Below are 72089 nucleotides of genomic sequence, written 5' to 3'. Positions count from 1 at the left end.
AGTGACCCTTGTAAGGTCTGCATAGGTAAGTCTGACATCCCAAGTCTTTTGGACTCCCATCAGTGGGTGTCAAATGCGTCATATTAACCAAGGGCCGGGGACTGGCTCAAGTTGTTGTCATCTATTGATTGGTTTGGGGTCTGAGGCCCCGAGGGTTCCGCGGGTTCCCTCTCTGTTTGTGAGCCAAAGTCTCGGATTTCCTCATTATTTTCCAAGGTGTTTGTGTCTTTCGGTCTCCCTCTCCGGGATCTGGTGCGCCTCCGGCTCCTCCGGGGACCTCCCGGGGCGAGGGGACCAACCCGAGGGGCCCTCTCCGAGTGTCCCGAGGGCCCCCCTCGGGCTCCGACACCCTCCTCCGTCAGCCAGTCCCAAGCCTCTTCAGGTGTTTCAAAAAAATGCGCTCGCCCGGCCAGGAGGACCTTGAGCCGCGCGGGGAAGAGGAGCATGTATGAAAGTTGCATCGCTCTAAGTTTCTGCTTAACGTGTTCGTACGACCGGCGGCGGGTCTGGACCTCACGGGTATAGTCTGGAAAAATTAGGATTTTATGGTTCTCCCATTGAAGATCTTCCAACCTCCTAGCCTCTTTAAGGATATTGTCTCTATCTTTGAAGTTGAAGAAGCGCGCAATCATTGGACGTTTTGGGCCGCCTGGAGGGGGGCGCGGAGCCAATGCCCTGTGTGCTCTTTCGATCGCGAACCAGGGCGAAAGGGACTGCTCTGGCATCCAGGTTTTAATCCACTTCTCTAGGAACTCAGATGCACCACCATCTTCTATGCCCTCTGGGAGTCCGATGAAACGCAGGTTATTGCGTCTTGACCGGTTTTCTGCATCTTCCGCACGGCGGTGAAGCTCGCCGGTTCGGGTCTGCAGCTGGGCCACTTTACTTCTGAGGTCGGCTAGGTCGTTTTCAGTCTGGGAGACTCTAGTTTCAACCTCAGTGATCCGGTTCACTGCGTTTCTGAGGTCCTGTCGGACAAGACCCACGTCTTCTCGCACTTCCCCGATCTTAGTCTCTACCGCAGACTGTGATGATTGAATGGCTTGAAGGATGGCACTCACTCCGTCTGGTGCGGGGCCTCCGCTGGCTGTGTCTCCCTCTCCTCGCTGGCCCGCCGGCGTCGTGAACTGGTCAATCTTTTGCTGGGAGGGTGGGGGTTGTTTGTTCGCCTTGTCTCTCCCCATCGCAATATCGGAAACAGGAGTCAGGTAGCTCACTTCTTGCGGTCTTTCAAGTCCAGCCTAGGTCCCCTGCGCGTTTGTAGTTACCACAGTTATAAAGAGGGCGTGGGGGGAGGTGTTCAGGCCCAAGTTGTGGTCTTCTCCACCTTTGGCATCCGGTGGCTCCACGATGGGTCCGGCTCCATCCCGACCCAGCCGCTAACCGCCATTAGGTATTAAATGGTAAGGGGGGGGTAGGGCATCCTCTTCCCTAACTCCTCTCCCCTCCCCCACCCTGTTGTCACTTCGTGCCGTTACCTTCAGTAGGGCCTCGACCGGCCCCAGGGCTGATCACGCTGCACCCGCGGCGCCATGAAGTCACTCAAGGCCTATGCCCTTCGTTGGGCCGGATCACGGTGTGTTTCTCGGCGCGGCAGCGGTCCGCGGTGGGCCCGTTCAGAACGGGAACCCGGAGAGGGTGGCCCCAAGTCTTTCCGTTCAATTTTGGTTATTCGGACGTGTCAGTATCCTCAGAGAGGCCTCGTCCCATCCCGGTGTCTCCGCCACATTCCGCGGACCCTCAGCACACCTCTGTCATCACTCACGACACCAGGAAGTCCCTCTCCGCAAACGCCCCTCCGCCGCTCCAGCCCCGGCCCGCAGGGTCTCCCCTGGGTGCAGCGCAGCCTCTCAGCTCTCCTCGGCCGATGCCCTCGAGCCGGCGCACGGCCGCAGCGCCACCCACACAGCGCTCTCTCCCCCTAGATGCAGCAGCACTGCTCCTGCATGCCGCGGGGACCACGTTTGGAGCGCAGCCTCAGCTCCCTCCAGGGTTCTTTCCTCACCCCGCCACACCTCCGTTCCAGCTCGACCGCATCGGGCGGGATCGTCGGTTCGGCCCCGACTCAGCCGCGGAAATCAGCCCCGGCCGCCATTTTGTTTCCAGGGACGGATCGGACGGATCGGGCGCGGCTCGGGAACGGGGCCGCTCTCATGAAGTTACTCGCCGCCGGAGATTCCCAGGGGTCGCAAGGATCGTCAAGACAACGTCCTCAACTCGGTCAGGCCACTCTAACTACGGGCGGATGACGGAGGGGTCCAGAGCACTCTCAGAGTGCGACCGCCATCTTGACGCCCGAAGCCACGCCCCCAGGAAAAGTTTTAAAGTTAGTCTAAGCATAGTATTTTGTACTTTAGGGTTACCCTTACAGTACAAACCCTGCGCTAGACTAACGCAGACACCTTTGCACTATGGTGAAAAGGTGTGTGCGTGGCGCTCGGCCACAAAATTCTGCGCTGGCTCTAGCGAGAGAGCAGGATAGTGCCATATCTCTGTATGATGAGGCCCTTTCCTGCACTCTCACTGCCACACAATGCAGGGCAGCAACTTTGGGTGCTGCACTGCACTGCATGACGGGTTTGTAAATCTGGGACTAGATGTGCAGTATGGGAATAAAAAGGTTAAGAGGGTGTAGAGAGGGTGCAAAATATTATGGGCGTTTTAAAGGCATGGATGTCAATGAGATGTAGCCAGTGGAGTCATCTGCTACCGCTGGCATGCTCTATGGTATCTTGGTGCTGCTCTTGTTACCTCTGTTAAGAACGTCACAATGGCAGCATTAGAATCACAACATAAATGGCTCTAAAATCTGAAGAAGAGGACATCTCTGAGGAGAGGACAAACCTGCCTGCTGCATGTGGGAGGAATGTGGTGTCCAACATCCTGAGAACGTATATCCTGGACAAGAATTGGACTCCAGGAATCTGAAGGGCAGATCTCTTGCTCCAGCACTGTGACTGAAATATTGCAAAAAAGAGCAGAAATCCTGGAGGAAATCCATCTAATCCTCAGAAACCGAATTTCTAGCGTAGAATGCTAAAACAGGTCTAATGGAATAATGAACTATAAACACTGTGTGATTTGGAGCATCAGGCTGGAGATAGCCAGCTTTTAAAGGGCCCACTCATTCCTGTGTTTCATTGCAAAGCTGTAGATGCCATAAGGTAGACACAAGTGGCATGATATTTTGGCCACTGTGATTGGTGGATCATTCTGAACTGGTGCTCTTTTGGAGTCGGGGAACCATCACCGCCAGAAATGTCCATGTGTGTGTGGTGCGCTTCATGTGATCCCCTAGAAGAGTTAGGAACCATCAAACAGTTGCCACCATCCCAACTCCTCCGGTTGTGTCTTGAGAAGCAGGGCACTCGGTGGCATAAAAAAAACAAGTGATGCACTGCCTGCGCATCTGCTTGGGATTCGTCAGGTTCTTGCCTGCCCACTGTTGCCATTGCAGTTAGCTCCAAAACTACTGCTGGAGCAGCTTAATTCCCCATGCCCTACGGATCGCTGGGATGCTTTATCTTTCAGTGGCAGGGCCACGGCCCACCACACAAGCATACATATGGTTGCTCAGCAACCAAAATAAACACTAAGTGTAATTCCCCTAAGCCTCTAGAGCTGTTTAGAAAAATGCTGTAGAAGGTAGTGGGACTTGTGATAAAATGTGCATCAGTTCCTTGAGGGACTTGGCACCACCATGCATGGACGTGGAGCACTGTGTGGATGATCAAGGAATCCTAGAAGATTCATAAATAGATGTATTTCTGGACTCTGGTGAATTGGAGGGATGACTGCACGAATAACGGAGGAAGTGATCCCCAAAGGGCATGTGGAGAAGGCATCTCCGTCTGTTGTGGTCTGAAAGGCAGCCAAAGGAAGAAGGCACAGAGAGCACAGTTCAACTTGAGTGATCAGTAGGTTTTTTGGCCATTGTGTCGGGCAGCTGGAACACATACAGTGGGTTGGAATGCTCCCCTGTGGGGAATGCGAGTGGTTAGGACTTTTTGCAAGCATTTCTCCGATCATCTTTTGTGTGTATTATATAGTGCCCTAAGTAGCCAAGGGTGTCACTTGCTCACTTTGCAATAGGATCCAAGCTATACCTCACTGACGAGGCCTGAGTAGGCCAAAACCAGCCTGGGGTTGCTTGTGGTCCCATTTGGTGGGGGCAAGACCTGGCAGTTCATGGTGGACTGTTCCCATGGAGAGCAGAATAAAAACCGACAATGGACGATTAAAATTAGTTGGAATGTTACCCTGACCAATTGCCAGTTGTTGGACATTTTGCAAGCATGCCTCCCATCATCTTTTGTGTGTCCCACCTATGATGAGATGTGATGAAAAACTTAATATGGCAGCGCTTGCTGATCCTACAACAAATGATCGCGAACATGGCAATATTGCAAGTTTAAACACAGATGCTGTAAATGTGCAGGAAGACACACAGTCTTGCACTAAACAACAACTCGTAAAGAGTCATGGAATAATGCAAGAGGAGAGGGAGAAAATAAAGTCTAAATGAAAGGGTCCATATCCCTTTTAAGATAGAAATATTATTAATTCGGTTGGCGCACTATCCGGTCAGTGAAAGCATGCAGCTGTTGGTAAATGGCTTTATAGAAGGGTTCTACGTTGCCTACAAAGTTCCCAGAAAAGTACACAGATGGGCAGAGAATTCCAAATGGACTGAGAAGCAAAAACAACTGGTTTTAAATAAATTAAAGACAAAGGAGGAAGAAATCAGAATGTGCAAGCTTTTCACCTTTGAACACTGAAAAAACTGACTGTATAACCTTGAACATAATACAGACAAAAAGAGAAAAGAGAGTTTAGATTAATCTATGACTTATCATGGCCCAAAGGAGGATCAATTAATTACTTTGTTGACAGAGAGAAATGCACAATGACATATTCAAACCCCGATAAGGCCATTGCAATGGTGAGAAGACAAGTTCACCTGCAGATTGTTGAATTGCTTGGGATGCAAGTTGATTCCAATGGGTTGCTCAGTTTCATGCACAGTCCTTGATGCAAGTTGATTCCAGTTGGTTGCTAATTCCAATGGATTTCATGCTCAGTCTTGAAAGATTTAGCACGTTCCTGGAATCTGCGGTGAGATGGAGAGCAGGGATGGATTTGGCCTTGTGTTATGTAGACAACTTCCTGTTTGTGGGTGCAGAGGATAGAAAAGGACGGTGTGGGAGAATGTTGCACGATTATTTGATCATGGCAGAAGTACTGGGGGGTCAACTGGCCAGTGAAACGACAGAAGGATCATCAACGGTGTTGGTATTCCTAGGAAATGTAATCAGATTCTGTGATTTTAGAGAGTAGATTACCTGCCATGAAATTGGTAAACCTGAGAAAGGCAATATGATGAATTAAAGCAATGAAGCCTGTGAGCTGAGGAAAGTACAGTAATTAGTGGATCATTGAACTTTGCACATGTACAGTAGTGGTGCCAGATAGAGCATTCTGCAGGAGACTTGCAAATGTAGCAAAAGGAGTACAAAAGCCTCACAGTAGAGTACAATTGAATAAATGTGTGGGAGACGATTTGGAGATGTACAAGAGGTTTTTGAAGATTTCAATGGTAAGAACATTCGGAAGGATAAGGAGATGAGATGCTGGCAATTTGAAGTAAGCTTCAACACAGAAGGTGCTGCCAGATTTTGGGATTTACTTGACTAGATCATGGTGTGCGGAGCAGTAGTCAGACAAACAGTTGGGAAGAAAACACATATCATCCTATTCCTGGAAAGTTTTGCAGTAATAATAGCCTCAGAGTTGTGGAGACAAAAGTTTAGAAACACCAAAGTGATGTTCTTCATTGACAATGAAGAGGTGGTATCACAATTGTCATCAAAATGTATATGGCTGAGCAAACTGTTGTGATAAACTGTTTTGAGTTGTTGAGAGTTGAATGTGGTGTTGTGAATGAAGCATATGCCTGGACTCACAACAAAGTGGCTGGTGGATTGTCTCATTCATAGTGGATACATCTCTGTGGGCTGGCACTAGAGGCAGACCCCTGCCAAAGAAACTGTATCTCGACATTTCACTAGGGGACAAAGATGTTCAACGCTGTTGTTTGTCCTGCTGTAATTGCCACTTTTTGTTTTGAGTTTTTTTTTTTACAGTGACGGCCGCTCCCTCCCCATCCTGCCCGTGGACATTTTGCTACCTCCAACTGGTTTAATTAGGAGCGCAGATGAAGAAAGTTCCGTCTGCAAAAACCCATGGCACAAATTCTGCATACGTAAAGAAACTATGGAAGCTTGGACTTGATGACAAGGATGCTAATAGAAGCACCTTCAACACTGAGTACAAAGGAGCATGGTGGGAGTCAGTGGGAGGGGAAATGTGTTAAAGGATGTTGAAAGAATGGGCAGGAATGAAGTGATGAGAAAAATATGGGAGAAGACTGATAATATTGGAAATATTCTGCGATCTGGTAGAGCAACTAGGGAGGATATGTTATGGTGAATGGGAATGGAAACTTATTTGGACATTGTTTGTGGTAATATTCTTTGTTGTGTTCAGAGTTGAGTGTGAAGAAAGAATGAGAGGTATTATTGAGTAGGGAAATAGAGATTGATGAAGAATGGATGCGCGGATGGATAGGAAAGAGCAAGACTAACCACAAAAAGCAAAGGGATAGTAGTTTGGCTGAAAACATTTGAGAATAAGACTTTATGTCCGTGTATGAAGAGGTTCAATAGCAATATAGCAAAAAAAGATGACGGTTTCTTCATGCACGAGAAAGGTATGAGGGTTAAAGGAATTAAATGGTAGCAGTATTGAGAAAAGGGTTGGGATGTTGTGATCTGGACGGATCAAAATTTGGAATATGTTCATTATAGTTTGGAGTGGCAACACAGGGTGAGAGGATTGGTTGAGATGGAAAGAAGGGATGAGACTACATAGATGGAAATCATACAAATATGAATTAGAGAGAAGGGGAACAGATAAAGAAAGTGGAGAGTGATGGCAAGATTACTGTTTTTCAGACAAAGAGGCAACAGAAGAAACAATGCTTGAGATTTCGATTTGTGGACATTCCATTGTAAAGAGGATGGGAAAACATGCTAGCAACTGGGGTTTTGGGAGAATGATAGAAATTGGTTCTCTAGTTGGCAGAGATTTGCACTGTGTCCAAGTAGGGGCGACAATCCTAGTCAGGGCAAGTAAGATACACACTAAAAGTTTTCCTTTGCTCACACTTTGGTAGCTTGGCAAAGGGCAGTCAGGTTAAACTAAATAGGTAATGTGTAAAACGTTTGTACATACACATAGTAACTCTGTGAAAACACCACCAAAGGAATCCACACCAGTTTAGAATAATAGCCAATATTTATCTGAGTCAAACAAGATTAAAACAACAAAAATCCAACATACACAAGTCAACTTATGAATTTTCAAACATGAAATAAAAATGCAGTGCTTGGAAGACAATCGCTCCAACCGGAGCTATCTGGTCGCACTGGACCGGGGTCTATCAAAAGGTGCAGTCCAACCACGATGGAGCACGGGCCGGGTACAAGAGTCACGCAGACCCGCTGACAGTACCTTTGTTGTGTCGATGCTCTGTGACAATGCATTGACCCCAAAGAGGGGATGTGTCGAGCTTGCAGGCGATGCGTCGTATCCTGATCCGGCAACGTTGTTGATGAGTCAATATCCAGAAGCAATGAGTACTGGTTCAGAGGCGGCTGTGCTGCATCGGCCAAGCTGAGAGTGCGTTGTAAGTCGGGGTTGTTGCATCACACAGTCGCCGAGCGGTGTCTGCGGCTTTGATGCAGGCAGTGGCAAAACAGAGTTTCTGCAACAAGATGCCTCGGTTACAAGTGATGCGCCATTGTGATGGCATCAGTTCTTGTGTTGCAGCACCACACTCACCTCCAAGGGCCCAGGGGGGATTTGGCACCACTTGGCAGAGAAGGACTCACAGCAGAGGAACCCAGGTGCTGGTAGCAAGATGCAGGGGAAGTCGTTGCTATCTCTGAGACTTCAGAAACAAGAGGCAAGCTCAGTAAGGCCCTTGGAGAAACTTTAGATTGCAGGATGTAGAGTGTTATATCCAGTCCTCACACTCCCAGGCAAGAAGTAACAGGCAGCCGAACAACACAGCACAGCAAACAGCAAAGTGGCAATCCCTCTTGGCAGCACAGCGGTCCTTCTTCCTGGTAGAATGTCCTCAGTCCAGTAGTGTTCTGCATATATGGTGTTAGAGGCCCAGTACTTATACCCATGATGTAGGGGTAACTTCAAAAGAATTCTCTGAAGTGCACAAGGTTCCCTTTCAACCCAGCCCTGGCTCCAGACTACCAGTAGGTGGTAATCAGCCCTTTGTGTAAGGGCTTGACACAACCTATTCACATGTAAGTGTGAACTGCCTCTCCCTGCCCAGGACGCCTATTAGTATGCACATGAATGCAGATGTATATTCTGCACACCCAGCCCTTCCTGTTTGCGGCTGTCTGAAGAGAATGCACAAATGTAGCTGTCACCTAAACCCAGATGTGTATTCACAGACAGGCTAAGGCACAAAATGGTTAAAGTAGGAAAATGCCAACTTTCTAAAAGTGGCATTTTCAGACCTGCAGTTTAAAAACCACCTCACCAAAACTTGTATTTTTAAAAGTCCACAGACACCAAACTCCACATTTCTATCTTTTCCCAATTGGAAATTACACTTAAAAGATGTTTTAAGGCAACCTGTTGGCCTATGGGAGAGATGCTCCTTGCAATAGTGAAAAACATGTTTTCCACTATCAGTAACTGGTACACTTAAAAGTGCATGCAGTGTCAGGCCTGAGACATGTTTGAAAGGCTATTGTTGAGGTTGGCACAATGAGTGCTGCAGGCCCACTAGTAACATTTGATTTACAGGTCCTGTGCACAATAGTACACTTTACGAGGGACTTACTGGTAAATCAAATATGCCAATCATGGTGACCCCAATGTTATCATGTTTTAGACACAGAGCACATGCACTTTAGCACTGGATAGCAGTGGTAAAGTTCCCAGAGTCCTAAAACCAACAAAAACAGGGTCAGAAAAAGAGGACGAGGAAGGCAAGAAGTCTGACCCTGCAAAAAGGGCCATTTCCAACATAGGCAAATGGGGCTATGCCTTAAAGAGGTTGAAATGACATGGGGGGTCATTACAACATTGGCTGTAAAAGCCGCTTACCGCCGTGCAGAAGACCGCCAACACACCGCTGCAGCCGTGGAATTCCGCCACAGCTATTATGATCCACATCTCGAAATCCGACAAAATTCAGAAACCCACACAAGTCCGCCACACCAAAGGTCAGTGATAAACTGGCGATAACAAAATCTCCACCGTCACACCAACAGACACACGAATCCACGCAGCGGTCTTTCAACCGCGGTATTCCATTGGGGGTACACACCGCCGCGGTCAAAATACACACACTTCTACAAAACACCACCACATTGGACAATTCGAAATACACACACCTGCTACACATACACACACCACTCCCACACACACATTGCAATATAAAACACACACCCACATCACCCACAAACCCCTACGACCCCTATTACAGAGAGAAGGCCAGAGAGAGACACCACCATCCACAAACTAGCAGCCACAGGCACACAACACCATCACCCACACAAGTTCCACGCACAAACACCACACACCACTATATATCACCACACTTATCACCACACACACCACCCCACACATCACCTACACCACCCCATGGCACGGCAAAGACACCCCAGGTTTTCGGAGGAGGACAACACCCAAGAAATCGGGACGACATCAGGAAGAGGTGGAACGACCTACGGGGGAAGGTGCGTTCCGTGGTCTCAAGACACCACCAGGCGGTTTAGCGGACTGGCGGCGGACCCCCACCTCCTCACCCACAACTAACAACATGGGAGGAGCAGGTCTTGGCGATTCTGCATCCTGAGGGCCTCGCAGGAGTCGGTGGAGGAATGGGCTCCGGTAAGTCAAACCTTTAACTACCATATCCCCCACCCTACCTGCATGCTATCACATACCCCTACCCTCGTCCCCACCCCATCACTCCAACTCCTCACAAATGTACCAATATCACAAACCACACATCCCAACACCAAGCCCTGCATGCAACAACAACGCATGGACACCCATCACTAAAGCATGCCCACTGCACATACCCATACACCCCCCTAAACCATCATCACACAAGCCCCCACACAGGAATGCCAGCTCTGGGGTACACGCTCACCCACCCATTGCACACCATGACACACACAGATGCAATAATCATGCTTTTCCACCCCTGCAGGACCACTACCCAACGTCACCAGACAGGAGGGTCCAGACATCTCCACCCCACCCACAGAAGAGGCCCACAGTGATGACAGCAGCTCTGTCCAACTGAATCTAGATGACCAGCCCGGACCATCGTGGGCCTCGGGACAGTCAGTTCCCCTCACACAGGCACAGGCCACCACAGACCTTCCCCCCTCTGGTAACACCAGCACAGCACCCACCCAGAGGGCCCATACCTCCGTCCCCAGGACACGTCAATCAGCTGTGTGTCCACGACTACAGGGAACCCAGGATAACCCACCACCCCAGCAACAACAGGGACCTGGGGGCAGTGGTAGTGGGCACACGGTCCAGGGGACAGGGGAACTGGGAGGGCTGCTGTGCGACAGGGGGCGGACAGGCCAAGGGAACCCACTCTCCACGAGGCCCTCTCCTCCATCATCGGAGCATACCACCACTCCCAGGAGACGATGGCAACAGTCCTGGCCAAGTTTCAGGAGACCCAGCGCATGCAGGAGGAACAGTATTTGGGGTTCAGGGAGGAACTCAGAACCATCAGCTCCGCCCTGGGCACCATCGTAGGGGTGCTGAAGGAAATACTTAACACCAGGAGGGACACTGTGGCACTAGAAGGGGCCCCTGACACTAGCATGGACGATGAACTGCCCACCACCTCCGCCGGCGCTAGTGGACAGGAGGCACCACCACACCAGCACCCCACTCCCTGCAGACGGAGAACCACCCCGCAAATGGTCCCTGAGATCCAGGAACAAGACAGAGCATGATGCCAAGACCCCCGCCAAGAAATGAGACCACCCTGATTGTCAAGCCACTGTCCCACTTTGTCACCCTGTCCATATTGAAACTGCCCCAGCTCCACTTCCTATGCCCATATGGGCAATGCACCTATGAGACAAATAGACTGGACTCTGCCATGGACACTCCTCCGCCATCACCCCTCACCATTTAACTTCCCCCTCCAATTTTTTGTATGTAAATAAACACACCTAAAGCACCAAAAGATCTGGAATCTGTCTGTGATTTTGAAATAGTGTATTTGCAATTACAGTGACAACATTTTCAGGAAATAGTAATGTCAACATACCTATGTCACACAGCTCTAGTCCCTGACGAATCTAAGCAGATGACACACGTTGGGACCCACACCTGTGAAACCGTAAGGGAAAGTGACAACTCAGTGACCATACACTGGGTGAAATCGACAGACAGGATAGAGGTAGAAGTGTAAAAGTACTTCTAGTAGGCAGGAATGTATTCTCACCTGTGTTTCCCTGGAAATATTGCTGGATGACTGAGTCCCTGTTGTCAATGTCTTCTTCCTCTGCTTCCTCCTCATTACTGTCCACAGGCTCCACGGCTGCCACAACACCACTATCTGGACCATCCTCCTGCAGAAAACGCACCTGTCGTTGCAAAGCCAAGTTATGAAGCATACAGAAGGCCACGATGATCTGGCACACCTTCTTTGGTGAGTAGAATGGGGATCCACCTGTTATATAGAGGCACCTAAACCTGGCCTTCAGGAGGCCGAAGGTCCGCTCGATCACCCTCCTAGTACGCCCATGGGCCTCATTGTAGCGTTCCTCTGCCCTGGTCCTGGGATTCCTCACTGGGGTCAGTAGCCATGACAGGTCGGGGTAACCAGAGTCACCTAATAGCCACACACGGTGCCTCTGGAGTTGACCCATCACATAAGGGATGCTGCTATTCTGCATGATGTAGGCGTCACGCACTGAGCCAGGGAACATGGCATTCACATGGGAGATGTACTGGTCGGCCAAACGTACCTTCTGTACATTCATGGAATGATAACTCTTCCGGTTCCTGTACACCTGTTCACTCCTGTGGGGGGGGGAACCAAAGCCACATGGGTCCCATCAATGGCACCTATGATGTTGGGGATATGTCCAAGGGCATAGAAGTCCCCTTTCACTGTAGGCAAGTCCTCCACCTACGGGGAAAACGATGTAGCTCCGCATGTGCTTCAGCAGGGCAGACAACACTCTGGACAATACGTTGGAAAACATAGGCTGGGACATCCCTGATGCCATGGCCACAGTTGTTTGAAAAGACCCACTTGCAAGGAAATGGAGCACTGATAGCACCTGCACTTGAGGGGGGATTCCTGTGGGATGGCGGATTGCTGACATCAGGTCTGGCTCCAACTGGGTACACAGTTCCTGTATTGTGGCACGGTCAAACCTGTAGGTGATTATCAGATTTCTTTCCTCCATTGTCGACAGGTCCACCAGCGGTCGGTACACCGGAGGACTCCCCCATCTCCTCACATGTCCCAGCGGACGGTGCCTATGAAGGACAACAGCAACCAGAGAGTCAAACAACTCAGAGGTATGTACCCACAGTCTACACAGAACACGATTCACACACAAAATCTGGCCCGTATGTGTGTTGAGAGTAGGCCTAGGTATGTGTGACGCAGTTGGTAATTAGGCCATGTGAGCCCCTGAAATGGCGGCTGCCTGACCTCTAAAGTGGGACAATGGGATGTGAGGTAACTGCGCTGGCGTTGTACACCGTTGCGGTAGGCGGTCGAAGACCGCTGCACAATGCTGCATTGGTTAACATTGGACCCTATGGGTCCCAGGAGCCAATGACGATGTACGCCGGCGGTGATGGTAGGCATCGCCGCTGACGTGACAGCCGCGGACGTGACCGCCATTTTCTAGCTGTTGAATCACTCGATACCTGATCTTCGACAGGAGAGGACCTACACTGCAAGTGCTGCTGTGACCTCGGTCTGGAAGAGACAATGGCTTGTGCGTCTGGGGAAAGGGCCCCTGCCTTCACATCGGAGGAGTTGGAGAAGCTCGTCGACGGGGTCCTCCCCCAGTACACGCTACTCTACGGTCCTCCAGACCAACAGGTAAGTACACAGGGGGCATGTTGTATGGGCTATGCCTGTGTGGAGAGGGCTGGTTGTAAGAAGGAAGGGGGCAGAGTTCTGAGTGCATGAAAGACGGTGGGTGCATGTGCTACATGGCAAGGGTAGGGATGGGGGCCACTCACTTTGACGGCGCAGTTGGTAATGACTTCTCTTCTTCCCCTGTACATTTCATGTAGGTCAGCGCCCACCAGAAGAAGGATATTTGGCGTGCCATCGCCAAGGACGTCCGGACCCTGGGGGTTCACCACAGACAGAGCACCCACTGCCGGAAGAGATGGGAGGACATTCGCCGCTGGAGCAAGAAGACGGCGGAGACTCAGCTGGGGATGGCTTCCCAACGTGGGAGGGGTGCCCGTCGAACCATAACCCCCCTGATGTTCCGGATCCTGGTGGTGGCCTACCCGGAGTTGGATGGGCGCTTGAGGGCATCACAGCAGACACAAGGGGGTGAGTACACTCTAATTCAGCTGACTTTGCGCGCAGTGGAAGGGTCCGGGTGGGGGATGAGGGCTCTGGGTTTCCCTAGGCCAGGGCGAGTTCCGTAGGCTAGGCCCCTTCGTAAGGCATGGCCCTGTGGCCCCCCACCCCACCTCTGTAGAGTACCAAGTACAGGTATTCATGCACCTGTGTCATCTATGTGTGCAGATGTCGTCCATAGCCTTGTAGGCCATTTCCCAGGAATTGCACTGTAGAGCCCAACAGCGCGACGTAGTGCAGGGGGCTGCTGTGTCTGTCTTGTCTGCCAACGGTAGCGGTAAGCCATGCACTCAACCTGTCTTTCTTCTGTCCCCCCCCACTTTTTTGTGGTCTCCCTGTCCTTGTGTGCATTAGCATCATCAGGCAGAGGAGCAGTGGCACCGGAGCACGAGGGAGCTGCGTTCCACATGGCCATGGAGGGCCACACTACGGTGACAGGAGCTGAAACCATTGTCCTCCGATGGGAGCTCCCTTGTGGTGGTGGCAACATCTGTGCCCCCCACTACTACAGGTACAGCCGCCACCCCCCCTACCAGCACCGCCCTCCCAGCAGCCCCTCAGCCTTCGCCCTGTGCCCACTCACCCAGGAGGGTGGGCATCACCTTCGCCCCAGGCACCTCAGCCCCTGCCCCTGTCACCTCTGCTGCTCTCAGTGAGGAGGCCATTGACCTCCTCAGGTCCCTCACTGTTGGCCAGTCTACCATTTTGAATGCCATCCAGGGTGTAGAAAGGGAGTTACAACAAACAAATGCATTCCTGGAGGGCATTCATTCTGGTCAGGCTGCCCTTCATCGAACCTTTCAAACTCTGGCCTCAGCACTGATGGCAGCCATTGTCTCTGTGTCTAGCCTCCCCCCTCCTACTTCCTTCACCCAGACCCAATCCCCTGTACCTCTGACTATCCCAAGCACACACCATCAGACCAGCCTGCACACACCTCACCACACAAGGGAAGCTCAGGCAAACATAAGCACCACACATCCCACAGGCACTCACGCAAGCATCACACACATACAGACACAACAGCATCCACTGCCTCCACTGTGTCTCCCTCCTCCTCGTCTCCCTCCTCCCTCCCAGTCTCGTCTACACTCACACCTGCATGCACTACCACTACAGCCACTATGTCCCGCACCAGCACACCCACCACCACACCCCGCCCACGTGCAGTCCCCACCCCTACTACCATTCACACATCCCCTGTGTCCTCTCCCAGTGTGTCTGTGACGCCCCCTCCCAAGATACACAAACGCAGGCACACACCCATCCAACATACATCCACCTCACAACAGCCTCCAGCGCATGCACCTGCACCCAAAGTCACAAAACTTACACCTCCTACAACCACCACCTCTTCCTCCACTCCCAAACCCCCTCCAGCTACCCGTCCCAGTGTCTCCAAACAACTTTTCCTGTCCACCCTTAACCTATTTCCCACCACCCCCCACCCCTGTCCAACTCATAGGTCCTGTACTAGCACCTCAGCCACAAAATCTCCGGGACCAGTGGTGCCTGTTGTCACAGGTATGTGGAGTGCACCGGCCACCAGGCCAGCCAGTGTGTCACGGAGCCAGAGCACAGCCAGTCCCCCCCCCTGTGAAGCACCAGAAGTTGGCCAGTGCCCGGCGGGAGAGGGGGAAGACTACAGCCACCCAAGCCGCTCACAGGGGTCCCGGGGGGAGTGTGGACTCAGCTGTGACTCCTCCCAAGGTGGGGAAGGGGCAGAAGAAACCCGCAAAGTCTGGGAGGAGCAGCACGGCGGAGAAGGCGGCCATCATCCCCGCTGGCCAGGAGACCACCGCCAGCCCCATCGTCGCTGCCCTGGAGGGCCCCACCAGCCCCATCGTCGCTGTCGAGGAGGACGCCGCCAGCCACAGCCCAGCTGCCCAGGAGGGCCCCACCAGCCACAGCCAAGCTGCCCAGGAGGGCCCCTCCAGCCACAGCCCATCTGACCAATGAAGGACCGCCAGCCCCAGCCCAGCTGGGCAATGAAGGACCGGCAAGTCAAGCACCGCTGAACAGGGCACGGACCGCAGGGCAAGGACCGCAAAGTCAAGCACCGCTGAACAGGGCAAGGACCGCCAACTCAAGCACCACTGAACAGGGCAAGCACCGCTGAACAGGGCAAGGACCGCCAAGTCAAGCACCGCTGAACAGGGCAAGGACCTCCAAGTCAAGCACCGCTGAACAGGGCAAGGACCGCCAAGTCAAGCACCGATGAACAGGGCAAGCACCGCCGAACAGGGCAAGGACCGCCAAGTCAAGCACCGCTGAACAGGGCAAGCACCGCCGAACAGGGCAAGGACCGCCAACTCAAGCACCGCTAGCCCATGAGCGGCAGGGGCAGTGACGCAACTGGGACCGTCACGTGGTGAGTGATGCACTCTGGGCACCAGTCCCCCTCCAGAACCAGTGGAGACATGCATCCACTACCTCAGTCCTTGGCAGGATGAAGCACTCTGGGCACCAGTCCCCCTCCAGAACCAGTGGAGACATGCATCCACTACCTCTGTCCTGCACAGGATGAAGCACTCTGGGCACCAGTCCCCCTCCAGAACCAGTGGAGACATGCATCCACTACCTCTGTCCTGCACAGGAGGAAGCACTCTGGGCACCAGTCCCCCTCCAGAACCAGTGGAGACTGTTATCCACTTGAGAGACTGTGGCTTTGCACTCCCCAGGATGCAGCAGTGGGCAAACCACCCACTGTAGGGACTTCAGAGACTGTGGCTTTGCACTCCCCAGGATGGTACAGTGGGCAAACCACCCACTGTAGGAACTTCAGAGACTGTGGCTTTGCACTCCCCAGGATGGTACAGTGGGCAATCCACCCACTGTAGAGACTTGTGAGACTGTGGCTTTGCACTCCCCAGGATGGTACAGTGGGCAACCCACCCACTGTAGAGACTTGTGAGACTGTGGCTTTGCACTCCCCAGGATGGTACTGTGGGCAACCCACCCACTGTAGATACTTGTGAGACTGTGGCTTTGCACTCCCAGGATGGTTCAGTGGGCAACCCACCCACTGTAGAGACTTGAGAGACTGTGGCTTTGCACTCCCCAGGATGGTACAGTGGGCAATCCACCCACTGTAGAGACTTGTGGAACTGTGGCTTTGCACTACCCAGGATACATCAATGGGCATGGAGCCCCTTGTGGATCTGGCGTCGTGCACTCATCTGTCTGAGGTGTCCCCCCTTCCCTTTCCCCTGAGGTGCCTGTTGTATTCCTATCTGATGCCCCAGCAGTTTTCTCTCCGTCATGTTCGGGTATCTTGTGTGGGCCTCGCCCATGCATTTTGGGCCCAGTGGTCCACGGACAATGAATGGTGCAATACCTGGACTACTAATTGTGGTGTATATTTTGTTAATAGTGTATATATATATATTTTTGCTTACTGAATTGTGATATATTACAATGGTTACACTAATTTCCTTTTGTCTTTGCATTCTTCCGTGGGGGGGGGGGTTGGGGGTGTTACTGTAATGTTTGGATATGCATTGATGTGTGTGTTGTAGTGGGTGAGGGTGGGAGTGGGGGTTGGGGTGTTGCGTGTGAGTGTCCCTGTTTTTTGCCTCCCCCCTCCCCTATGTCGTAGGTGCGGTACTCACCGTGGTCTTTGCCGCCGGCGTTGGTGCTTCTGGTACAGGAGCAGGAAGACTAGCGCAGGAAGAATATGGAGTTCCGGCTCCATGGTGTCCTCCTTCCTCGTGGAGTGTGTAGAGGTGAGCGTTTTTCCTTCGAAATGCCTGTTTCCGCCATGTTTTTATCCGCGGTGAATCCACCCCGGAAAAGGTGGCAGATAGGCCTGTCATAATAGTGTGGGCGGTACATTGTCCTCCGCCTGTCTGTTGGCGGTGACCGCCGAGCTGTTTGTTTGTACCGCCGTGGCGGTCGGAGTGTTAAAGTGGCTGTCTTTTTCCGCCGGCCTGTTGGCGGTCTTACCGCCGCTTTAACACCGTCCCACAGGGTTGTAATGACCACCATGGTCTGGAAGAGGAGGGATGAGATGGCCTTAATGTATATATGGGATGTGGGAATGGTATATTGTACATTTATTTATGAGATATTATGGGAATTGAGAGAAAGGAAGAAAAGCCCAGATATGCTACTGACACATTTGTGAAAAACAATTTATTGCACACAATAGGTTTGGCCTTGATAAAGGCGAAGAAAAACGATCTTTTGGCAATAAAGACCCTACTAACAGGGCAAAGTGGATGAAATTATTGCCAAGAAGGTTGAAGAAAGAAGGTCGAGGAAAGCAGCAGCAGTAAACAGGGCTGAAGAGAGTTGAAAGAGGGATGAGGAAGTTCTATGAAATGTTGGAAGTCACAGATCACCTACTGATACAATACGATTCATCTGAGATGTTTTGACAAGATAGGGTTTGTCTGTTTGGTGGGATGGAGATATAATTCTTAGTGCTGATACTGGTGGAAACAGATTTTGCCTGGGAGAGGTGAAAACTATAAATGTAGGTGGAAGCAGGATTAAGCACCTAAAGCAGTTTATTTTTGTGTCTCAAAACCAAAGAAAGTAGTTAAGCAATACATTACTGAATTGAAAAGAAAACTATACACAGCGGCACACTGAAAGAGTGCTTTGGTCCTAGTGGAGCAGACAGGTGACAGAGAAGAAACTTGGACTCTTAAAGAAAGGGAAAAGGGAGAGCAGGAGGCACAATAGCACAGGCAACCTCACCAGGAATCAAGTTGTATGGTTTACAGTTGAAAAGATAGTTTTAAGGTTGTATTCGAATAAAGCACCTTTGCACTATTACTTGACAGCTTTTTGTGAGCAGTCACAGTGTGACAACTCACTTCTTAAACTCCTTTCGGAAGTAGAGAAGGGATGGGACAAGCCTGACCTGGACTTGAGTAGGTGTTCCAGGGTCCACCTGCAAAGCTTGCAGAGGTGTGATGTCTTCTTACATTTTCTGGTGTAAAGCCTAAGTCCTTTTATGTCTCGGCTCCAGACATCATTAAACTTTAGCTGTCTGTAGGCTATATCTTGTTTTGAATGCATTAGGTAAAGATAGAGGTTGCTATGGGTCAGCCCCTTGCTCATGATTGAATGACTTTGTTGTCTTTCTCAGTTATCTCCTCTTGAATTGATGGCTTGCCTCACTATTTTTGTGTTTGTCTTATCTAGGACCATTCTGGTCTCACAGTGATCTTGTCCAGGAGGATTTCGGTGTCACAGCAACCAGATTGGATTAGTTGTATCTTTTCACTGCACACTGTTGAGGGTGGGGCTTTTATTTTATTCAGTTTGTTGAAATGTCTGTGTTTCCCACCTTATGCGCCCTCTATTTTTAATCCCTCCTCTCTGACGCTCCCTGTCAGCTCTTGGTGATAAATGTTTTTTTGCGCTTCAAGGCCACTTATTTTACTTTTAATTTCAATTTATCATACTAACATAACAACCATCCATGTGAGACCCGTAAATAAAAAATATGAACCTGTTCCACGATGTAATCGCTTGCATCATGAATCACGAGCGCGCATCTGAGGCCATCTTGAAGTGGGTTCTCTTAACAGAAAAGCTTGCCAGATAAGATGCATGCACAAGAGTTCATTTGGAACAAGCATGGCAAAGCCAGGAGCTTGGTCTTTTAGAGTCGAGATTTGTTGGCTTTTCTTGCTTACATAGCATGTATGTTTTTTAGTATGTACAAAACAACTGAAAAATTTCAGAAGATAATCTCTTTGCTTTTTCATTTGAAAGTAAAACATTTTTGGTATGACTCAAAACTTGGAAAATGTAACCATTTTTTCATCACTCTGCTTATCTGAAGAAGTCAAGATTGCTTCCTTCCATCGTTCCTGCTAAAAGACTTGGAAAAAATAGATTTCAGCACACCTCTGTCATGCAGAGGCGGGGAGGCCCCCTTTTAAAGACATCCCCATTGGCCATCGCTGATGGTACCTACCGGCAGCTCATCCTCCCGGGCACTTTCTAAGGGCTGATGGCAAACGTGCTAGTGCCCTCTTTACAGTAAACGGCCCCTGTCATCGTGTCCATGCTCTGCGTGAAACCAAGACGGCAGCTTTCTCTCTGCGGTTCTTCACTGCGGTTTCGGCTGCGACATTACCCAACCAGGCTTTACCATGTCGGACACAAACGAAAGCTTTCACACATTCAGATATTTGCATTGCTGCAGCTCATATTAATAGATAAAAACATTTATGGCAGTGCAGCGATTACGGTTGGCGGGTACAAACCCGTATTGCATTTTTGGGGGAATTATTGCATACATCTTACCAAAAGTATAGCAAAGCTTAACTGATTTGTTGTGATGCTACGTTGCAGGGTCAAGGCAGGGACTTTACATTTATCTTTGTATTATTTTAACTATGAAATCTGCGGGGCACTAGTCGGGGATACACGCGGAATTTGGACCTCTTGAAAATATGCTGGGCTTGTCCCGGAGTAATTGTCTAACACTGGGACCCATCCAGCAGCGCCTGCAGTTGTCTCCTTTCCTTTCCCAGAAGCAACTACAGGCAGCGAGGGGGCTGTTCCAGGCATCGGGCGTTTTCCCCTGGAGGCTGGAAGGGGGTGGTGATGGGCATTTTTGTTAATGGGGTCCGGTATTGTAGCATTGCCGCAGTTTTAAAAGCTCTGCAGAGTTACTTGTATATCCAACAGTTTTCGGCAACAATAAAAAAGCATCAATATAACTCTGGTGTTTAATGTGCCTGCTAGAGAGAGATCAGAGTTTTGTCTAGCGGTAGTTTTGACTCAACTATGGTAGCACAGAGGGTTAATATGCCTGCTGCAAAGAACGTGCACTATGCAGATTACAGAACAGTATTGAATGTTCATAGCTCAATGGGATACTGCTTTTGTCATAACAATCTTTTGGTTACTTTTTGGTTCCAGTGCAGTTCATAAGTTACAATCATGATCTAGCACAGTGAGCTATGACCTGCCATCAAAGAGCTGCATGCAAACTGCATGGTAAAGGTTAGAAAGTTATTTTTTTGCCCAGTCTTCGATTATCGTAATTTTTGTAAAAAGGGTTTCGTTTGGGTAGAAATAAATTGTTATTAGTAAAGTCAACCCTAACCACTGTGTTATGTTCTGAATCCTGAGTGTATGCTTCCCCAGACCAAGCACTCTCAAAAAATGCCTACTAGTAAGGATGACATGTGAATCCTACACCTCGTAGTCCCCTTTGACATATAACATTTTCTATACACTGATTTACACATGTATGATTCATTTTTTCTGTATGTATGTGAGATGTAAAGTGCACCAACACCCTACGCTGGTGAGAGAGGCGGTATAAAACAAATGAAATACATGTGCGAGAGTGGCTATGGAGAGATGAGCGGCACTGTTAGAAGGTGATGGTAGGGGAATCATTGAAGAGCCCCCATAAATATTTCTGTATCCTCGTGCTCTGTATGATCATAATTGACTATGCTTTAAAAATGAATTCAATTGAATATATAATGAATAATGTGCTGTAGAATGCATCATTTTCGAACTATTACTCCAAATTTTCTTGGGGATACACCAACCCCAAGGCCCATTGTAGTGGTCAGGCACATTTACCACGTACCCTATGGGGGCTGGTCTGACAATATTTGTCAGAGTTGCATTGGGTTCCAAGTCTGGCCCTACCCAAGGCAAAGGCCAAATTTAAGGAGCCATCAGCACCTCTTTTTTACTAGTATGATCCTGGATGAGAGCTATCTGAGCTCCACACCTAGTAGCCAATGCAATAGAGAGGGAGCAAAGGCACACAGCATGTACTTCACAGGTTCTTAAAAGAAACTATGATTGTAGGCAAGCTTTTGACTTTGTACAATCTCTGTGTATAAACAAATATGCATGCTCTGTTAGAATGTCAGCTGTGGCTGTATGGATATGTCCACAAATAACATTTTAAAACTCACTCATTTTTTCATTTCTTTTGTAGAGCTACTCTTCTCAGCTTTACATCATATGCACACATTATACTTGGACAATAAATAATGCATGCGTGTAAATTAGTGGACATGATGTGTTACATGATAGAATGTGGGTTACAATATGTTGAGTCAGGCGATGTGATATCACTTGCATACTGTCTTACTTAGTGCCCCCCACTCCTTTTTTCGGGACTTGTGCCCTGGAAATCTGTGAGGGACTAGCAGGGCATGACTCTGCTGGAATTTCTATACGAGAGTATTTTTGCTAGGGTTTCCTAGAGAGAAATAATATTAGTTACTAGGAAAACTACGTAAGACCGAATCCAATATCACTTTTTATGAAGTGGAATAAGCTAGCACCCGAACATTTGCTAATTGTTGCCCCCCCTCCCCCCCCCCCCCCCCATTCCACGCCGCGTTAGCACTGCTCTTGCAACAACGGAAGATTGATGGAATGATATTCCGTAAATCTGCTCCAAATGAACATACACCGGATCACTTGTAGGGCACAAATGCACTAACGGCAGATCACTAAGCAATTTACACTGACAGTCGCTCACCAGACAGACAGATGTACTGGAGCTGAAACTCTGCACTCTACTAAACCTACTGGCATCACAAGGTAGTCCCCTTGTCCCACTCTTACCTCTCCAGAACCTCATTTTTGCTGTTGTGGGATTAGAGGAAGAGTCTAAGCAACTGGATTAGTAATTGGAAAGAAGATTAGTCATTCACGAGCAATAATACCAAAGTCGTTTAGAGCATGACACCGTTTCAGCCAGTAAACCAATGCTTAAACCCAGGGAATGATAACAAAAGGAGACAGACATACTTTAGGAAAAAGTGTGCTGGGCATCCAGCAGGACCAACCGTTTTCAGAGTCAGGAAACAAAACAGTAAAAAAACCTTCAAACTAATTTAGCAATAAATATAACATTTTAACAAGGGAAACACCACCATAATTATGAAAATCTGTTCACCGGGCAGATCTGATGAAAAATATAAAAAGGAAGGCCTGTTGTCTTTGCCACTCTGTCACTACAGGCAAGACAGGGCTACGAGCTTTATCAGTGGGTGTGTTTTTTGTTTGCATAGGTTTCCTTCATAACACTTTTAGTTTCAGAGCTGGGAGGAGTTCAAGCTGGGAATGGTGGCTAATTCTGTTCTTCCTACCTGGGAGGCTCGTGGACTGCTTTGTTTGGGACGGCGATCGACCACACAAAATTATTTTTACTAACTTATTATAATATTTAGTAAACGTTTTCCTCTGCCCTATACCATAGGGAAAACTCCACCAACATTCCTATGTATTACCATACAGAGAGCTCCACCTCAACTGTGGAGTCTCCCAATAGTAAAGTAAAGAGAAAAGTAAAATAAAAAAGGTTTAAAATGTAAAACAATTTCTATGCTATTTATTAATATAAATTTACCTTAAACATTTACTTTAAGTAAAGAACAAAATGAAAAAATGCTAAAGCACTGTTAACTTAATTTTCAATTAAATCTTTAGTTAATTTAAATATATTAATTTAAAAGTATTTTTCTGAAGCGTAAACTACAAAACAAATTCCCACCTGAAAAAAAAAATCATTATGCTTTTACAATTTTCAAAAGTGATGTAGAATATCAATTATAAGTAGTTTAATTATAATGTAATACTTTTTTTTACATTATTCATAACTTTGAAAAAGGTTGTTAAAATAGTTTATACGTTTATAATTAAATAATACATATGTTTTAGTTTTAGAGTTTTTTAACATTACATTTGAATTATTTATATTTTTAACTATTTTAAATAATTTAATTTAACATTATTTCCTATTGGAATTTTGTGTTAAGTCCCTAGATCCATTATTTTCTATGGGAGGGTGTCGCAGCGTTTGGCCATGGGTGATGCTGGTCTTACTTCAGCACTGCTTTGGGTCCCTTTTTGGCACAGTAAATTTAGAAGTGTAGTTTGTGAACAGCCATTGGCTTACTCTTTTGTAGGTGGCTATGTTCCTTCCTATAACCCTCCTAAACCCTCTGTTCTCTAAAGGCATCCTTATTTCTCCCTAAACTCCTTCCATGTATTTGTAACTATGCCCTTTATTCCAGCCACTCCCCCGGTCCCTCTCAAATGTACTACTGAGCAGTAAACCTATATGTGTGAGCATCTGCCCATAGAAAATGTAGGAGAGGTGGAGATTTATACTCATAGGTATGTGAATAGCATTTTGTAATACTTTAGTTGTATTCTTGCAGTACTCTGAAATGTACTCCAAAATACAGTTTGTTGATAGGGCCCTGTGTAATCACAAAATCATAGCCAAGTGTACACAAGTAATCACAACGTTTTTTTTCAAACTCTTATTATTGCACAATTGCTCAGTACACAGCAAATATTGTGAACAAATCGATAATACAGTGTACAGGTTAATCAAACCAGATCATATCATGCACATAGAAGTAAAAGTTGTCATGCATTGAATCTTCCCAATTTACAAAGATGTCAGTCCCCCCTTTCCCCTAGGTGGGGTTCAGAAATTAAAAATTTTACTCCCCATACTCCCATGTTAATCTCTATCTACTTAATAGCCTCAGTAAGGCCCATATTTATATTTTTTTAGAGCTGCATTTGCGCCGCTTTTTGATGCAAAAGTGGCACAAACTTACAAAATACAATTGTATTTTGTAAGTTTGCCCCGCTTTAGTGTCAAAAAGCGGCGCAAATGCAGCACTACAAAGTATAAATATGGGCCTAAGTTTGCCAACTGCCCCACAACTTATCCTATTTCTTAGGACAATCCTTTCTTTGTTAGACTACTTGCTCCACCCCTTGGCACCAATCCAGGTCAGTTTCCCAACCTTCAAAGCAATGGGGTGCCCCGACTTCCCACGCATGCACTATGTTGCATTTAGGCACTCTGCAGCCACAATCAGCCAAATCTTTTGGTATCTAGGCCATGTCTCCTTGTCTGCAATATTCAGGAGGTGCCATTTGGCAACGTGGGTAACCTCTAGTCCAGTGACTAAGGCCATTACCCATACTACTTCTGTTCAGTAGCATTGAATTTCTGAGCATTCCATAGTATGTGAAAAAGGTGCCCACCTGCCTGCAGCCCCTCAGATATAAGGCAGTCACTCCTCTCCATGCGAAAGCACTCTGGAGTAGTACAATCTCTGTAGGATCCGTAATTGGACTAAGCGAAAATGGGCTCGTACCGCTACTTCCCTGGGTCTCTGTACCTCCTCAACCCAGTCATTATCATCTTCAATTTCCTCGATGTCTGTTTCCCACACTACTCTCAAAGTGGCCAACGGGTCCAGGGAATTATATATTAGTTTCTTGTATATCGTGGAGATAGACTTGTCTCTCAGGGGGTCTAGAAGAAGACGGTTATCCAGTGGTACCACCTCAGGCAGCTGTTCTTCTTCTAGAATGTGCCATTGGAGGGCGTGTTCCAGCTGTAGGTATCTGAATCCTTCAGACTCTGTCAACACATGTTCATGTTGCAGGACCTCCAAGGTCACCAATGCCTGTCCTCTCAATACGTCGCTCAAGTGCTCTAATCTAATCAATGCTCATCTCGAGAAGCCATCCAGGTTTCCAGCTCTCACAGGAGATCGCTATCCCACAATGGGGTCTTGTCCATCAGCTTACTCTTCCATCCCAGATATCTAGTAGCCTCTCGCCACACTCTCACTAGCATCTAAGTCTGGTTCAGCCGGTCATGCTCCTGCCTCCATTTATAGAGAACCATGGTTAGCTCCTGCTCCCCACAGCCTCCTTGTCTACTCGATACTGACTCAGTTCGGTCTGTGAGCAACCAGTTGTTGACTACCACTAATTTCACCGCCCAATAGTGTGTGAGTATTTTGGGGACTGCCAGCCCCCGTCATAGACATCTCTCTGCAATTTACAAAGCCCCATCCCATAAAAATAGCTGTATCTCATGGTCGACCTTTCTAAAAAAATCTGGGGAGACCTTAAAGGGAGTGTTTTGTAGAATTTAGAGCAGTCATGAAAGAGTCATCATTTTAAAGAAGGCCACTCCACCCATCAAGCATAACGGGAGTGCTTGCCTATGTGCAACTGTATGAGACAATCAATCAATGAATCAATCAATATTTGTAAAATGCGGCTACTCACCCGTGAGGGTCTCAATGCGTGGAGTAAATTTATATTTAGAAATTCTCCATGATCTCGGGTGACATAGATACCGAGGTATTTAAAACCGCCCAGTGCTAATGGTGCTGTGCATCTTAACGGGAGCTCCGGGATCCCCCCCAACCAGTTGATACGGTAACCAGAATAGTGTCCAAAGATTTGGAAAATTTGGAATATTCTGTTGCTGTACAGGACGGGCTGTGTAACGGTGAGTAATATATCATCAGCATATAGGGAAATCCGTTCTTCCCATTCCCCATTGATGCTAATCCCCTGTATGAGGGGGTCTTGATGAACCAAGGCTGCCAAGCGTTCAAGCACCAACGCAAAAATCATAGGGGATAAGGCGCACCCCTGGCTCAGCTCTTCGGCAGGGCAAAGACTCAGGACAATGCATTATTGACCTGCACTCGTGCCACTGAGCCCCAGCATAAAAGTTTGACCCAGCCACAAAATTTGGGGCCAAAGCCCAGTTTGTCATGGGCTGCGAAGAGATAATTCCATTCAATGCTGTCAAATGGCATTCTGGGATCCAACAATAGGAGCACGGCCAGCTCAGTGTTTGGTGAATTGGTCATGTGTAGCACCCCATAGAGACACCGCAGATTGAGCCAGGTTCCTCTGTGTGGCATAAAGCCTGATTGGTCTGGATTAACCACTGTGATGATCCCCCGTAGTCTGGCAGCCAGAGCCTCCAAATCAAGCAGCGATATGGGTCTGTACAATCCACACTGTACCAATGGTCTGTCTTTCTTGGGAATAACTAGTGGAGTGGCAGCACTCTGATCTGCTGGCAGGCTCCCCTTCTCCCGTGATGCCCGGTATTTATCTAGCATATGCCCTGCAACCTTATCAGTCATGTATTTATATAATTCCACCGGCAGGCCATTGGGCCCCACCCCTTTCCCTGACTGCAAGTCCTGTATCGCCCTGGCTATTTCCTCTACTGTCAGATCTTGCTCTAGAACAGTGGTTCCCAGCCTGTGGTTCGGGGACCCCTGAGGGTTCGCAAAGCCTCCTCAGGGAGTCTGTGACTGCTAAATGTAATAATATTAACAGATTAGGTCCCCAGTTTTCAGTAATGACTCATTGGGGGTTCCCTGGATTCCAATAATGATTCAGTAGGGGTCCCCGGGTTCCAGTATTGATAAAGTGGGAGTCCACATAAGTCAAAACGTTGGGAACCACTGCTCTAGAACGTCCCTATCATCATCAGTGAGGATCGGGAGGGTTAGGTCCTTTAGAGGGTCGGCACAGTCCTCCACAGACATGATAGTCATGCAGGCATATATCCCTTCATAGTACGTAGTTTTTTCTATGGTGGCACTGGTCGTCTGGAGCACTCCCTCGCTACATCAGATCTCCAGGATCCAATTTCTCCTCTTGCCTCTCTTGTCCAACCATGCTAGCAATTTGCTTCCCATAGTACACAGGCAGACTTAACAGTTCCCTTATTTTCCTGGAATTAGTGGTCTGCCATTTCTTTTAATTTATCTTTGAGGGCTCTGTCCTTTAAATTGCAGGTATCAATTCAAGGAGGCAGCGCACTGTCTCTAGTGGGATCACAGAGCACCACCTCTACTGGTGAATGGTCTGAGATGCCGCATGCTTTGTGTATCCCATCCCTAAATTTGCCCGCATGTATCCGCTGGGTAAAGATGTGGTCTCGGTGGGAGAAACTACAATGAGTTGCTGATAAATAAGTGAACGGTCTTATCTTGGGGTTATGTTCGTGCTATAAATCCACCAGCCCCATTGATTCCATAAAGGCCCATAAGGGTCCCCACTAATATACGGGTCCCCATGGCATCTTTAAGAGTAAGACGCCAAGAGCGGGCAATGCCGTTGTGTGTAGTTTTGGTGGTACATATAAAGAGCAGTTGTTCAATGTGTGTCCATCCTAGCTCCCCGTCTGCACCACTAATCTACTAAGTGGGTCACTTCACATATGACTCGGGATAAAGGACGCTTATTTTTTAATTAGAAGGCCCGTTCCCCGGGAGTCTGTCGAGTAGCTAGTGTGTGCCAAGAGAGTGCACCCAACTCTATCCAGAGCTTTGTATTGGTTGCCTTTAAGGTTGGTCTCATGCAGGTGGACCAAGTGTGGGGTATGCCTATAAAGATATTGAAGCACTATTGTGTACTTGATTTTGCCACCTAGTCCATAGATGTCCCACGTCAGGACCTTTAGAATTAGCTGTGTTGGTGTTCCCATCCAGAGGTAAAGAGTGCATGAGGCTGCCTATGCGCCCACCGAGGATCTATTTCCCCCCATCCTAGTGTGTTCTATATCCTGATCTATAGCTGTCTGATGGCGCTGTGTTTGAGCAAGAGTTAAAGCAAAGTATAACCATGAAACCGCAACACAGTTGTGCCCAATAAAGGAACTCCCCTCTCCCTGCTACCCTGCAACGCAGGCTCAGAGTTGCCCACCTCCCCAATATGCAGAGTGCCTGCCGCCCAAACTATGTCATATAAAACAGTGGGTTGGCCGGCACCACCTTGACAAGCCAGTTAAATATATACAAAGGACTGTACCTTTTTTGTAGTATAATGGATACATACCTTTGCATTGTAGGCCATCATCACTAGACCCGTCCCTCCTCCCCCCAGTTAATCAATGCCCCCCTGTAGGGTCAAACAGGTGTCACCGCCTGGATCTGAGTCTATGTCCTCATTGCAGATTTCCGCCAATTAAACTTACACTATACAATACTGGGTGTGGGGCGGTTTGTTATCTGGAAGCCCTCTGGGTTTTGTTGCTCACGAGTCTTTGGGGAGTTCACCCCCCTGTTGCGTGTCTGGGAGACCAGTGCGGCCCTTATCCGATTCTCCATGCCCCATGCCTCATGCCCCATGCCTCTCGCCTGTTTCATTGTCAAGGGGTTGGCCATTCCTCTCACCAGTTCGAGGCCTCCTCTAGAGTGATGATGTGCCAGAATTTGCCCTTCGCTAACACCCATAGTCGAGCCCAGTATAGCATCATGTATTTGAGTTCCTTAGCTCTGAGCACTTTCTTAACCTCTTCAAAACTGCATCGCTGTTGTTGCACCTGCAAAGTGAAGTCTGGAAAGAAGCGAACTGTGGCATTTTCATACTTTAGGTCGCCATGAGAATGGGCTGCTTGCAGGATTGCGTCCCTGTCATGATAGTTAAACACCCTTGCAATACTTGTCCTCAGAGGAGCACCCTACTTCAGTGGGGGTATTTGTGTCCTATGTGCCCTTTCAAATGAAAATAAGTTGGAGAGGTATTTGGGGTGGAGCTTGTTGACAAAGAGATCTTCCAGGTAAAGATCAACACTATGGCCTTCGGCCTCCTCATGCACCCCCACAGCCCTGATGCTGTTTCTCTTGATCTCCCCCATTGTGCTTCAAGTTTGGCTGCAATGGTGTCATTCTGTTTCGTGAGATATTGTACTTGGTCTTCTAGTCTCTTGGTCATAGACTGTAGCAAATTGATATGGGACTCAGCTGCTGTAACTTTTTCAGCAATATTTTTAAAATCCGCTCAGAGGAGGGTAACATCTACAGTTACAGCTTCCAACTTGGTCTCTGTTGTGCCCTTAAGATCCTGCATTGCTACCTTGATAGCACTCAGTGAGGGTTCTGCGACTGAGTGGAGGTCTGCACCCAGTCCACAAGTGACAGGGGCGCCCTGGTCACAGTGTATTTTCCATTTTGTTGACCTGCAAGGGTGTCGCCCCTTGTGGGCCACGCCGGTGGCTCCTTGGATGTACGGAACAACAGGTGCGCAGTAGGCTGTGCCAGGCATATCAGTGGTTTTGCCTCACACTATGAGCCTCACGGCATCTGGCTGGACCGGAGATTTGGGTGCATGAAAGGGGTTTTTATTTTGGCGGCTGCGGAGCTCGCTTAATGTGCAGCCATCTTGGCTGGTGTCTAGCCACCCCCCCAATCACAAAGTTTTAAATCCAGTATCTGAGCGCCCTTACAAGTCATAATTTTCAGGCAAGGCGTTGAAAAATGTAGCTCAGTTGTATAAGGCAAAGCCAAATCTTGCAACACTGACCTCAGCATGCACTCTTACCTTTTGCACAGAGCATTGCCTCGGGTCATAGTCGCAGCTTCCAGTCATCCACAGGATTCTCAGAAAATGGTTTGTTGATTGCCTAGGCTTATGAACCCCACCCCTCCCACCGCCCCTACCTTAGAAACAAAAAAGTAAAGCTTGTTCATGTCATTCACGAATGTGCAGTCTTGTAGAAAAAACAAGTGGAATATGCTTTTATCTGATATGGTCCTTTGGGTTGGATTTTAACTCCAGAGATTAAGTGACTCCATCACATTTCCCCCAAAAGACAGTGCACTATAGTGTAATGCTTCTGAGCAACGAGTACATTCCCAGAGTGTACTTCTTTTTTCTTTTCAAGTTTTACTTACGTGCACAAACATTAACATCAATATACAAAGCCCCACACAAATCTGCACCAAACTTGGCATGATGAACGTTTTGATTGTGAACAATGTTGTGTCATTTTAAAATAGAGATGTGTGAATTATGCCTCGGTAATCTAAATTTAGGGAGACAACTTGTTAGCACAGGAATATTTCTTGCATGGTATATGGTCATTCCCTTGCACTGAGTGCAAACTGCCTGTCTATCCACCGTGCTAACATTTTTCTGCCCTAATGTCATACTAAGCTAGGATGCACGCAGAGGCCTAGGCCTGTCCTTGTGTGTGATCCAAGACCTGTCAAGTGACCTCGAGGTCATCAAGCATGGCCTCATTATGCAGATGACTACTGCCCCGGTCATAAGTATAGCGCATATAGAGGTGGTGGCAACATATTGTGTTTTGGAGGGATCAGTAGTGTGACCAGACCTTTTTTACCTGGGTCACTGGGAGTGACGCCACCAGCCCCGCTTATGTAAAAGTCTGCTGTTTTGTCTGCCCAGAATCGTGTGCTGACATGTCATGTGTATGTCGAGTGTTTGCACGTGTAGTATGGGTAGCACATGTATAATAGTGGGGCTTTGTGTGTACAAGGGAGCTCGAATATTAAAGCTAGTGGGATCCTTTTTGAATGCCCCATCCTATCATGGCACAAGACAGGACGTTTCTTCCAGAGAATGGAAGTGTATTGCCTGCATTTCTATGGCAGGGGTGATGCAATCCAGACACTGAAGTGAAGAGGAGGGCAAGAAGGGTTACCTTTACAAATTTCATGAGGCCCTTTGTTAACAAGGGGCAGCTTAGTTCTTCTTGAACACTGCCATATGGCTGATGGTAGGGTTAAATGATACTACTGCAGTTTCTGTTTTGCAATGTGATGAAATCTCTAGTTCAGGGCTGCCCTTTTTCCCACGCCTGATTATTCATTTAGTTGGGCTGATGACAGCCAGATGCAGAAAGCTCACACTTCATTGCTTGTGTTGTGGGTGCCCCAGTCTGGAGACTGCTCCAGTGCTATCTACTATGAGAAGATTCACTTTATGGAAAGGCTGTGCCTGGAGATCTGCCTGAATAGGGCAGATAAAAGGAAAACCAGCCCAAATCATTACTGAGGTTTGAGACTGTGGATCCATATTCCCTGTCATAAAAATACGTGTGAAAAGTGGGACCTAAACCACCCTTCTTTGTTCCAGTTCCTTCATCACCAGGGAAAGGAGTGTTCTGTAAAGTTGTTAAAGGACTGCTGTGCAACCAGGGCTGGTGTCTGCCTGATTGCCAGTTATCCAGAGGTGAGGTGACATTACTTAAGGGCTTCACTTCTCTTGGAGGAACATGCAATATGCCTAGTGCCTAAAAGCTTGACTTCCTCCTAAGAGAGAAGTAGAGTCTGCCTTAGCCCTGGAGGAGGAGAGACTATCCACGAGGACAGTGGCTAAGCGTGTCCTAAGGACTTTGGGACATCCAGAGAGTATTGAGTTGATTACGTGAGGGTGAGCTAAAAGGGACTGTGCTGAAAGTGTCTCCCGGGTCTCTCCCAGTGGTTCCTGATGGGAACATCTGCTGTGGTCATCACTTTGGCCATATCGGGGCTGTAACTGTTTTCGCCTCTGTGCGGGCTGTTTCTATTCAATTCAATGTCCAGATTGGGCCTGCATTTTCCAATCCTCATTGCTTTGGTCTGATTGAGGTTGCAGCTGTCATTGACTGGGATGCATCTGTGCAGATCCCCCCACCCCCTCCAAGATGTAGTTACCTACCCCCCCTTCACTCAGAGGGGTAGTAATTTTAAAACAGCATACTCTATGGCCTAAATTACCTCTAGGTCTATGCAAAAATATGCTGATAATATTTATGAACTCCTTAGTGAAACAGGCCATGACAAACTTGATGTTCTGTTTGTAACAGAAACCTGGCTCTCGGATTCAGCAAACCCAGTTATCATCCTGGCTATTCATGAGGTTAACAACATTTTTGGGAAAGACCGTCCCCTGGGCCGGGGTGGAGGGATTGCGATTATTCTTAGGGATGACTTAGAGTGGCAGACTTTTGAAATTAGTTGCTTGAAGGGGTGCGGGTGCTGGGCTTTTGTATCTCTTTTTTTCACCAGCTTTCTCTGTCTGGTGCACTCCATTATAGACCCTCGGGACCAGCAGGTCTATTCTTAAAATCTCTTGCGAACTCACTAGCAGATTTTGTTGTACATTACTCTCATTTTAAGCTTTTACGCTATTTTAATCTTCATATGGTCAAGAATCATCTCTGTGAAGTAGCTCAGCTACAGGATTCGATTTCATCTCTTAATCTCAGCCAACATATTTTCAAACCTACTCACCAACCCCCAACTAATTCACCCCATTTTCTCTAACTCAGCCCTAAATTTGAAAGATCCTCTTCTGCAAGTTTGGCCTGATGATTTTTTGCTCAGATTATCATGGGTTAGTCTTGGGAAGGCCCCTCTTGTCTCTGCTAAGGACTCTATGTCTAGGAGAGTCTTTAGTAAAATTAACCAAGAGAAACTCTCCCAGATTTTGGAAGGAAATATTCCTGCTTTAGAGGGTCGGATTGAGGCAGATGTTCTCGTGGTTGAGACCTGGATTAAGGAGGCGGTGGAGAAATCAGCTCCTCTCCGCTCTTCTAAAACAAATACGACAAAGGTATCCAGTCTCTGGTATTCGAGCAACCTGGCCATAGAAAACAAAAAATGTAAAGTTCTTCAAAGGATATGAAGGAGATTGTACATTGAGTCAGATAAAGCTAAATATAAACTTGCATTAAAATGTATTATGCTAACATTAAGACTACAAAATCTAAATTTTTTGAAAATGAAATTTTTAAAGTAAGGAATAAGTCAAGGGCAATTTTTAACATAATTAAGAAATGTCTTGCTCCTACTGTGGCTTCACTTCAATCCACCCCCAACTACGTGGTGTGAGCAGTTCGATTCCTATTTTCAGTCCAAAATCCAAACTATCAGGCTAGTCATTTCTCAGCCTTTTCTGTGAGTGACTCAAACGAGAAGAATCTTGAATGGACCGGTCCATCATCCACTGGAGGATCTCTTTATAGCTTTGCACCTATTGCCTAAGAAGACTTTGTAAAAGCATTAAGAACACTGAAATCTCTCTCCCTCAGATCCCTGCCCAACCGGAGTGTGCAATTTAGCTGCACCTGTCATTCATTTGGTAGTTAATGAACTGTTGAACCTTTCGCTAGACTTGGCAAAGGTCCCTAGTAGATGGAAACAGGCTAAAATCCTTCCCCTCTTGAAGAAGCTGTCAGCCATTCAGAGATTACTGCGAACTACAGACCCATTTCTCTGCTTCCTGCTTTTTCTAAGATTTTGGAAAAACTTGTTAATTTACAACTCTCCAGGTACCTTGAATCTGATAACCTATTACATCCTAGTTAGTCTGGGTTTAGACCCAGGTATAGCACTGAAAAAGCTCTGCTAGAGGTTAGTGAACATATTAAAGGTATACTGAATGGTGGTGGCAGGGCGGTGTTAATTATGTTGGACGTATCGTCCACCTTTGATATCGTCCCCCACACTTACCTCTTAAAATCTTTGGCTTCAGTAGGCATTTTTGGTCAGGCCTTGAATTGGTTGTCCTCTTTTCTGGAAAATCGTAGTCAGCAGATCTGGATTCCTCCTTTTTCTTCTGAATCGCAGGATCTGTTGGTGGGGAGACATAAGGAATCGGCTCAGAGTCCGACTTTCTTTAATATATATTTGACCCCTATTGCTGGAATCGCAGAATCTCTGGGTGCCAAGATTATTTCTTATGTGGATGACATGCAGCTTCTTTTCTCTTGTGAGGAGGGCTGCACGCTCCCCATGAGTTTGATCAGGAAATGCCTGACGATGGTAATACAAAGGATGACCTTACATCAGTTGAAGTGCAATGTTGAAAAAACTGAAATGTTAATGTTCAGTGATCTGCCTTCCAACTGCTGACTATCTTCGTGGCCCAATAATGCTTCTCCCCCAGGGCCCCATTATGGCACGGTCAAGAACTGGGAGTAAACTATTGTTTAAACCCCAAATTAAGGCGGTTGTTGGTACCTGTTTTGGGACCTTGTGGTCACTTAGGAAGTTTTTGTACTTTTTGTCCTTCTCAGCTGAAAAATCAGTTATTCAGGCCCTGGTAAAATCAAGGATCGACTATGGTAATCCACTTAATCTAGGATTTCCTGAACATCTTTTGGACAAACTTCAGATGGTACAGAATGCTGCTGCTCATCTTCTTCTCCAGTTCCTGAAGAGAGCACACGTTTCTGCACATCCGCATGAGTCACACTGGTTCGCAATTAGGAAAAAGGTTCTGTTCAAAACTCTAGTGTTGATGCCCTCTGCCCTCCATGCATCTAGAGCTGTCTATTTAAGACCAAAATTCTGTTTTCACCAATCCGCCCGAAACAAAGCCTTGGAAGTGATCCCTAGAGTACGGAAGACCAGATTCGAAGGCAGGTTTGACACCTTTCTGGGAGCTACGGCCTGTAACAAGCTACCTCTGGAATTATGAACTATGCCCTGTCAAGCAGTTTTTAAGAAACAACTGAAAACGTGGCTTTTTAATCAGTGATTTTCACTGGAGTTTGCTGGATTTCTGGCTTGAAACTAAGGCACTCTTTGAGTAGCTGTGCACAATATAAGTTGCTTTAACATATGGAAACATAACATATGCCTATGATCATTGCATTGGCACAATCAGGGCTGCAACTAGCTAAGTCAGCTTGGATGGAACCCACATCCTACCCACTGAACAAGGAAGTCACAGCAGCCATGACCGCAGTGCTGTGCGACAAGACTAAGCTGGGTAAATGCATAAATTGAGACACACCCGCACCTGGCCTTCCTGGTGATCTTGGACTGCTTTTTGCATGTCAAGGGCTTTGCCTACAGGGGTATAGAGGGTCAGACCAAACTACTATGAAGAGTGAGTAAAAGACAATTATCTACACTCTACACAACCAGGGGGTAAGAACAAAGAAACCCATAAGCTGAGAGCACATTTGACTTGTAGGTGAAACTTAAGACTGCACCTAAGCTTGATTCATGATTTTACTTGAATAGTAGAGAGAGGACTAGGCTAAGAAGGATAACCTGGATGGGACTAGAAAGGAAACTGGCCGTCTGTAGTGCCACAAAAGAGGACCATGCTCAGGGTCAGTACACTAAGTTGGATTCTTTACTGCTGCATGATTATGACTATGTTCTTGTCCTAAAAAAAGATAAGACAAGCAGTGGGCTGGACACTGAAGTTATTTTGTCTATTGGTTGATTTTTGAGTGCTGAGCTAGAGCACCTCACTGTAGGAAGCTGTCTCTCTATATGGTGTACAGAATGAAGTACACTGTACAGAGAGTCCAGTGAATCCCCAAATGGTTTACAGAGGCAAAAGTAGATAATACTAATGCTCTTCTTTTTAGTAGAGTGGCGAGCAGTTAGGCTTATCAGAGGGCAATGCTAAGCATGTGTTGTACTCACAGTGGCAATAAATAAGACACACACTCAAAGAATAAACCTGAGACCAAATAAGAAAAATCACACTTTTTATATATATTTTGAAAGCAAGCACTTCGTTCACAAGTAAGTATTGTTTTTGTTATGAATTTTCACAGGTAAGTAAAACGTTCAAACCTGTGTGCCTTTACGCATGATGCAATCCTATGGAAGAAAAAGTGAGAGATGCATAAAGATAGTTACAGTCAGTTTCAGAGGGTCACCTTCAGGGTTTGGAGTTGTTGTGGGTGAAGGTCCAAAGAACTACCAGCAGTTCGTCTTCATACAACCGTATCCAGTACCACTACTTTTTAAGAACACATTTTTGGTACTTCAGAATTTCAAATAACTATGAAGTTACAAAGAAAATGAGTATGAACATTTGTAAACAGTCTTTTTATTCGAACTTGATTTAGTAAAAAGGAAAAGTGATTTACACTCGGATGTCTGAAAATAATTTTTTGGTTTGTCTATGTTTTTTTAAAATTTATGTATACAATGGAAGTACTTTCATGGTTATGCCAAGTTAACAATAAGCTTCATAAAAGTTTGTGCTTGGTGTGCTCCAATATTATATTGTTCTGATATCAACTGGTGTGGGTTTCCGGATTCCAGCTTACACATCTTCCAACAGCAACAGATGTGTTATCGTGTTAGAGCACCATATGTGTTCACAAAAGGATCCAATAAATTTGGAGGGATGTGCTGCTGAGTAGAATCATTGTTGCCTTTATTGTTTGACATTCTGTAGTAGCACAGGCAGTTCTTCCTGGCAGTATAAAAGGAAGATCTCATATTTCTGGTAACAAGCTTGGCAAAGGTATTTATTGTATAGCCCAACCCTGACATACAGAGTTTCTCATCCCTATTGGTTTTGAAACACTGGAATATGGTAAAGAAACCTTGGCACCCTGTCTGCCCCTTCTTCATACTAATGTTGCAGATAACATTTGTACATCCCAAAAGTTTTGGGAGTGGTTTTGGGCAGTTCTTCAGCTTTTGCATATTGCACAAAGACTGGTCAAGCTAAGGTCTTTGTCACAAGCTGTGAGCATGAAGGTGGTGTGGAGCTGGAAGTCTCTAGCATGAGTACTCAGAACTATGACACAAAGGCAAAGGAGGGTGCCCCACTTATGCACCTGTTGACTTGTAGAGCATAACCCTTCCAGAGAACATGAGGCCAGGAAGATGGAAAGTCTCTAGCTTCAAATGGACCCTGGTTCTCCTTTTTTCAACATTCCTCAAATTGACCAACTAACAAAAGATTCCTGGAATGTTCTAGCGAGAATCCTCAATCCATATCTGTTATCTGGGATCTCTCCAACCCTCCAGTTATGGGCACCACTTTAACGTAGCAAATACCTGTGCCACACACATTCCATACATGCATCCTCTACACATACAAGACAGTACACACTTGCAACAGCCAGAGTGGGGTGATTTGCCAGCACTAGCAGGTGGAGTTCCATACATCTTGAAGGGAATGGATGATTATACGCCGCACCACTGCTGGCAGGGACCATCAGAGATGAAGTTCCAATGACTCTGGTCCTTTGTAGTTGAGACTTTGGAGGTGACAAGTAAGACAGCTTTGGTAAACCACAGCTCATGGTGTAGAGTGGTCACCCAATGCTTCTAATCACCAGACCCAGACTGGGAGGTTAGGCTCCACATGACAATGCTGGTCTGTTGACTAGGGTTAGGATACATGAGAAACAACGAAAATGTTGGGAATCAATGCCAAAGGGACTGCCAAAGGTGATTAAATGGCACACAATGACAGGGCAGCCTGGGAGGAGACACATTAGTTAGCCCCATAGTCCTCAGGTAAGCCCCTGAGACAGTGAGGAGCCTTGATCGACCACTAGGGGTCATCTTACCTACAGTAGGAGTTGGCTGAACTGGGACAGAGCCTAAAGTGAAGTCCCAACGTGTTGACTGAAAGCCTGGTCTGGGGCATTTGAGGGATAAGATGACAGGGGCAATGTCCCCGGGATGGCAGCCACTGCGCACCCGCAAGCCAAGCGCCCACTGCACCTACTCATAAGTGACCCCAAGGTATAGAACTCATGTGGTGGCAGCAAAGTAAAGGACAAAAATCTAAGGCATCATTCACTGACAGACGTGTGGGTCAATCTGACATTGAAGAATTAACAAAAAGAAGCAGAGACCATGGGCCCTGCTGACTCTGCAAAGAAAGAGCAACTATAGCACAATTCCTACAACATTACTCTAGTATATGTGGACAGTTTTGTACAGGTAATCTACATGGACGTCAGCTCAATTACATTTAACCTGAAGACATGCCTTCATAAAATTAAGGGTAAAGTGTCAACTGTTGGGAGCGAGGGATAGAACTGATGACCGGGTGCATATTTTATATGATAGTTCAGAAGAAAAAGCCCAGCTGTGGGGTAGGATCTAAACATTAGAAGAGCAAAACAATGAACTGCAAAGAAAAGAGGGGGACTTAGAGAACCATTCCATCAGAATAACAGAAGTTTTTGGGCGGTCCCAAGGGGAGCCAAAGGAGACTATGTCCAGGAATTTGTAAGAGACCTACTGCATTCTTCTTGCCTCTCTGAAGCTTCCCCACTTCAATAGGACGACACTCACAGAGTGAATGCACAGGGGACCCACATCAACTCACCACTGAGCTGTCTTACGAAAGTGCTTTACTTAGAAAACAGAGAATGGATCATGAAGCGCATAAGAACGAAGGAGATGATGGTCTTTGGAAGCCACAGAATCCAGCTTTTCCAAAACCTCTCAGCCACGACTCTACAAAAATGCCAAGACTTTCACCACCAACAGAATTCCTCAGTCATTGGTGACATTTATTCTGCCTCCAGTTATCATGAAAGGAGGGTACTACATTCACTGCCAAACACGAAGGAGCTAAAACAGGAGGATGATGAGTCAAAAAATGTCAAAGGCTCATAACACAGGAAGAACATCCACCTGATATGCCAGATAGCACAGTATAATGCCAGATATCCACCTACACCCAACATAGCAGCGAAGGAAGAGGTTATAGAACAGCAGAGGAGGATAAATGCTACTAGAGGGGAAATGCAGGGACTTGTGGATTCCAGGGAGGCTGGCAACACCAATGCAGACTCTGGAACTGTCACCAGCAATTGTGAAGTATCAAGGCTATCAAGTGTGGTTAGGTGTTTGTGAGACACAGTGACTGGGGGAGGTGGGGGAAGGGGAGTGCAAGGAACACACAGTGACCAAAGACCAAATAAGGAAATGGTAATGTTTCCAAAGTTTCCTATATGCATATTAACTAATGGCTTTCTTTCCCAATTCCCAAGTTATTTTAGGTTTCTGTCAAATGGGGGTTAATCTTTCCCAAACTCAACATACAAATAGTAATGACCCCTGAGGCAGATGTAGGGGTTGTGCACAACTGGTTCAGGGTGTACCTTCAACAGGCATGGAGATTGGGTGTTTATACAAACTTTGCTATAACAAGTGGATTCACAATCTTATCTGCTAGGTTCCTATCAATTTATTATCTCTCATCATGAAATGATTAAACCGCCCAGGCAAAAGACAACAGCTTTGGAGTCACATTAGGGAACACAGCCTGGATGACTGTTTTCTTCAGTAAACAAATTTCAGCAGTGCGTCCTATTTCGAATGCGCCACTAGCTGTGGTCTCAAGAATAAAGGATGGGTGCTATGTTAGGGTCCAGCCTACACCACAGGCTGCATGTCTTTCTGAATCTTTACACACACAACTCAGCACAAGAATCCTTACTTTAGGTGTTACAGGAACTGCTTGGTGACTCTGAGGCTTAGCTAGTGGTGGAGTGACATTTCATCCTTTTATAGGACCTCCCAAATTGATGGAACCTAGAAGTCATATTCTAACATGGGTGCTATGTCTGGGAGGCAGAAGAAGGACTCCCATATTTTGGTCTGGTGAATATATGGCAATACCTCTACTGAGAGGCAGAGGCTACTCATTCAGTTCAAACACTCATGCTACATATTCACTTATTCACCACAATAGACATTTCTGACATCTTGATCACCTATTTTGCCCACTTAGCAAGAGAATGTCTGAGTATGGGGATTTGTATTTGCCTCCCCTTGTGATGAATTTAGTGTTGTACCTTAAGGACACCAACGATCTATTATATAAAATACAAGACATTCCTTGGGACATCAAATTATGGCCAGTGATCATGGATGTTAAGAGCCTTTATACTAGTATTAGACATGTAGATGGCCTCACGGCTCTATCCTATTGGATGAAATGTAATAGAGAGATGTATTTGGGGATTTGACGTGTGGCGAACGCCAGTTATAATTGATATCTATAATGTTCTCTGGTTCGTATTGATGAAGATTAGGTTTGATGACTTACATGGTCCTACTATTGATCCATGCTCGTAATCTGTGCTCTAGAGGCCCAGAAGAAGCAGTGTACTATGCTGTGAAATATGTGTTGGCTGAAAATGATCAAGCTATTATTTTAGAATACAATGATGTTTAATTGGTTATTTGCTTTTATGTTGACATGATCTCATGGAAATACTTAAGACCACCATCTGAATGTATCTGTTAAAATATTTGTAGTATGATATGTTAGAAATAAAAGGAAAAACTAAAAGTAAATTGTTTTTACCGTTTGTTTATGCGTCCAACAAATTTAGTTTAAGACTGTGAAATTTTAAGCCAGATAGGGCAGCTGGTTTTGTTGAGGCGCCTGCACAGGGCCACTTTCATCTTTTTGCCCTGAGTTTTACTCACTGCAAGGTGGACTGATACAGGAAATTTATGCTTTTCACCACCGCAACTGAGAGCCCTTCAACTGTTCTGATAATACCTCTAGCTTAGCCTACAAATTGTGTTTCTTCCTCTTTATACACCTTTGCAGGGCTCTACTCCTATAAGGAATTGTTACATACACAAGGGAATGGAATTCAAGTAATCTGTAACTCAGGTTTGTGAGAAATTGGGTTGTATGTTGAATGGTGGGGGAACCACTGTTAAGCAACAGCCACAATCACTGTCAGGATGAACCACAAAAGGTCACTAAATTAACCAGTGTTTAACCCTCTGATAACTTTGCACAAAAGTAGTCAGGCTTAACTTAGAGGCAAAGTGTAAAGTATTTATGCAGCACTCAAACAGTTATAATGTGAAAACACAACAAAAGACAAATTCCTCACCAAACGACAAAAATCACAGTAGCACTGGAGTTATGAATGTTTAAAGTTTTTTGTAAAATGTACTGCCTAAGAGATAAAAACGCTGATCGCGGACATCTAGTTGCCCAAGACCAGATCAAAGTCAAACAATATATCTGATTGCGATCGAGCACGGGTTGAATACAAGAAGTGGATTGGGCCCAGCCGGTGCTTGCCTTTGGACTTAGAAGAAATTTTGAAGAAACAGTTCTGAGAAGGTAAAGTTCAGCAAGAAAAGGCTGCAGGTGCAGTTCGAGGAGGAGGCATCATCGCCGGGGAGCTGCTTGACGAAGTCACTGTGAAGATTTCTATTTTTGGACTTTATGATTTTTTTGGAAGTCGAAAATCTCCAATGGGGCAAGGCAGCAAGCTGTAGCTGATCAGAGTTCCAGGAGTCCAGATACCCCTTTGGCAAAAGACTGCTGATTAGGATTTGTTGCTGCAGAGAAGAACATAGCTGGAGCTACCGTGAATTCAGGACAACCGGCGACAAGCATGTTTGTTCTAGCCTTCCCTTGGTTCTTAGGGCAGTTGTCAGCCACAGGTTCTGCAAGTCCCAAGTTTTGGATTTTGGATATCTGAGCACCTTTTAACACCACAACCTAAGGTCCAGGTCTGGAGGGGCACCACTTTGTGGGTTCAGGACTCACTCAGGCTGGGTCCAGATGCAGGTTCATGATGGTGGGAGCTATTTATGCCCCTGAGGCTCTGATCAGGAAGTCAGCAAACTAGCCCTGGAGTCACTCTGGTAGTCCTGGGTTGAAGTGATGAAGCAGGGCTTAAGGAGCATGACAGGTCTCTGAATGTTTAAGGCAGGCTCAGGCAGTAAAGCAGTCCTTTCAGGTGCAGCAAAGCAGTCTTGTGGCATACACAGCAGGCCACTGCAGCTGGCAGTCTTCTGAGAGTCATTCTGCAGGTCCAGAAAGTGAACTAAAGAATGGGTCTGAAGGTTCCATTTTTATACATGGTGTCTTATTTGAAGTAAGAGAAGTTTCTAGAAGTTGTTCTCTGAAGTGCTTGGAATTTCCTGACTCCCCTGCCCTGGCTCAAAGCTGGCTGTAGGGTCAGTGCAGTGGTGACCAGTCCTTTGAGTGAAGGCAGAGCCCTGCCTATTCAGTTACAAGTGGGATGTGCCCAGCTCTGCCCCCCATCCTGCCTGCAGATGACCTATTCAGGCACACCTAATCCTCACCTAATCCATCTATTGTGTGACTGTCTGGGAGGAATTAACTAAGTCCAACTGCCAACTACACCCAGTCATGTGACCTTGGACAGACTGTAGGCACCAAATAGCAAAGAGCAGGAAAATATTATCTTTCTAAAAATGGGTTTTTCAAAATTGTAGTTTAAAATTCGACTTTACCATTAAATAGGATTTTAGTTACATTTCCATAAATACCAAACACATAATGCTTACCCATTCCCAATCAAAAGTTAGGACATATTAAATATAATAAGGAATTTTAGCAACAAGTGCAGGGCAAAGGCAAAATGTTTGGGAGAAGACCACTCTAAGGCTGACAGGTCCAACAAGTGTTCTCTGCATTTTTCATCTTCCATTTTACTCATGCCACAACCTCAGTACACCTGTAGCTTGCAAGGGGGAGGGAGAAGGGATTCTTTACTTTTCACTATAATTTGTAAATGCACGTCTGACAAAATTCTTTTCCTGGCTTTGATGGATGTTGTCTTACGATTCCTTTGTAATGTTAACAATCAACTTGATGAAGAGAAAGTAGTTAAAAAATAGCAAAAACATTCAAAGATGGAATGATGGATGCAGATGTATTTACTGTGGCTCGCTAGGATTAAAAACAAGCCTTTAAAAAGCCAGTGGATTTAACAGCTGAATTCTGTTGGCATAGCCAGTGCTTGTTTGTTAACAAGATCTTATAAGACTGTCATATTAATTTATGAGGTCCTTCAGTGACGGGAAGCTTGAGAGGTGGTAGTTGTGCTTTGTAGGAATCAAAATCAAATCTACATGATATACAACTGCTCCCAGAAAATAGTGTCAAATAACCATACCCCTACTTGCCACAATGGGTTCAAGCAACAATTAGTAAACTGACCAGTTTGAATGGCTACAATTGTTTTGCAATACAAAATTAATAGGTGCTGTCCAGTACCACATGAGCTTTAAGTTTATTTTTTTTACTTTTCTTGCTCCTGTTATATATGGCATAAGGTACCTCCCCTTGCTATTATATTGTAAGTCACCAAAGACCTCTTTCATAAGATCATGGAACTTTGTGGTAACTTGCAATATCTCTTTGAGGTACGGCAGAGGGTATTCTTTTCCTTATAATACAGAGAGAAAGTGCTTTAATTGTTTGTGCATTTCTCCTTCATATGAAATGGATAATATAATTGCAGACTGGAAAAATAAAAGCGAAATTAGACGGTGGAAATTAAGCACACTAAAATGTAGCTAGTAATTTGTTGCAAAAACATATGGGAATCAGTTTAATTTCAATCAGAGTTAAAAAAACAATAGTAGCTCAGAATGAGTAGTTGTTGTTTGGTATTCTCCAGAAAACACTGACCCACCTGTAAAGTTCTTCAATTCCCTTTATTACGTTGAGTTGAAGATATGAAAATGCACCAATCTAACAGCAGGGCAGGCAAGACTCAATTGGATGAGTCCAGCTGGGCCTCATACAATTCCTAGAAGATTCCAAATTCCAGTTTGAGATCATAATATAAGAATGCTGTGCTGCTAATAGCCCACAACACACATCTTCCCAGATAATTAAATAATATTCCAATAAGAATACACAAAGAGTATAATAAACACACAACAGGAAACGATTGAAGAATCATCAAGTTAATAATTGTACAAATAAACAAATATTAACATGATGAAGTACATCAAAATAGCAAGGCTAAAAATATACACATCAAAATATCAAAGCTTAAAACAAGTTAAGAACTATGAAAGACTAACTCACATTAAGAACTATGAAATACTATCACACATATGAATAAATAAATCAAAATATCACAACTAAAAAGATGTCAAAGCCTAAGAAATACGATCTCACATTATAGTCCTTCCACCACGCAAGCCTTCCACATTTCCTCTTATGACAATCACTTCTACCCTTAAATGATACAATGGTAGGGGCAGGTGTTTTCATCCCTCCTCTGCATGTTGACTCTGAACCAGCTCTGACGATACGAGACATACTGCAAACATTTCCTCACCCAAATATCGTCCCCCACCAACCAACAGTCTATCCTTACACAATTCTTCTCGTCACAACAGGCTGTATAATTCTTCTGATACCTTTCCCTTCTAGTGCCAGCATTCTAATCATCCATTGCCCAATTTCCAAAATTCCTTGCACAACCACTTCTCAGCCACGAAGAATTCAGCATAGAGTAAAGAAGCCTTCTCTTTGGCTTAAAGAAAGACTTTAAAGTCACCAGATTGGGACCACTGAGTCACCCAAAGAGCCAAAAACGAGTCTCCGTTTGGAATTCTTTAAAGGAAATGTGAGTATCAGCAGCACTCTGTGCGCAGGATTTAACAACCCTGTTCATGCATTCTGCAAGACCATTAGCTTGAGCAGAATAGAGAGCAGTTTTTGATTTTCAGTTGAAAGACTCTTTAGGAAATCATTCACAGCTGAGGATTCAAACTGCACTCTGTTATCAGCGATCAAGACCTTTTGAATTCCTTCACATGCAAATTCATCATCAGGAACTCAATCACTGTATGGGTATTGACCATATTCACACATTTTGTCACAACCAATTTAGTTGCATAATCCAGTAGTATACAAAAATACCTCTCTCCAGGCTGCAACAACCCAAAAGGGCCCATAATATCAAGTCCGAGCATCCCTCAGTCTTCAGCTGGGATTGTTACAAGAGACAGTGATGCTGCATGAGTTGTATTAGTCTCGGAATTCTTTGTGCCAGTGGCAGCCACCACATAATGCAAGGGGAAGTGGGGAAGGAACGGAGACGAGGTAAAAAAAAAAAAGCACTTACCTTACCTCCGTCCCTTCCGCCTCCTGCCGCCTCGCACTCCTCTTCTTCTGATGTCCCAGCATTCACTGCTGGGGCACCAGCACAGGCTCCCCAGCAATCCTGGCGCTGCTTTCATGCAAAACCTAGAGTGAAAGCAACGCTGCTGCTCAGATACAGCCCTGGGTCTGTGCTGTTTCTCCAGCCCAGCTGTTAAACATAGCTGGGCTGAAGAAACCTAAGTGTGCATGTGTGTTTGGCCGGCCTCAGATGGCCGGCCAAACACACATGCGCACTTGGGGACACTCTCCCCTCCTCCCCACTCCCATCTCCCATGGCCCAACCTTGCCCCTCCATTCATATGCTCCTTGCTGAGCCAGAAGCAGAACAATAAACAATAGTAAACTATTGTTTTTATTTTTCTGCTTCTGGCTCGCCATAGTGAAGGAGCTGCCCCTGCTTTGTGCACAACGAAGTCTTTAACCAATCTTTCTACTTGACTGTCCAAATATGGCCACCAACATACTTCCCCTATACTAGTTTCAGTGTGATTCCTTCCCAAATGTTTTTCGTAACCCAAATTAATGATTCTCTTCCTCAGCCCCTTAGGCAGAATCGTCTGAGCACCTCTGAATAAATCACTGTCAATGAAACTCAACTCATCCTTCATATTCCAGTAGCCGTTGATGGAATCAGGAGTGTGTTTGATACCTGTTCATCCATTTATCACTTACCTAGACACAATATCAATCTCCTCATTGCTACCTCTTGCCTGCTCCCAGTCTTCCTTAGCAATTGCCCTTTCCTTTACCCATGCCACAAGTGTAAAAGAATAATTTTCCAACTCACTGCTCTCAGTGGGAAACCTGGACAAACAATCTGCTGCACAGTTCTGTGTACCGGGGAAACACTCAACCGGGAAATTGGAATCTGTCAAACCCACAACTCACCTTCTGATTCTGGGAGTAAGGCTTCTGGGAGTAAGGGCCATGCTGCCTCTACATGCAAACATCTGTACCTGGGACGATGATCCCTTCTTACCGCAAATGGTAGTCCCCAAATATGAAAGCTAAAATCCTGCATTGCCCAAGCTGCAGCCAAAGTATCACGCTCTATAATTGAACAGCGTTTTTCTGCTCCCTTCAGGGATCGTGAAACAAACGCAATTATCTTCTTTTCTCCATCAACCATTTGCGACAAAATTGCACCCAAACCCTTGAGGCTGGCACCCGTTGTTGTTACGGTCTTCTTATGTCCGTCAAAATGCCCCAAAGTGCTGGAGAAGAGCTGGCCTTTTCTGACTTTGCTTATGTGCAGAGATAGCCTGAGCATGATCACCTGGAGCTCCCAGAGAATTCATGGATACTATTTTTTTAGAAGAGCAGCCAGGTGTTCTGTGAGTCTATCCTTTAGGGAGATGGCATACAAGATCATGCTCTAATGGTGTATAACACCAATCTGACAAGAGCGCTGTATGGTGGTTCTGATATGTGCTGGTGAGGATGTACTGACGAAGGCACACTTACTTACATGTGGTGGTCTTGTGTTAAAGTTCATTGATTTTGGGTCCAAATAGTGCAGAAAATTAGAGAGGTTGTCAGTATACAGCTTCCATTTGATCCTTTGTATAGCTGGAGGATATAGACAATGAGGGTGTATATATATTAGCATCCTCATCAGGGAGACTTGTATCAAAGTTATTGTTGGCTGAAAGGCTGACAGGGGCTTTAGACGGAAGGGCCTCAAGCAGCCTACTTTAGAGTTATTGTGGCATAAAACACAGAGCATCTAGATAATGGAAAAACTATCAGCCATCTTCTGCTTGGTTTGAGCAGGCTTGGGCTACCTTTCTTTCATACCACATGATGCAACCAGCTGTGTCGACGATTGGGCCTCCTTTCACTACTGTCAGTGTTGGGCTTGGAGACAGATGCAAGCGGTGTGCTGGGTTAGATCACGCCCCTGTGATTGTGGAGGGCTGTGGAATACTATTGGACATATACACTGTGAGGATTAGATGCTTCTAATGGAGAAGGAGACCGTGTGATGAGAAGATATTGGGGTACGACCAGGGGAGTCTAAACTGAGTGAAAATTATGGATACTTGTCAATCTGGCTGTACCCTATTGTGTATGCTAATTTATATAGGGTTTTACAAAATCTAGATGTGAAATACCAACTCTATAAAACAATGTTAAATAAAGTGTTTAAAAAAGAACCGCCTCAACTCGACTGTAATAAGAAAATTAGATACAAGTTTTTAAACTGTGGTTGCAGCCTCCTTTGTGTTACAAAATTATTTCTGTCACGGTTATTGCGACATTCCCTACCACCACTTGTATGTCACAACTCAAAAGAAAACCAACCATATCAGCCCTGTGGAAGACGTTGAAGTAAAAATCATTTGCTATGTCACCTCTTTGGAAGAAAAAAATTAGCGCTTCTTCTCTGTATTGTGTATCGAGCTATTAATTTTCCGTGCCAACTATGTGAAAACACTCAGGATAAAAGTTTTAAACATCCTTCGAGCGTCGGCCTGAGCTGGCCTCGCGTCCCAATGGATGCACAGCACGTCGATAAATGTACCACGTCTGGTGGGGCGCTTTCAGTTGTTCCAAAAAAAATGCATTTCTCTCAAAATATAGGGTCCTCATAAACCTGATGTGTATTTACAACTACACTGCTTTTAACACCTCTATTTAGCACAATTAGCCCTGGAGTTATGGCTTCCGCGCAGGTAATTTTAAACCGTGCGCACCTTCATCCACCATTTAAAATCCGTCAGTAGGTGACTCCAGGGAAAATCTGCAGTACTTATTTCTATCAGCCACCAAAATGAAAAGAGAAAAGCGATGTTTCTCCGTGCCGTGTTTCCCCGAAAGAGGAGGCATTTTTGCTTTCGTTCGGTGTCAAGTTGTTCAGTAACAGAGAGCCCCCTTTGTTGTGGTTGGCGTTTCCTTGCAAAGGCGCATTTGGTGCGCGAGCCTGACTCCAGGGCTGCCCTGGGGGCTTCCCCACTCAGTGATTCACCTGTGTGCGTGTGTGTGTTCGATGCCTTTCACGTCAATGCGAGTGGCTGAGGTAGGATCGAAAAGTGCTCTTTTTTTCTTCGTCATGCTAGTTGGGGTTTTCTTTTGTCGTTTTGCTGTTTTGTTTTTGTAATTGTTCCTTCTTGATCTTGTATGTCATTGAATCAGTCAATCAAAATGTTTTAACCTCTTGACTGCTAGGGCTTCCCCCTGCTAAGCCCTCTTTTGATATTAGGGTTACTTCGCATTTAAACCTTCATGACTTCTTTCCAAAAAAAGTTAGCCACATTTAATTCTTTTTTCCAACTTACTGAGAAGTCTAAAGGTACAGAGGATTTGTAGATTTCTCTACAGGGAACAAGAAAAATAGCAACAATATAGCTACATTTAGTTTTTTGTGGGAAACGTGGAAAAAGCTTTTTGTAAGAAAGTGTATTTTGTTCTGAAAACGGCATCAATAAAAGGTTTGCTGCTTACCATATTCCCAGCTTTCAGGAACAAGCAGAGTTGTAATAAAATATTTTTTACCACAGTTTATGTTATTCTAAGAGGCAGTCCACTTTTCCTAATTTGTGTGGTTTTAGCCTGCTTGTGGTTTATGGTAGAAGGAGGCGTGAAACCCATGGGCGATCCCAGAAAACTACATATCTGAAAAGTAAACAAAATTCTGCATTCAACAAGGAGTCATTTTGTAGATCCCTTCAGGTGTTAACAAAGAAATTAGCTCTTGAAATTAAAATAATGAAAATTAGTAGGAAAAAAACAGCCATTTGTGACAACATTTCCACCTGTAACTTGTCAATGGTTGATTTACAAAAGCAATACACTGTTACGTCCAGCAGACCTGTCTGGTTGCATTGATATATAAGGTTTGTAGCTTCTCCAAAAACATGTTATACCCAGAGCCAACAACTGAGCTGCACCTTACAATGGTGTTTCATTGTGTACCGACTATACAGTAATTCATATGGTAAAATATAATTCATTAAAAAAGGGTATGCAAGAAACCTATGTTTTTCTGAAATGTACACAAGTTACTTCAGTGGTTAATTGTACAACTCTGAATTTGTGGTTACCCATGCTATTATGTGATTCAGAGGGCTTTCTGAAAAATGTATTTTTTTCTCGCACACTGGCTTACATTTGGAAGCCACAAATGCAGAAAAATCCAATTGGTAATAACAAATGTTGTACTATTTTGTGTTAGCGCTTTCAACACAAAACACCCCAAACATTTCTCCCAGGCACATTTTTTTTTTTTTACCAATGCAGATTTTGGGCCTTAGTTCTGCTGCCTCCAAACAAAACTTACCATTTCCAAACATTTCTAAAACAAAGACATCCAGGGGGTGTGACTTGTGTGGTTCTCACTAGTGTTTGCTACCAAGAAGCCATTGCAAACCCCAAACGTTTGCTAAAAACTCAGGTATTCCTCATATTTCTGTGAGGGAAAGTTCTGGAAGCTGTGGGAATCCACAGATTTTCCAATCTTCCAGCATTCACACATTTCTCCTATTAAAAATGGTACCTCACTTGTAAAGGTGAGCCTAGACCCGGCAAAAGGAAAGGGCACAAAAAGCAACATTGACAGATCAAGTTTTTCCACTCAAAGTCAACCCTTTTTTGAAATGTGGGTGGGTGTGAATTTGGGCTGTAACTCAGCTGTTACCCAGGGAAAAGTACAAAACCCAAACATTTGTGAAAACTAGACACCAGGGGGGATCCAGGGTGGTGTGACTTGTGTGGTTCTCACAAGGTTTGCATACCCAGAAGCCCCTGCAAACCTCAAATGTTGGCTAAAAATACACAATTCCCTCACATTTCTATGATAGAGATTCTAGAATCTGCAGGGATCCACAAACTTCCTATCACCCAGCATTCAAACAAATCTCCAGATAAAAACACTTGTGTGGGTGGGCCTAGTGGCTGTGATAGGAAAGGTCCCAAAACGCAACATGGACACATACAATTTATCCACTCAAAGCCAACTCATTTTTAGGTCTTTCCTAAACAGCGCGCATGCTCTGTTGCAGCCAGGGGTAGTGTATGCAGTAAAGGGCTTTGAGCATCACAATCACTTCCCATTGTAATTGCTAGCTCGATTGTCAGTCATTGTAGCTGGCTTGTAATTGGGTACTATACGTATTACATCATCTCCTTTTAATGTTTTAGAGCATGGACAAAGGACTAATTAATTGAATTTTATTTGTGCTTTCCAGTACTGGCGATGTGCTTACGAGAAGTTATTTTTTGTGCAACGTATTTTTTTGTTTTGTATAGGCATTCAGCATTCTGCATTTTTTTCTTTTGTTTCTGATTGGCATGATTTTTGTTTTGGTATCGCATCGGTATTTACATGTTTTTTCCATTTCCTCTTTTGATTCTGATCAACGTTTTCTTCCTTCAGCATTGCATTGGCATGTTTTTCTTTTGTTTACAATCGCCATGTATCTGCATTTTTCTTTTGTTTCAGATTGGCATGTTTTTAAAATTTGCCAGTGTTTTATAGCATGCACTCAAGAGCTCTACAAGAGCACCAATTATATTACATTCATTTGTTTCCTTTAAATTAGGTACAGGGACATTATATGAGAGATCCTGTTGATCGTTGCCGTCCTTTCCTAGCTGCTTGCCTCCCTCCTACCTCCCCCAATCTGTTTTTGGAATGCTGTGCACACACTGTGTTGTCCTAATTTTGTATTTCCGTGGTTTTTGTACCAGCATCTGTGAATACGTTCCTGTTTGCACCTTTTTCTCACTTTTGCCAGCCCCAACAACAGGAATGTTATATTGTGTGAACACAAGCGCTTTAGAAGAGGCCTAATTATATTCTATTTATGTTTTGTTAATGAGGCACAGTGACATCACATGAGAGAGTCTGTGGATGTTTGACGTCCTGTTCTAGCTGCTTGCCGCTTCTCCGCCACTCCCCACTTTGCCAACTCCCACGATATGTTGTTTGAATGCGCTACCGACACTGTGTGTCCCGGGCCAATTAAAAGCATGCTGATATGGAGAAAGCTATAGAGACAAATAGGTGCGGGTACACGGACTGTTTGCAGGCTATTAAACTAACTTTGCATTTTATATTTTCTTCTCAAATATATATGAATTTTATATAATATTGCTTGCACATTAAAGCACAACTGCTGAAAGTTTGTGCTAAGACTTGTTAAGAGTGTATTAATGGCAAATTGGATCCTTTAGGTAGCTGGCTGTCTATATGGTACACTAAAAAGAAGTACAAATTGCAGAGAGTCCAGTGGATCCCCAGTTGGTTTGCAGAGGACTAATGCTCTATTTTGTGGTAGTGCTGAGGAACAATTAGGCTTATCAGAGGATAGTGCTAAACATTGTTCCCCACAGAGGCAATAAATGAGACACACACTCAAAGAATAAATCTGAGGCCAATGTAGAAAAATAACACTTCTTTTTATATATACTTTAAACCCAAGAACGTCATTATAAGGTAAGTACGTTTTCAAGCATATACTCTTTTTGGTTTAAAAAAATCGAGACAGTGCAATTTCAGAGTTCTTCAGTGCTAACTTGTGGGAGGGAAACAATCAGCAAATAAGCTATTACTGATGACTCACAGGACCAGTGTTGTAGACCTAAGGTGAGTACTGAGCAAGGGTCAGTACCACACCAACTGGTCACTCCAGGAAGCACAGCCCATGCCCTAGGTACCAAAGGTACCATTTACTAGGGACTTACGGGGGCTGAAGGGCCTGGTCACTTGGGGATCAAGTGACCAGGTGTCTTGTTTTAGGGAAGGAACATTGGCACTGGGGACCTGGTTAGCAGGAACCCAGTGCACTTTAATGAAAGATGCATCTAAAAACGAGGCAAAAGGTGTGTTGGGGGGGATACTGCAACCAGAATCCAGCTCCCTACAGAAACATAGTGTGAAAATATGTTAATGTAACGGCCACAAAGACTGGGTCTTGAGGGGTGCACCTGTAATTGCAACCTTAGTTGCAAATGTAAAACAAGACTTGATTAGGTAAGTGCATTTTTTAATGCAATTCAATTGGGTTATCATGCCTGCATAGCTGTCATAGAAATGTACTTATTCCTTTTTTTTTGGTCAATGTTATAAAGCGCAAACTCAAGCGCTTAACAAGAGCACCAATTCCATTCCATTAATTTTTTTTTAGAATTAGTCACGGGGATACTACATAAGAGGGCCTGTGTATGCGTGCTGAAGTGCCTGAGCTGCTTGCCACCAGCCCTAATGGAGGAGCGTTGCCCCCCCACCAGCAGCAGGAGCTGCAAAACCTTTGAAAATAAAACGATAATAAACCATGTTTATTGTTGTTTTATTTTTAAAAGGGGCTCGGCCATCAGGGTGACGAGCATGAGGGGCTGCACAGAGCACTCTCCTCAGTGCGCATGTATGTTTGGCCGGCCGTCTCGGGCCGGCCAAACACACATGTGCACAAAGGCTCTCTCCAACTTGGCATTGTGTTGCAGAGTTCAAAAGAGCCAGCCCAGGCTCCCAGTCTGAGTTGGAGCACCCAGCCAATCATAACGCTGCTTTGAGCAGTGTCATGATTGGCCGCAGAGCAGGCTGCGAGCCTGCAGTTCAGCGGAGAGCGGCAGAGAGCTGCGGTGATATACAGGTAAGTTTTTATTTTTTTAATTTATGTTTTCTTTTTATTTTATTCCCCACCCTGCCCCCGCCTCACCACTTTTCAAAGTCATCAGCTGCAACTGCTTGCCACTGTTCCATCCCCCATCTCCCACAATATGTTGTTTAACTGTGCTGCAGACACTGTATGGTAATGGGCACATATTCGTAGTTCCTTGAAATTCCGTAACAGCATCTGTGAATGAGTCCAGGACGGTGTTTTGGAATAGAAACAGGTAATTATAATTACACTGGCACTTCTAATGTTTCCATATTTTTTCGCTACTTGCATTGGCATTTATATTTTTTCTACAATTTTTCCATTGTGGCCCAATGTTTCAGAGGTAATTAAGTAATGTTTTCCGAGGTTCTGCCAGGTAATGGTATTTTGCGTTTGGGATGTTTTTTACAGTAGTGTTTTTAGATCTTGCCTAACAGCGCCCAGTATGAAGGAAACCATGGAAATCCTATTAGGCAGCAAGCAGATGACAGCACCACTTCTGCATACGCAAAACATTTTCTTAACCAACAAGTACTGGCAAGTGGTAATTAGGTGCACGGCGCACATGACAAAACGAATCCCCTTTTCACAGCGCACTTTAATACATAAAAACGACTTCCATAAGAGATTTGCACATAATTATGTGTCTATTGTAATATAGTACATTCACAATCATAAGAATATTTGGAACATTCATTTTTTGATCACTCCTATTTTACATCCTTACATATTGCTTATAAGCGTCATTAAGAAAATAAGTGCACTTCTAATATAGATACACAGGCATTTTAAGCCAATTGCTTAATTGCAAACAAAATAAAAGCCCAAATGGAAAAATACATCTTTCGATTTACATTGGCAGCTAAGGTTCCAATTAAGAGCAAGCCGGTACGAAGAAAGCTTTAAAGCCTAACGCATGTGATCACTCGGACTGCTTGTAGGCTATTAAACGAACTGCATTTGGTATTATTTTGCATGTATCTGTGAATTTGATAGAATCGTGCTTGCACATTATAGCACAACTGCTAAAAAGTCATGCCAAATATGTTAATGTAAGTCGTCAGGGACACTGGGTCTTGCAACCCTAGCTGCAAATGTAAAAAAAAAGATTTGGAGCCAGATATACGACCATTTTGTTTTGCAACTCGCAAAGTGTGATTTTTTGTGAATCATAAATTGCAAGTCATAAAACAAAATGTACAACAATGTCTCAGGCACTGCTTGTGATTTGCAAATGGGTTGCAAGGTATACGCCTCATTAATATTCATGAGGCAGGTTGCAATATGTGACCCATTTGGGAGTGGCCACACTCGTAGGGATGGTAGCCCTCTGGGGTCAGCAGACCACCATGTCTGTGACTGCTTTCGAAATAAAGCAGTTTTTTTTAAATGCAGCCCATTTTTCTTAAAAGAAAATGGGATGCATTTCATAAATAAAAATGAAACTGAAAATGAAATGAAACTGAAAAATTAAATTTTTTCAGAGTAGGCAGTGGTCCGTGGGACCACTGCCTATTCTGAGAAAATGTTGGTGCCCCCATTCACAAAGGGGAAAGGGTCCCTTGGGGACCTCTTCCTGCTTGCAAATGGATTACCACCAGCTTGATATTGGTAGTTACCGTGATTGTTTTGCGACCGCAATCACGGTCACAAAACAGTCATACATGGATCTGGGAGTCACAGTTTGGAAGGGTAGGCCTTGGAACGGCCCTTCCTAATTGCGAGCGAAAAATATCGATAGTACATCCTACGAGGCCATTTTGCGACAAGGCCATTTTGCGGTTGCAAAAAGGCGATATTCACATTTTGCGATGCACAATTGCATCATACATCTGGTCCTTTGTTAGGTAAGTGTGATTAATCTTTTTTTTTTTTAAACGTAATTGGGTTAACATGCCTGCATAACTACAGTAGAAATTTACTTATTCCTAATTTTTTTGGGCAGTGTTATATAGCACGAACTCAAGCGCTGTGCAAGGGTGCAAATTACATTACATTAATGTTTTTATTTTTATTTATAATTAGGCATGGGATATTATATGAGAGAGCCTGTGGATGTTTGTCATCCCGTCCCAGCTACTTGACGCTGTTCCATCCCACATGCCCCACTATATGTTTGTAGAATGCGTTGCAGACACTGTGTGGTCTTAGTCTCATTTGTATATTTACCTGGTGTTTTGTAACTGCAGCTGTGAATAAGTATTTGTTTGCCTCTTTTCCTCACTCTTGCCAACTGCAGTCTAACCCACCTCTAATATAAAACAATCTACTGCACACCACTGCACTCTATGACAATGCACTATAAACTACTCCACTCTACCACACTCCACTCAAAAATACTACACTATAAACAAATCCACTCTATCCTATACAAGTGTACACGATTCAACTGTGCACCTCAGAACTCAACACTACTATACTATAGGCCAATACACTCAATACCACTTTACAACAAACTCTCTACACCACTCCCCTATATTATACTCAACAACTCTAAACCACTGCAACCTATACAACATCATTCTAAAACACTGCACAAAATGCCACTCTGCTCAAAACAAACACAACAACACTACTCAACAACACTACGCTCTCTGCCACTAAACTAAACAACACTCAAATCTGCACCACTCTACACAGACCCACTACAATCTACAATATTGCACTCTGTACCAACTCCCTTTATTCTGCAACACTCTGTTATACCACACTCTACTATATGATACATAAATGCACTCTTCAAGACTCACAAATACTATACAACACAGAACTCTACAACGCTAACACTACGCCTCTCTACACTATACCACTATACTCTATATCAATGCACTCTTCCAAACAACAACACACCACTACACTCTAATCACATACACTCTACAGCTCCCCACTACCATTACCTAATACAGAGGAAGAAAAACATGATGTAAATGCGCTACAGGGATGGAACACCTGAGGTGTGCTGGATCGCCCCTCTTTGATGGTGCCAGCCAACCCTACTTAGTTTCATGACACATTTGAGGCAACGGGTGCTCTCCACATTGGGGTGGTGGAAAGTTGTGAGCCTACAGTAGAAGGTAGCAGGGTGGGGGGGGTTGGGAATTTAAGGTTTTGGTTTAGCGTTCAGTTCACTTATCTCAGCACAAGCACACCGCGGGGCACCACAGACAGGGGGCTGACACAAGCTACATTGGGGGAAGAAACACAACATGTAGGGTCTAATTCTGGGAAGACGATGACTCCGCACTCCGAACCACTACATTGATGACAGGGCACGAACGGTGGGGATTGACCATATCGGTATACAACGTAAATGACCTGGGTAGTAAAAGTAAAGGGACGCTGGTACTATAATACCTGCGCTGCTTAGCCCCAGACATTGTGTTGATTCAAGAAACACATTTACATAGCAACTAGTACAAAGCCCTCAACAGATTCGGTTCCATGCTAGAGGCACACTCAGGATATTCTACCGATGATGGAGGAGCCAATATCCTCCTCAGGAAATCAATACTGTTTATCCTTCAATCCATATGGCACGACCCTCAGGGCCAATACCTGGCCCTGTCAGGAACATGGGAAGGCCTTACTTTAAATACTCCACAACACAACGTTTCCGGACATTAGTGCCATCATACTGGAGATGCCCCCGGGACCCTCATACTGGGCCAAGACATGAACACGGTTATGATGCCTGAGATAGACAGGGTTAGTAAGGCTGCTGCATGGGAGGAAGTGGGATTGCTACAGCCCTTTGTACATATATATTTCTCGCCCCCACACTCAAGTTTCTCCCTCCTTGATCATATCTTTACTTAGCGCGCTCATGCAGCCAAATTCAGTGCCGCAATACACCATGCCAGGGGTATCTCAGATCACTCCCATGTCGAGGTCCTACTGAGTGGACCCACCTGTGACTTTGTGCTACCCCCAGTAATTGACCCGTGGTACTTCTAGGACAGGGACATCATACAGAAGCTTAGGAATGGTGCCGTGGAAAACCAGGGAACGGTGTCATCTGTCTCCACACTATGGGATGCGTTCAAGACGGTGGTGAGGCCTAAGCCCTGATTGGAGGCAAGAAAAAAGGAGACAAGCTCGAATGCGAGGCCATAGAGAAGGACATTGCAAATCTAGAGGCCAGAGTGCTAACAGAGGGGACGGAAGCCCTGTGTCATCAGCTCCTCCTGAAACAACAGGATCTTAGAACAATAGCAGACAATAAAGTACGTAACCATGCTTTGGCGACGAATCATCGCCTGTATCATATAGGAGACAAAAAGAGCAAGCTGATGGCCTGGCACGAAAAAATAGACAAGGAATGGTCCTGGGTACCTGTGATCCTGTACAAGGCTGATGTTGTGCAGACGATGAGTGCCGCAATTGCCGACACGTTTGCAACCTGTTACGAGGAACTGCACAAGCCTGTAACTGACATGACAGAAGCAGACTATGTGAACCTTTTGAAAAAGGCCACTCTCAGGACTTTTTCGGGGGGAGGAGAGGGAGACTCTGAAAACTGACCTGATGTAAACAGAGGTCAGGACGGCAATACAGCACCTCCAGTCTGGGAAATCGGCAGGGCCTAACAGGCTACCCATAGAATTATATAAGCGGATTGCAAACAGAGTTGCCAAAGCTACACTGGCCATGTTCCAGGCAGCAAAGATGGAAGGCTGCACTGCTTAAAAAATGCAAACCACCGACAAACTGTGGCTCATAATGCCTATATCCTTGTTGAATGTTGAGGCCAAAGTTTTGGCGAAAGTACTGGCAACCAGATTGTGCACATTCGTCACCTCCGTTGTCCACCCTGATTAGTAGGTCCTCATGCCCCAAAGAAGCACTCACCTTAATCTGAGACACCTTCACAGTGCGCTCCATATGACCAGTTTGCCTCAAACGCAGCAGGTGGTGCTGCTGTCGCTAGATTACAAAATGGCATTCAACAGCATTATATTGCACTACATACACACTGTTCTGGCCAGGCTCGACTTTGGACCTACATTTTGTGAATGGGTCAGACTACTATGCCAGGCACCCCTGGCTGGAGTGCAAGTTAATGGGGTGAAATCACACATCTTCACACTGCACAGAGGGGCCAGGCAGGGCTCCCCCCTCTAGCCCATGATCTCTGCACTGGCACTGCAGCCACGAGCGGCCTGGGTTCGCCAGGACACGTTAATAAGTGGAATAAGGGCGGTCAGAAATTGGGAGGAGTGCATCTCCCTATATTCTGACAACATCCTATTACATGTTACCCAGCCTTCCCTTTCAGTGCCAGGCTAATGCAAGTCTTTCAAATCTTCAGCAGTCACTCGGGGTACCGCATCAACGGAGCCAAATCATTGGTTTTCCCATTGTCGGGGGAGGCACCTAAACTCCCTTCCGATTGCAGGGAAGCTGTGGTGAGGGAGGCGTATCAATACCTGGGGACATTTATTACACGTGACCAGCAGTACTTTCTTTGCAGAAAATTCCTCCTGCCTGGTTGCGAAGTGATGTAGCCCACTGGCGGACTCTATGGAAGATGATGGCGCTCCCGCACTTCTTCTATGTTCTGCAAATCACGCCGTTCATTGTCCCCCTCAGAATTATTCCAGAAGATTGAGCATGAAGTCAAGCTCTTACTCTGGAATGGTGGCTCCCGCATATAGCATTGACAAAGCTACAACGCGGTGTCTTTGACGGTGAACTGGCCGTCCCCAATGTTCAACATTACTATTAGGCAACGCAGCTCTTAGTAATAAATGATTGGGTATTCTCAGACAGGCAAGAGCCAGTCTACTGAGTGGACAGAGATGCCGTGGGACACGGAGGGCAAGAAGCGATCCTTTACTGTAAAAAAAAGGAACGTGACCTGCCATTGCACACTCAAACAGTGTTCAAGACTTGGATAGATGCCAAAAGCTATCTGGGTTGGAAAGACAAACTCACTCGACTGACACCACTGAGGGGTAGCGACTCACTCCATGAAGTAGGAAGCCTAGAGGGATTCTGCATGGGGACTGATAGGCATTGAACATTTGGAGTATGTATGGAGGGATCGGACCTTGATACCGTTTGAGGCCCTTCGACAGGAAAACGACCAGGCAGCAGCAGAACACAATCTATACCGTCAACTAGGCCACTCTCTCCAAAAGCACATCCTAGAGGGTGAACAACTACCAGAGGTGACACTCGTGGAAGACCGTTTACTAATGGCACCCATACCTGAAAAAAGGGATCTCTACAATATATCATAAATTAGTTAACAATTCCTCTGATCCGTTAGCGACACTAAGAGACTCCAGGGCTACAGACATTGGGGACATAGACGATGATCAATGGGCCAACGCTATGCAAAGTCTATGGGAAGTTGCAATAGGACCAGGTTCAGGCTTATACAACTTCGAATCCTGCATAGGTCGTACTACACAATGACACTGCTACACAAGATAGGGAGGGAGGAGACAGCGCACTGCCTCCAAGATTGCAACAGGAGGGCACATTCTATGGGACTGTCCTGTAATACAGGGCTTCTGGAGAGGGGTCATGGCAGTAATGTCTCGGGTCGGGTCCCTGGAGCTTCCCATGACCACCAATGACCACCAAGTGGCTCCTTCTGATGATCACAGGGGAAGAGACCTGGCCTACGTACCAAAGGATATGGCTAGCGCTAGGAGCTGGAGTGGCCAAATGAAACAGCATGGATGCGGGGTAAAGCGGCGCCTCCCGCTTTTCAAGATTGGGAATCAGACCTTGACTGGTGTCAGAGAGCGGAACAGGTAGTGTACCAGAGCAGGGGCTGCCCCAAGAAGTGGGGGAAAGTGTAGGGGACCTGGCACAACAATAGGGGGTACTGATGAGAGAAGGGACAAGGGGGGGATTGAGGGATAGGTGGAGTGTTCTTGCTAAGGTTACCAGTGATGACTCCTTTGTGTTTTGATATGGGCCGTAAAAGCGCCTTCATTAGGCGTACCTAACCATAATTTCCCACAGTGTACTCTTTATGAATTTATACAACCTGTAATATTCTACTATCACTGGCTGTCTATGCTGTATGAGGAGTATTTTTAATAAAAAATAGTTTACAAAAAATCATATAACTACTCTACAGCACTCAGCAATACACCATTGTACAATACATTAATGTACTCAACACCACTCAACACCTTTGCTCTATACCACTCTACACTCCTACACTAATCCACCCTATGCCACTTCGCTCTTTGTCAATCTACTGCACTCTACACAACACCCTCTACCCAAATACAATAATTTCTACACCAAAACACAAACCATTAGGCGGGCCCTATTTGCTTTGTCGTAATTAGGGTAACTGTAGATGTTGGACCCTAGCTTATCCCTCACTTAAGGAAACCTACCAAATCCACGGGGAGTCCAGGGTGGTGTGACTTGGGCAGATCCCACGAGGATTACTCACCCAGAATCCCTTGCAAACCTCAACCTTCGGATTAGAACACATTTTCCTCACATTTCTGTGAAGGAAAGATGCAGAATCAGTGGGGATCCACAAAGTTCCTTCCATCCAGCATTTCCACGTCTCCCAATAAAAATATTACTCCACTTGTGTGGGTTGTAGGAAAGTACTCTCTTTTTGGCATGGTTACCCCCACTTTTTGCCTGATGTCAGTATGTTTTGACTGTGTTTACTGGGAATTTGGTAACCAGGTCCCCAGAGACTGTGCTCTCGTCATCTAAATTTGGTTGCTTGGGAGTTCACACACCCCACATTTGGCATACTGGTGCCCCCATATAAGTCCCTATTATATGGTACCCATGTACCCAGAGCATTGGGGCATCAGGGGTTCCCCACAGGCTGCAGCATGTATTATGCCACCCATGGGAGCCCATGTACAATGTGACTGCAGGCCTGCCATTGCAGCCTACATGAAAAGGTGCATGCACCCTTACACTTCAGGTCACTGTAAGTCACCCCTATGGTAGGCCCTCCTAGCCCAGAGGGCAGGGTGCAGGTACCTGTGTTTGAAGGCACCACTGTATGAGCAGAGGTGCCCCTATGAACTCCAGCTCCATTTTCCTGGACTGCATAAGTGCCGGGAAGCCATTTTACCTGTGTACTGGACACAGGTCACTCACTACCTGTGTCCATCTACATAATGGTATCTCCGAACCTGGGCATGTTTGGTATCAAATATGTCGGAATCATATCCCAATACTGTTGCCAGTATTGGTTGTAGGATTCCATGCACTCTGGGGGCTCCTTAGAGAACCCCCAGCTTAGCAGTTTGTAGGGTTTATCCGGGAAGCCCGCAATGCTGCCATCCTGCAGACAGGTTTCTGCCCTCCTGCTGCTTGACGAGCTCAAGCCCAGGAAGGCAGAACAAAGGATTTCCTTTGTGAGAGGGAGGCAACACCCTCTCCCTTTGGATATAGGTGTTACATGGCTTGGGAGGGATAGCCTCCCTGAGCCACTGGTATGCGTTGAAGGGCACATTTGGTGCCTCCTTGAATAAACCAGTTTGCACCAGTCCAGTGATTCCCAGTCCCTGCTCTGGCACAAAACTGAGCAATGAAAGGGGAGTAACCACTTCCTTGTCCATCATCACCCTCGGGGTGGTGCCCAGAGCTCCTCTAGGTGGCCACTTGATTCTACCATCTTGAATCCAAAGTGTGCAGAGGCCTCTGGGAGCATCTGAGTGGCCAGGACAGGCCACATGATATCACAGCCCCCTCCTGATAGGTGGTCACCCTGCTAGGTGACCAATACCCCTTCCTGGGCTATTTAGGGTCTCCCTCTTTGGTGGGTCCTCAGATTCGACGTGCAAGATTCCAGCAGAACTCCTCTACATAGTTTATTTCATCTTCTGGCCACTGGGACTGCAACTGGACCCTCCAGGAACTGACAATCTGCAACTACAGTGACGACTCTGCTCTGCAGCATTGTTTCTCTGGCTCCTTCAGCAACTGCAACATTTCCCCAGCTGTGCATCCTCTGAGGGTGACGAGTCTTCAGCCTGCACAAGAAGCAATAAGGAATCTCCCTTGGAGTGAAGGAGTCACTCCCTTGCATCTGCAGGCACCTACTGCAATGACGACCAGCTGCGTGGATCTCCTCTCTTCTAAAGGTGCGTGAATTCTGCATCACGAGTGGCGGTCTGGAGTGGTCCCCTTAGCCCTCTCTACCAGCTGTACAACTTGGCAGACGATAAGCCTGTGCCTGTCTACGCAAAACAGTACCCCTGTGCACCACTTCTCTTGCAGAGACCAAGGCTTGGTGGCATCTCCTCCAAGGGACCTTCAGGCTCCATGTAGCCCCAGCCTCCAGCAGTCTTCCCTGTGACGCACAGCCTTCTGCGTGCTTCTGCAGGGACGTGGGACTCCTTTCTAGGTGTACTGTGTGAGCCTCGCTGCGACTTCTGTGTTTGCTGCCTGTGGGTAGCCCGTGGGGGATGCCATCTTTTCCTATGACTCTCTTCACTGGTGAGGGTTACCCAGGACTGCCCTCCCTGGGTTGAGTCCCCCTGATACTTGGTGTGCCCCGGCAGCTCCGCATTTCTTCTTCCACGACATTTGCCTTTGCCAAGGCTTGTTGGTGGTTTTTCCACCCCACTGACTGACTGCAATTCTTCTTCCGGCGTGGGACGTTGACTGCATCAATTCAAGAACACTTCCAGTGCTGCACTGCTGACTGTCTTCGTTCACCGTTGACCTGGTCCTGCATCCACAAACGGATGGGTAGCGGCTCATGCCACAACCTGACACTCCAACGCAAAATGGACTTGGTCTCCTTCCTTTAAAGGTCCTACTCTACCAGAATCCACCTTTGGTTTCTTGCAGTCTTGTCTGGGTCTTGCATAATCCTTTTCTGAAGTTTTTTTTGTGGGTTTAGGGAAAACCAGATACTTACCTCTTTTCTCCTGGTTGCTGGGGGGGCACTCTGGTACTTACTTTTTGGGGTTCCTCGTTCCTTCAGCTCCCCCCTACCAATTCCACTTCCTTGGGTGGGGGACCGACTTTCGCATTCCAGTCACTTAGTATATGGTTTGGTGCCCCCCTAGGGTCTTCAATACTTACTATTGCTTTTACTATTTGCTATTGCTTTCCATGCTAATCACTGACTCTTAATGTGTACATAATAGTGTGTTTACTCACCTCTAGTCGGGGTATTGCCTACACAGTATTTTGGTATTTGTGTTACCATTATAAAGTACCTTTATTTTTTGTAACACTGTGTGGTTCTTACATGTGTGTAAGTGCTGTGTGACTACAGTGATATTGCATACACTTTGCATGTTTCCTAGATAAGTCATTGTTGCTCATCCACATCTACCTCTAGAGAGCCTGGCTTCCTAGACACTGACTGCACCTCACTAACAGGGGATACCTGGACCTGGTATAAGATGATAACACCATAGGTGCTCACCACACACCAGGCCAGCTTTTTACGAAATAGTAAACATGCAACATGGATACATCAAATTTTTCCACTCAAAAGAAAGCTGTTTTTGTAATTTACATGGGTATAGATTTTTGGGCCCTAACTCATGTGCCACATAAGGAAACCTACCATACCAAGGCGTTTATGAAAACTATACACCCATGGGAGCCCAGGGTGGTGTGATGAGTGGATATCACCAGGTTTTCTTACCTAAAATCCCTTTCAAACTTTAAACTTTGGTTAAACACAAACATTTTCTCATATTTCTGTGAATGAACAATCCAGATTCTTTGGGGATCAACAAATTTCTTTCCACCCAGCGTTCCCAGGTCTCTTGATGAAATGGTACCCCACGTATGTGTGTGGGCCTGGTGCCAATGAGAGGAAAGGGCCCAAAACGTAACATGGACACATCACATCATTTCTCCACTAAAAACCAACCCGTTTTTTGCAATGTGAGTAGCTGTAGATTTTGGGCCCAAGCTCAGCCGCCACTCTGGGAAACCAACCAAACCAACATATTTTTGAAAACTAGGCACATGGGGGAGTCCATGGAGGTTTGGCTTGCATGGATTTCATAATACTTTCTTAAACACAACACACTACAAACCTCAAACCTTGCTGAACATCACACATTTTCCCTGCATTTCTGTGACATTAATGTCCCGAATCCACAGGGATTCACAAAATCCCTATCACACAGCATTCCCCCACTTGTCCCAATAAAAATTCTACCCCACTTTAGAGGGGGCTCCCATTGACCCTACTTCGATTTGTTCCTGTCGTGGGTTCTTTCTACCCCTAGATGGGCAAATTAGGGGCAACCTCCTCAGTTGGGGCAACCCTCCTTCTAGAAAGACTCTATTGCGCCTTCTGGATTTGAGTGTGGCTCAACACCAGGGTAGGTCACTGCATCCTTTTTTTGCCATGTTGCCATGTTGAAATCCCTGCTCTCTGCCCCACAGGGAAAAATTGGGGGCAACCCCCCTTTCAACTTTCCATTTGGGGCAAAAAGATATTTGCCCCTTTTGAGGTGGGGGTTATGACCCAATACCAGGGTGTGACACCCAACATCTCTTTCTTTTGCCCCTAGTGGAAAATCCCTGGCATCTAGTTGGCTTTTTAGTCACCCAGGGATGCAGATTTGGGGCAAACTACCCAATTGGGACAACCTTCCTATCTGTCCCCTGGCGGAAATACTCCATTCCCTTTTCTGGAGTAGGGTACTGGCTCAATGCCAAAATAGGCTGCCATTTTGAAATTCCTGGTGTCTAGAGAGCATTCTTCGCCCCCAAGTTACAGATTTAGGGCAACCTCCTCAATCAAGACAAACCTCCTAGGGTAAAGAAAGAATATTGCCCCTTATGCCCCACCAGGTGGGGCATAGTCCTGCACATTGTGGCCCGCCCCCACCCCTTTGTTTTGTTTTCCAATTTAGCCCTGGTGTATAGTGGGCTTTCCACCAATCCTCCGGGTGCAGATTGGGGGCAAACCTTAATCTGTCTCCCAGGGGATGCAGTCTGTTGCACCCTTTTAGGTGTGGGTCATGCTGTTGCCAATGGAGAGCTGTCCCTACCTGTCCCTTTTTTATATGAAGCTGGGGGACCATATTTATCAAATATACACGCAGTGCAGCAAGGCACCTTGCTGCACTGTCCTGCTTGAAAGAGAGAGGGCAGGAATGTGCCGCATTACTACTGTCTGCCTGTGCTGCAGCACAAACTGCTGACTACTGCCAACTTCTGTCTACCGTTGATGCAGGCACCCTTGCACCATGATGCAAGGATGTCTGCCTTGTAGGCAGAATTGCTTTGTCCAGGAAGGGGCACTTTCCTGCACAAAAAGAGTCCTCTGAGGTTTTTCCCACCTGTGTTTACTGCAGAATGCAGCACACATAGAAAGAGGCATAAACTAGGAGAAATAAAAAATTTCTCCTTGTCACACCTCCTCTGTGGAAGCGTGGCATTTTGACACATTCCCAGGTCTACCACTAATGGTAAATCTGGGAATTCATAGGTGGATGAATGGGGACACCCATGCTCCACCATGGAACACCCTGGGGTAGTGTAAAGCAAGGAAGCAACTTGCACTGTCTTGCGCTACTCCAGATTTATTAAGCAACATAGGACCTTTCTAGAAGGCCTTGTGTTGCTTGGTAAATCTGAATTAGGAATTAGCGTAGCCTTTGTGATACCCTGCGTGATGCAAGAGCAGCACTATCCCTTGAAAAATCTGGTCCCTGGTGTCTAGTGGGCTTCCTACCTCCGCAGGGGGCAGATTGTGGGTAAAGCCCTCTCATCTGCCCCGTGGGGGGGCAGAAAGGCTATTGTGCCCAATGGGAGAGGGAACACTAGCCCATTTCCAGGGGGCCTGCTCCCTCCCTCCAAAAATAATCCCTGGTGCCTAGTGGGTGTATCCCTACTTGGGGATCACCCTCCTGTGGCAATCCCCTAGCAGGAATCCACTTGGGGGAGATACCACTGTTAAGGGGACATTTTTCCCTTTCCAATGATATATCCACCATGTAAATCATTGCTCAGGGGCTGGTATATGCCCAAACACCATTGAAAGTCAAAATTAAATGAGCTGATTGGCTTATTTTATTTTTAATGTAATGATAAAAAAACAACTCTTTCCCAGCAGCCCAACCTGAAAGTAAAAAAAGGAATCCGTCTGATGCCAGTAGGAGAGGGATTTTCTACCCTTGGGCGTGACCTCCTTGTCCATCGTACCAGATTGGGAGTGCGAAGGATGTGGAGGTCACACCCATAGTGTCCAAGTTGTCAAAGGCATGAGAATCCACTTCGCTCTTTTAAGGGCTGGAATGTAGTCATTTTCGTATCCATGAGAAATGGCAGTCCCCAAAGTTTTACCATCTCGTTGTCCATCTACTTCATCACAGTTCTTACAGGTTGAGTGCCAGCTCTGTGGTGACAGAGCTTTTACACAAGCTAGACACAATTATTCCCACTTTGATTTACAAGTCGGGAACTGCTGTCCACTCTACACTGTTGCTCAAGTCTTATGACCCTTGGGCAAAAGGAGGTATGTGCAAGCACAGTGATCCGCTAAGATGTGACCTTTAATGAACATCTTGGATTGAGCATGAAGTTGCCAAAGTAGACTCTCACTCCATAATCAATATTGTCATCAATTAAACAAAAAACTTTCTACAATGCACTTACCTCTAGCGTTTGCATTACCATTATCAGAAAGCTGTAAGCAGGAAATGGGGATGGACAGTTTCCACTTTTGTGGAGTCCTAGAAGTAACAGGAAATGGAAGCCATCTTGCTATGGGAATAATTACTTTTGGCTTGGATAAAAGTTCTGTCATCTAGGAGGAGGTATGCAGCTCTGTCGTTCCTGTTCCTGTCGGCATCCGTTCTGTCAAGGTATAGCATGCATCTGCTACTCGTGTGGCATTGCAGCATTTTCACTGTCCAGAGCAATTGCCAGCAGACCTGTATGTTTGGTTGGAGAGAGGTGGTTGTAGCATGGCTTATGTGGTGTAGGATCAGTTGGGAGAGGTGGCTGAGGTCCTGGGAGATGGTCTGTTTGTGCTATGGGGAAACTGAAACTGCTTATATGCAGGTGTTGTTTATGCAGATGGGTGAGAAGTAGGTCACGCTTGGTGCAGCATTTATTTTATGTACCTTTCAATTTTGCATTAGAGTGATGGAAAGCCAATGAGCAGTGACAAATCTTAATAGTCTATTTGTCTATGGATACATCCTGAAAGTGCAATCCTCACCCTGTGAGGTCCTTCAGAAGCACTAAAGTCACAACACAGGGGAATCCCTAAGCACGCTACATCTAGTTGTGCTGAAAAGCTGAAACCATGAATTTTGCACACACCTTAATAGGAAATCCACAGGCAATTTGAATAAAGTGTGCACATGTCCATCCAGAAGTGCTGAAGCTTCAACTCAATGAAATCCCCTCCTTCAGGGTGTCAAAGGCCTTTTGACAGTCAAGAGTCCAGTTTACTTTTCTGGGTATTTTCTATTTTCTTTTAGGTCTGTTGTGTGAGGGGGTCACAGGATGGCACAGTGGGCAAACCACCCACTGTATTGACTTGAGAGACTGTGGCTTTGCACTCCCCAGGATGGCATAAATGGGCATAGAGCCCCGTCGTGGATCTGGCTTTGCAGTCATCCGGCTGAGGTGCCCCCCCTTCCCTTCCCCCTGAGGTGCCTGTAGTATTTCTATCTGATGCCCCGGCAGTGTTCTCTCCGATTGCGGTCAGGTATCGTTTGTGGGCCTCGCCCATGCATTTTTGGACTGATGGTGCACGGACATTGTTATGTACGTATCTGCACTACTTCTCGTATTGTATATAATTATGACTGATTTTCAAATATATATCTGTATATTTTTGTATGACATGTATATTGGCACATTACATTGTTTGACCGATTTTCGCTTTGTGTTTTCATTCTTCCGGGGGGACTGTGGGTTGTTACTGTGATTTTTTGTGAATGTATTGGTGTGTATGTTGTAATTTGCGAGGGTGGGGGTGTTTGGTGGGTCTCCCCCTAACTTTTGCCTCCCTCCTCCCCCATGTCATAGGTGCAGTACTCACCGTTGTCTTCGGCGCCTATGTAGCTGTTGGTCATAGAGGAGCAGAAACACAAGGGCAGGGAGTATTTGGAGTTCCGGCTCCATGGATTCCTCGTTCCTCGTGGGATATGTTCAGGTGAGCGTTTTCCCATAGCAAAAGCTGTTTCCGACGTGTTTTTATCCACAGTGAATCCTCCCCGGAAAAGGTGGCGGATTGGCGGGTTGTAATAGTGTGGGCGGTACATTGTCTCCCGCCTGTCTGTTGGTGGTGACCGCCCCGCTGCTTGTCTGTACCGCCGTGGTGGGCGAAGTGTTAAAGTGGCTGTCTTTGTTGGCGGTTTCCGCCAGGGTCATAATTCCCTTTTTTTGTCCGCCGGCCTGTTTGCAGTATTTCCGCTGCTTTAACACCGTCCGCCAGGGTTGTAATGACCCCCCAGGTGTCTTTTCTGCAGGAGGATGAGGCTGGAGATGGGCGTGTGCAGCAGTGGACCCTGTGGAATGTGAAGATGAGGAGGCAGAGGATGAGGATGGGGACATCAGAACAGCAATAATACAACAGTACTTCCAGTGGCACACAGGTAAGACACTGTAACTTCATTTTACATTGACAGTTTTGTGTTTGACATTGTACATGGCAGGTAGATTCTCCCAATTCTATGGCTACTTACTGTACCCTTTGGCATCTCCATTTTCAGATAAGTGTGCCCCACTATGGCTCCTGGTGTGTTGACTGCAGCCTACTACAGGTCATTCCTATGTATACATTCTTGTACAGTTGTATTGCAGTGTTTAAAGCTTGTTAAACTAATACATAGTTCAATCATTTGCCAGACTCCATACTTGTATTTTTAAATGGTGTTTATTTAAGTGCCAATAAGTAGAGGGGTATGTGCAATGGGCTGGGGTGATGGTGGAGGAAAGTCCAGGATAGAGTCCAGTCTGTTTGTATCACAGGTGCATTGTCCAAGGGGGCATAGGAAGTGGAGCAGTGGCAGTTCAAGGTGGGCAGGGTGACAGAGTGGGACACAAGGGTGACAAACAGGGGAGTCATATTTCCTGGCGGGGGTCTTGGCAATGTTCTCTGGCTTCATCCTGGATCGCAAGGACCATTTGCGGGGTGGTTCTCCTTCTGCAGGGGGAGGGGTGCTGGTGGCCTGTTGTTCTTGTGGCGGGCCTCCTGTCCACTAGCGGCAGCGGAGTTGGAGGGCTGTTCATCGGTGTGGCTAGTGCCATGGGCCCGGTGGTGTGCCACTGTCTCCCTCATGGTGTTGGCCATGTCTGGCAGCACCCCTGCAATGGTGACCAGGGTCGTGTTGATGTCCTTCAGGTCCTCCCTGATCCCCAGGTACTGTCCCTCCTGCAGCTGCTGGGTCTCCTGCAACTTGTCCAGTATCTGGCCCATCGTCTCCTGGGAATGGTGGTATGCTCCCAGGATGTTGGTGAGTGCCTCCTGGAGAGTCAGTTCCCTGGGCCTGTCCTCCCCCTGTCGCACAGCAGTCTTCCCAGCTTCCCTGTTGTCCTGTGCCTCTGTCCCCTGAACCGTGTGCCCACTGCCACTGACCCCAGGTCCCTGATTGTCCTGTGTTTGTCGGGTGTCCTGGGGTCCCTGTAGTGGTGGACACACTGCTGATTGACGTGTCCTGGGGACAGAGGTATGGGCCCACTGGGTGGGTGCTGTGGTGGTGTTTTCTGAGGGGGGAGCTCTGTGGTTGTATGGGACTGTGCCTGGGTAACCGATTGTCCGGAGATCCCTGATGGGCCAGGTTGGTCATCCAGATCCAGGCGTCCAGAGCTGCTGTCATCACTGTGGGCCTCTTCTGTGGGGGGACAGGATGTTACTGGCACCTTCTCTCCGGTGACGTTGGGTGGGGGACCTGTGGGGATGTAAATGAAGTGTTATTGTTTCTGCTTGAGACATCTAGTGCATGGGTGTGTTTCCCTCTATGGTTGTGATTGCCCTGTCAGCTTTGACCTGTGTGAGTAGTCATTATGTGGGCTAGGTAAATGTCTCTAGTGTGCATGCTTTAGTGATGGGTGTTCATGAAGGTCTGTGATGGGGGTCAGTGCATTGGTGTTGCGTGCAGGGCTTGGTATTGGGATGGGTGGGTTGTGATGGTGGGGTGTATGTGAGGTGGTGGAGTGATGGGGTGAGGGTAGGGGTGGGGGTATGTGATGGCATGCAGGTAAGGGGGGTGAAAGTAGTAAAGAGTTGATTTATAAGAGTCCAGTCCTCCTACTACTACTGCCAGGCCCTCAGGATGCATGATTGCCAAGACTTGCTCCTCCCATGTTGTTAGTGGTGGGGGTCCACCGCCAGTCCTCTGTACTGCTATCTGGTGTCTTGCTACCACGGAATGCACCTTCCCCGTAGGTAGTTCCATCTCTTCCTGATGTCATCCCTTCTTCTAGGTTGCTGTCCCACAGCGTTGACCCTGTCCACGATTCTCCGCCATAGCTCCATCTTCCTAGTAATGGATGTCTGCTGCACCTGTAATCCGAATGGCTGTGGCTCTACCGGGATGATTTCCTCCTCCATGACCCTTAGCTCCTCCTCTGAGAACCTGGGGTGTCTTTGTGGTGCCATGAGTGTAGTGTGAGTGGTGTGTGTGGGGGTGTTTGGGGTGATGTGTTGGGGTGTGTGCTGTAAGGTGCGTGGATCGTGTATGGGTGATGTGATATGTGGCTCTTGTTCTGTGGGTGCTCTTGGTGTCTCTCTCAGTTGGCAATTTATTTTTAGTCGTAAAGGGTTGAGGGTAGCGTGTGTGTTATAGTGGTGTGGGTATGGTGTGTGTATGTGTGTCAGGTGTGTGTAGTTTGAATTGTCCAATGTAGTGTTGTTTTGTTAGGTTGTGTGTATTTTGAGCGACGCAGTATGTACCGCCAATGGTTTAGCACCACTGAATGTCCGCTGAGGTGATTCGTGGGTCATAATGCTGTGGGCATAGTTCTGTTGGCGTAACGGTGTAGGTTTTGGTACCGCCAATTTACCACTGACCTTTGGGCTGGCGGACTTGTGTGTGTGGCTGTATAGTGGCAGATTGCTATGTGTGTGTCATAATATGGGTAGCAGTAATCAGCTGCGCCAGCGGAATGTTGGCGGCCGTCAGCATGTTGGTAAGCAGGACTTACGGCCAATGTCATAATGAGGGCCTCAGTGTTACGAAAATAAAGTTACTTTATTTTACAGACACAATACCAAAAAGTACTAGAGAGGTAACCCTCCAAAAGGAGGTAAATAACACACTAAATATATACACTAGTTACCAGAAACAGGCATCGAAAGTGATAGAAAACAGTACAAATTCAGTTAGACAGCGACCCTAGGAGGAGTGAGAACCATATACTAAAAAATGGAATGTGAACACAGGACCCCCAACTATGTAAGTCGAATGGTTAGAGGGAAGCTGGGGGTATTAGGATCCCAAAGGTAAGAACCACAGTGCCCCCTAGCGACTAGGAGAAAAGGAGTTAGTGGATTTTCCCCAAACCACCCAAAAGAAAGGAATAGAAGAAAATGCAACACCCAGACAAGACTGAAAGAAGTTTCCTGAAGAGGAAGACCTATGGAAGAAGGGGACCAAGTCCAGAAGTCACAGAAGAGTCCAGGAGGAGTAAGAGCTACTGCCCACCCAGATGTGGATGCAGGAGTTGGTCAACAGTGATGAAGAAGGTCAGCACTGCAGCCCTGGAGTTGGTGAAGAGTTGCTGAGGGATGCAGATGATGTCCCACGCTGGAAGAAGAATTGCAGTTGGGTGTTGGTGCAAGAAATCCACCAACAAGCCTTGGCAATGGCAAAGGTCGCAGCCGGCGAAAAGTGGAGCTGCTAGGGACCAGCAAGGCCCAGGAGGACTCAACCCAGGAGGTGGAGTCAGAGGGGACTCTCATTGACACAGAAAGCACCAGGAGCCAAAGCAGCACCCACAGGCGTTCCACAGGATGGGGACACAGGATTCACAGAAGAGCCCATGCAGCAAGACTGAAGAAGGGTCCCACACCAGAGGAGAACCACGCAAAGGGCTGTGCATCGGAGGAAGGAGTGCTGGGGGCTGGAGCTACACATATCCTGACGATCCCTTGGAGGAGATGAAAACAATTCTTGGCAGCTGCAAGAGACGCAGTGCATGGGGGTACTGTCCTGCGTGGGAAGGCAAGGGCTTACCTCCCTCAAAGCTGGCAGAGAGGACCAAGAGGACTACTCCAGACCACAACCCGTGATGCAGGATTCACGCAGCTTAGGATGAGAAGAGATCCATGCAGCCGGTCATTGTTGCAGTAGGAGCCTGAGGATGCAGGGGAGTGACTCCTTCACTCCAGAGGAGATTCCTTCTTCCTTCTCGTGCAGACTGAAGACTTAGGGGGTTATTCCAACTTTGGAGGAGGTGGTAATCCGTCCCAAATGTGACGGATTTACCAACAGCCGTATTACGAGTTCCATAGGATATAATGGACTCGTAATACGGCTGGTGGTATATCCGTCACTTTACCGTCACTTTTGGGACGGATTACCACTTCCACCAAAGTTGGAATAACCCCCTTAGTGCCCTCAGAGGATGCATAGCCGGGGAAATGTTGCAGAAGC

Source organism: Pleurodeles waltl, chromosome 1_2 (assembly GCF_031143425.1).
Source record: "Pleurodeles waltl isolate 20211129_DDA chromosome 1_2, aPleWal1.hap1.20221129, whole genome shotgun sequence".
Classification (NCBI taxonomy): Eukaryota; Metazoa; Chordata; class Amphibia; order Caudata; family Salamandridae; genus Pleurodeles; species Pleurodeles waltl.
Note: the sequence above shows the minus strand (reverse complement) of the source record.